Below are 71,045 nucleotides of genomic sequence, written 5' to 3'. Positions count from 1 at the left end.
TTTCCAAAGTCTGGTATCATTTCTCCATAATAATTTTTGAATATCACTTATTCGGACAACACTTTATTCACAGAAACAATTTGTGTGAAAAAGGAACCGGTTTGATATTATAGAAATAATTAGAATATTTCTTTAGTAGCTGATAGCACTAGCCTATCACCAATTGCTGGAAAGAAGTCATAAACTTATAAGACACCTATTTCTTGTTCTTAAGATGCAGATAAACGAAATTGTTCGGAGTTTTTGGTTTGAAGGTCTTAAACAGTCGCAAACGATGATCAGAAACTTGGTTGAAATATGGAGGTACTATTTATTTTACTTTAATATCTATATTATCGTTCAAATTACATATTATTGTTCAGATTTCATCTAATAGAAGAAATGACAGAAAGATGATAATCATGATACATTTATTTCTTTTCACTTTTAATAATAATCCTATTTTCATTCTTTTAAAGTTGTAGTTTTCATATTATCCTTCAATTTCCGTAAGTAAACGTTTGTTGAAACCAAAATTATATGCTTGAAAGTTTATGTCACTGATCTGTGTATGCAAATATTGTTATATGTATCTTAATTTTAATATATTTTTTTCTTTTTTTGTGCATGCTTCATGTTCTCTTTAATATGCTATGTTGGACAGGGGTAAAATTGTCCAAATTGCCATCAACACTCTAAAGGGATAATTGGATAAGCAACAAAGCTTCGACTTGTGTTTGTTGATATGTGTTTCGATAAGGATGGTAGACTATCAAATAAAACATTCAATATTGTGTATAAACAAGTTTTATTATAAGACCTTTGTATATATTTATTATTTATATAGATTTCAGTTTCTGTTGTTATTTATATTTATATTGCATTCTACAAAATTATGATTTTCTAACATGTCTATATATACAAAATGCCAATTGGATATTCAAACCAATATCATTTTCTAATTTCAACCAATAATTATGTCATTGTGATATTACTGACAAAAAATATATATTTATTATTTATTAAAGTTTTTATTATCAATTATTAATAATTAAGTTATAGTTTAATTAAAATTATTTTTAAATTATTCATCCGTGGTGCCCACGGGTTATAACCTAGTATATATATATATATATATATATATATATATATATATATATATATATATATATATATATATATATGTATATATATATATATATATATAATACCCATTATACCCTCTTGTTGTATATGATTGCATGGACAATGTTGCATAATTTTAGTGTGCTCCATTTAATCTAAATTGTTCAATTAATAATCCTAAGATTATAAGTATGGTTATGTGGTTCTATAAATTTGTATTGGTTCTATAATGATCTCTCTGTGTGTGTAGAGAGAGAGAGAGATAAAGAGAGAGACGGAGAGAGAAAGAAATATTGTTGCGACGCTTATGTGGAAGATAAAGATGGTTAAGAATGAGAGGAATGACAAAGATTACACCCCACCCTAAGACTACTTCCATCGATCACTAAAACCAATCCAACCATTGTTTAATATATATTTTCTCATTTATATACACAACCAACCAAAACAATTTTTATCAACTCCATTAACAATCCAAACCAATCCAACTTTTTATGATTATAAAATAATTAAAACTATACAAAAATATGTGAATATTAGTCTTTATTTGTAGAAAAAAATTATAAATTTATATCTATTTTTTATTTTTATTTTTAAAGAAATAAAACCTAATTTAACATTTATAAGCTTTATTTAATAAAAAAAAGCAATTGAAAGTCTACATCATGTTTACCACTATGTCTCTTGCACCGACGCCACCCTCTTTAGTCAGACATTTTCTTTCATTCTGCATTTTCTTTTAATTTATTTTTGGTGACCAACTACAAAAAATGTCACCAATTGGAGTAGTCTAAGGGAGACGTTTGGATTATTATATTGTTTTTTTTTATTTTGAAAATTTTCAAAGGATTTGGATTGAGATTAATTTCAAATATAGTGTGTTTGATTGGAAAAATGTTAATCGGAGTAAAAAATCTATTGTTTTTTTTGGTTTGCAAATGATTTAGAATGTATTCATGCTAAAAGACACAAGTACCTTTTTTTAGTTTTACTATAAAGAAGTAAATGAACCTGTGATGAACCACAAGTAGGGTTTTTTTTTTTGGTTTTTTCTATTTTGAAGTGGACTTTGCTGTTAGGCCCGTATTGTTATTGCTGATATTGGTAAATGTTCTATCATTTTTTTTTCGGTTTTATCTTGTTTGAAGTGGGTGTGACTTATTTAGAATTCTAATCTAAAAAGTATGTATTGTTATTGTTGATGTTGGTAAATGCTCTTTTATTTTTAAAAAGTTAGGCTTAGTGGGAAAACTGCATCGAGTAAAAAAGAAAAATCATATATAGGTTTAGGAGCAAATTACTTATACCCTAATCCAGTAAGTTGATCTTATCAACATAAAAAAATTATCCCTCAATGTTTCTTCAAACAGCCCAACAGAAGCAGATGGGTCATAAGTTTCTACTTTGGCTACACCTTCTCCCTTTCCTCAAACTCTTTCTTGTTTTTTTCCATTGAAACTTGGGATTTGGCAAGCTGTAAGAAGATAAATCTAGTGTTAAATGCGAGAAATAGAACATAATTTTTGTAATAGGTTTGTTATTCTAATACTATATTTTTTGTAATCACATTTAACATACTATTAATTTATTTAGAAAATCCAAAAAAAAATAAGTTGTTACATAAGGGCCTGTGGATTTTGATGGGATTGGAATTCAATAATCCATCCCAGAATCCTTCAAATTATGTCCTAAGGGAGGATGGAACAAGTCAAAATTCATGCATCCTTTCTATGAAAAAATCAATATACACTAATTATATGTTATGATATTGTAAGCAAATATGTGGGTTCAACTTTAATTTTTTACCAAAGAGGGAAAAGAAAGGACTTAATAGAGAAAGTCTATTAAGTTGGATGACGATTTATTGTATAAATATGAAGCTAGAGTGACTTTGCTTATGTAGACATATATGAGCATATAATATTTTTCCCCTTTTCTGCACAATATCATTCTAAATTCACAAGTTTCGTGTGATGTAATCTTCCCAATAACATAACATGTAAACGATATAAATGGCCTATCAATGAAGTGAAATTGTAGGTTGGTTTTTGAAAATATCTGTTTGATCAAGAAAAAATAAACAATGGAAAGAAAGAGATACATTATTGACATGAGAAATTACGAAGAAAACAAGGAATAGAGATTTTTTTTAATCAATCATTACAATTTTTTTCAATTCTTTAGTTATTTTGATCCATGAAAGCTCTTGATCTTATGAAAGCAACACCCATATCCTTCATCAAAGACTAACTCAATGAATGAAGAACTTGTGTCCTCTATAAACAATTGATCTCTTCTCACACCCTAACCACCATACATGACCTTGAAACTCCAAAATCTCCTTCATTTCTGCCATTTCATATGCAAACTTAACAACCCTAAGAGCCCTATCTAACTTCTTCACTTCACGCCTTAAAATTTTCTCTTCATCATACAACAAAATCTTCCCAACACACAAATAACACGTGTCCCCAACATCACCCTCAGAAAACCAACAACAAATATCAAGCTCAATATCTCTAATACTTCCAAGATAATACAATAAAAGTGTGAACAAACATTTAGATGAATGACCCAAAGATTTACTCAACTTCTTCTGAAGAAGAAACTCGTCATTGATAGTGCATTTGTCGTGGAGATTAACCAATTTTCCATTGATTAGGTCTAAATTCTTTAGCAATGGGGTCAGTTTAATTAGTTTTAGGAGGGCTTTTTCACGCCATTCGGAAGATTGAGGATCCAAGTGGGATTCAGTGAAGGAGTGATAAAAGATTTCATTTAGATGCACAATGACAGTTAACTTCTTGGTTCTGAGAGGACTTGGGACATGGAAATGGCTCCGTAAGTGTTTAAATGCCTTCATCGGAATACAAGGAGTTCACTGCATCACGTGAAGTCTAGTTGGGTAGTTTCATCGAACAGTTGGTGGGCATTTGGTTCCGAGTATGCTTCAGAACTTCAGGAAATAAGAATCTACTCACTTATCCCAGATCGACGTACGAAGATTAGTTTGGGGTTAACATCGGCTAGCTACTCACGTATGGAGTTCGTCGCCTTGATTATTGCACCTGAAAGGGATCGGCCTGTGTTATTTAGATTTAGAGGTGCAAAAAATTGAGGGGGTGTTTGGCTTATCTTTTGATCTTTTGAGAGGCCAAAAGTCCTTTTTGGAAAAGTTGCAAAAAGTCAGGTTTTCTTGACTTTTCCAAAAAGTCAGTTTTCCTTATATCCAAAATTCAAAAGTAGCTTTTAAAATGCTTTTACCAAACATCTTTTGCCTTTTATCTTTTCTAAAAGGACTTTTGGCCTCTCAAAAGATAAGTCAAACACCCCCTGAATCTCGTCATTCCGGATATTTAACAATTTTACTCGGTGGTTTAGAGTTTTGGATATCAGATAATCCAACCTAAAATTATTTGGATTTGAACAAGGAAAAATGGAACCAGTATATTCAAATTATCATAGATTTAGGAGTAAATTACACGAATGGTCCCTATGTTTGGGGTAATTTGCACGTTTAGTTTCTAACTTATTTTTTAACTTGGAAGGTCCCTATAGTCTGTTTCTGTTGCACGTTTGGTCCCTATCATACTTAAAAAGACTATTTTGCCCTTGATTTTTTAATTTATTTAAATAAGGTGGGATAGGTAAGGTAAAGTAAGGTGAGGTGGAAGTGAGGTTGGGGGTGTATTGATTTTAAATAAATTAAAAAATCAAGAGAAAAATAGTCTTTTTAGGTAAGACAGGAACCAAGCGCGCAACAAAAACAAACAATAGTGACCTTCCGAGTTAAAAAACTAAGTTAGAGACCAAACGTGCAAATTACCCCAAACCATAGAGACCATTTGTGTAATTTACTCTAGATTTAGAACAAGGTATTGATTTTCTATTTTTTTAAACAATTAAATTTATCTCCAATCAAATAAATATTGGTATTTTATTATATTTTAAATACAATAACATAAACCTTAAACTTTCTACATAGTTGGCCAAAAGGTGGACATCATCTAATTAGATGTTATCTAATCCAAAAATTCTTAACCAGGGTCATCTTCAATATTACTGGCATCTACTTTATTCGTTGGAGGTATAATCACAACTTTTTAAACAACAAAATACTATGCTTTTAACATATTATCAATTTATCAAAACATGGTCCAAATAAAAACAAATTATGTTTGTTTCTAATAACATAGGTGTTATAACTTGATAAGTAGCAAAACCATAATAAAGTAGAAAATATACATCATAGGAACTATGTCTAACTTCTATCATTTAAAAGCACATAGCTAAAAGTCACAATCTTCTAATCATTTATATATAAACCTGAGATGCTTGACATTTAAACAAATCATATGTAAGACAAAGTTGTATCGTGAGTTACATGGTGGTTTAGAGTAAAAACATAATCATACATTTGATATAAATCTTTATTTTAAGAGACTTCAGCAAAACATTAACTATGTAATGCATGACCACACAATGCATCATATTATCGTTTTCTTTAGCTTACGATTACATACCTGTAACATTCGCATTTTCATGTACTTATATTTTTCCCTCAAACTTAAAATTTATTGTATTTTGGTCCCTGGCCAGTACGTTCGGCGTACTGGGTCGATATCATGGTCGCGGAGGCATCCACGTACGCCCACGTATGATGGCTGTACGTGGAGTACGTTGGGCGTACGACCACCTGAGACAAACCCTAATTTTTAGGGTTTGATCCATATTTAAAGACCTTAAGTTACTCTTGGACCTTCTTATGACCAGCCTCCACCTCTCCAAACCCTCAAAACGAAATCCTAATTGTCATTTGAGAATTTTGAGCATGGAAGTGACCTTTGAGGGTGTTTTTGGTGATCTTAAAGGAAGAAGAGCTCTTGTAAGTTGCATTGGTATAGTTGAAGCTTATGGATCCAGAATCATCACCAAATTGGAAAGCTTTTGGAGGTATAAAGCTCTTAAATTGATGGTTCTTTATGATAGATCTAGTACAATTGGTTCTTTATGATAGATCTAGTTTAGGGCTTGACTTAATTTGTGCATTTTAGGGTCCCCTAAGTCATGCTTGGGCTTTGGGCCTTAGCTGGATTTTGGGATTTGTATCCGTTAGGCCATAGTTGGACCTTAGGTTTATGGGTTGGGCCATTTTTGGGCCTTGGGCCACTATAGAGTTATTGGCCAAACTAGTTGGGACTAGTAGGGAAAAAAGGTAAAATAGTATTTTACCCTAGAGGTTGAGGATGATCAGTTAGGACCTCGGTTATGGTTTATGACCTAATTTCTAATTAGGATTTTATTATTTGTGATTTAGTGAAAGGATTTCATGAATTCAGCAACTCGAGTGTGATTTGATATCTTCAGTCTGAGGTGAGTTTCCTTTACTATACATGTGGGTCGAAGGCACCAATGTCGGCCGACAAGATTATGTTAGTAGGATGATAGTTGTCTTTGTGACAATTCCATGTATTGCTTGTATATGTTTGATGTCTTTGTGACTCTTACTGTTGTGATTATATGCTAGCTGTAGGGGTGAAATAGACCCGATACCTGTTGAAAGAGACCGAAGGGGTTAAAATATACCCATTATCGGTTGAAAGAGACCAAAGGGGTTGAAATATACCTAGTACTAGTTGAAAGAGACTAAAGGGGTTGAAATATACACGGTACCGATTGAAAGATACTGAAGGGGGGTGAAATAGACTCATATATGTTTTGACTGTATGTTTGTATGGTATGAGGTTTTTTGGGGGAACTCAATAATCTTTGTGCTTACGATTTTCAGTTTATGTTTCAGATACTTCCAGTTCGAAAGGGAAGGGCTCGGCTTGATCACACCGCATCTACCCATGTTTTCCACATTATGTGGTTTTGGGATTTTGTACTCTGATGTTATCTCACTATGATACACTTTCGGTTGTTTTGACATGATTATTGGATGTTTTGAAATGAATTTAAAATGATATTTTTGTCTGGAATTCTTGGGATGCTATAATACCGAATCATGGTTCCAAGTAGAATAAAAATCATCTTATCATAGTGTCATGCTTATAGGAATTTATTTCGGGCAGGAGGTACTATCTAAGTAGAGTCTTGTTTATCCCCATGTGGGAAATCATGGGCTAGCCAATTATTCGGTTTATCTACTACACAACTTACTTTTAATATGCATGATCACCGTTTTTCTTTTCTTGACTTAATTGCATACAAATGGTATTCTCTAAATAGAATACAACATTAGTTTCCATAGTATAAACAGTTACCATATCATACCATTAATAAGTTTAAAACATTAAACATAAGCTTATTTCATAGTTTATCTTTCTAAATCATATATAACTAATATTTACTCTTGTAAAGAGGTCATTTGATTAAAATTGTTAATATTATGTGATGCATTACAAATGGGGAAATTCACATGTACTCATATTACTAGTTAGTGAAGACTAACTATTACTTTTTGTATTTCACTTGGTGCTTCTTGACCAATGTTTGTTCAACCATAATCAACAACATAATAAGCCCATAAGAATGTTTTCCATCCAATATAGCTTAATCCCATCCCATAAATCCATTCAATTCTTAATATATCACATATGTTCATTGCTACACAATTTTAATGGATATAACTTGTTAAACTTCATGGAAATTTATCAATGTGTCTTTATTCATCAAGATTCCTACTCAATTTCAAATATCTAAAAAGTTATCCAAACTAGGTTTATGGTCATCATCTTCAAGTTATGTCATGTTAGGGATATAGAGAAGTAGTAAGAAGAATTTTTTATACTCAAGAAGGCTACCATGACAGTTTTCGAGTATTCTAAGAAGTTTACAGATATCCTTCGTTTCATACTAGAATCCTACCCCACTTAGTGCATGAGGGTTACCCACTATGCTAATGGACTTCCATGGGATTATGAACTGGAGGTAAAGTGTGTAGTTAATCTGGATCATGCAAACATAGCAACACGAAATGTGGAAGATGTACATGAAAGGCGAGTATACGAAAGGAAAACTTTTACTGAAAAACATAAGTTTAAAGGCAGTATTGGTTCCAATAAAATGGGACGATTTTCATTTTCTCAAACACCATAGGTCAAGTAACAAAGTGTTCAAAAATTTGTCAGATGCGGGAGGAATCATGGGGGAATGTAACGCGAGTGGTGTAGGTTGTTTCAAATGGGGAATGATGGACCATAAAGTTGTAGATTGTAAACAGAAACCAATTCGGGAAGTAGTATACTTTAATTGTCACGAAAAGGGAATTTTAGTAGAGATTACCCAAAGAAGAAGGATGATACTCTCATATCCATAACTAACAAGAAACAACTAGAACCATACAAAGTTAAGAGTCATGTGTTTCAGCTGACTATAGAATAAGTGTGTGTGTGTGAGAGAGAGAGAGAGATGATGTAGTTTTAGGTACTCTAATGCTCAATGTCATCAGTACATGTATATTATTTGATTCTAGTGCAACTTAATCTTTTTTATCAAATATGATGTAGTTTCAGGTCCTCTAATCCTCAGTGTCATCCTTACTGTGACAACCGTCAAAATTCGAGTCGGTTCTAGATTTGACTAAACTTAGTTGCACGTACAGGCACGACACATACTAGACTTAGTAACTAGAAGCTAAGTTATAACCTACTAGGAACTTGGAAACAATTAGAAACAATGGATAATGTACTTAGATTTCATATTGATATGTGAATTCTACAACTACTTAACTGTAGAGGCTATCCATATTCGGGTCACTCTTTGACTCGAACACCTTTTCATGAATCATATACACACATTATGCACTTGACCTAGTGGTAAAAATTAGGTCGGAGTCTCGTGGAACTTAAGTCAAAGTTGAAACTATGACTAGTATACTTGGTTCTTCAAGTTCACTTGAATCTCGGAACCACTACATATAAATGCCAATAAACCGACAAAAAGGAATTAAAAACATTATTTATAACTATAAAAGAGTTATAAGATTCAAAAATAATTTGATGCCTTCAAAATTCAATCTACCTTGATATCTAAAGTTTAGCAAAATCCGAAAAACCCTAAAAACCCTAAAAGCCCTAAAAACTCATATTTATAAACTTTAACCTTAAAAATCCTATAAAAACAATTATGAACCTTATAATATTATCTTATCATAATAATTATTATGAAATACAATCATTGAAAAATAAAGATTTAGTTATTAACATTTACCCTTGATTTATAAGTCAAAAATCAAGAGTTTTATGCATAAAAACTAGGTTAAGGTGCACATTTTATAAAAAGTTGGATATTTTTATAAAATATTTGAATTTTTATAAAAGAAACAAGAGAGAGGGAGCCTCTCCTCCCCTAAATTTCGTTCTCTCCCTCCCCATATCTCTCTCTCACACTCTCATTCTCCAACATACACACATCTCTCTTCTTTCTCTCTCTAGAAAACTCTCTCTACCTTCTCTCTAATTTTTTTTCTCCAAACACCACAACCACAGCCTCTTAACCACGAAATTATGGAGATTCATAAGGGGTTTTCAAGCCACAAATAAATTTAAGTTAAAGAACATACATCTCTTGAAGATCCACAACAATGATTTAAGCCATGCATGTGCATTTTACTTCAAAACCCGACTTCTACTTCTTCATCTTCTTCAAACTGGTTTTCTTATTGTTAAAATGGTTTTTAGAACATCATGGATGTGTTCTAACACCATGCATGTATGATAAACAAGGTTGCATGTTCATGATCTTAGTGCAAAAATTGATTTTTAAGGACTAAAACATTAAACTCAAGTTAAGAGTTTTTTAGAAACAAAATTTTGTTCATAAATGCATGTATACATTTTCATAAGTTTTAATCTTTTGATCTCTGGAAACATGACTAAAATATGAGTTTATCATGATATATTTAAAATATTTCAAAAGATTTACTCAAGGAAATGATGAAAACTCACTTTTCTAACCAATCATCATGCATGCAATCTGCCAAATTTCTTTACCTGACTTTAAACTGCCATATCTCACTCATTTCTTAACCAAAATTCGTGATTCTTTTTCTGAAATATAATATTTTGAGTTAGCTTTCAAATCCATCTGACCTCACTGGAAAATTCCAATATTTCGATTTTTACCAATTTTTACAAAACTGTTGCTCAAACAGCACTTTCCTTATGAACATTTGTTTTGTGTTGCATGTTCAAAGGACTTATTCATCACTAAAAATCATTCAAAAATTATTTTGAACTCTTAATATCATGTATTAATAGGTACAAAAATATCTTGATTCAAAAGTCTTTGTAACATGTTGCAAAAATTCTCAAAGTAACATCAATAATCTTTACATAAATCACAAGAACCAAGTTTTATCTATAATTTATTGAGCCTTTAGGCATGGTTTTCAACATCAAAAATAAGAAAACAATTTTTCATTGTTATTAAATTGTATGAAGATGCATTCTGGAAATTTTCAGCGCAATATATATTTTCTTTATTTTTATATGAAAATAATAAGAAAATAGAGTGTTAAATCATATAAAATACTTACACTAGTAAATAAATTCTGTAACAATTCTTGGATGATCCTTTAAGTTAATAAACATCTCCCATGAAGTTTCAATGACTTTTGTTACTGTTTAATATGGTTTTGAATTTTCTTTTTGTTTAGCTCTAATAAATCATAAAACCACATTAGGGAATATAAAAAGAGTATCTGATAATTTTCGCAGCTTCTAACCTATGTGGAAGGCTCAGGAAAATATTTTGGGAATTTTTCAAAATGTATATCTATTTTTCATTATTTGTTTGTGTTTATAATGGACTAAAAACAGGAAAAATAGTTTTACTCATCCAAAACTCATGAAAATTTACCAGAACACCTTATAATAGATTAGAATGCTACATAAAAATTTTGATAATTTTTCTCTTGTGTATGCTATTTTTCATCTATTTTCCCAAGATTAAATACACTTAAATCCATTTTTATTAGAATAAATGCACAAAAATCATAAAATTGGGTTAAACAGTTTAGAAATTCATTTTTATATTTTTCCCAGCTTAAGTATGTCTAATGGCAGTATTATAAAAAGTTTGGGAATTTTTATCATCTGGATCCTATTTTTCACGAATTTATATTGTTATGAAGGCTTAAAAATTGGGAAAATAGTTAATCACATCAAAAATTCAAGGGAAAATTTCTGGAAGACCTCTACTGTGTTTAGAATGAAAATGCAAAGTTTGAGAATTTTTGGAAATTGTTTGATAATATTTTGGCTTTTTAAGAGCTTAAAACACATTTAAATGTGTTGAAATACCCTCAATTAATATTACAAAAATCTGGAAATTAATATCCAAAATTGTCTTAATCACATGAGCTATAAAATTTCACCATTTCAGAAAAATGTTTGTAACTTATCAATATTAAATTTTGACACAATATTGGCATAATTCTATTGTAGTAGTAAGTATACTAGTGTTAGATTTCGATTAGAGACTCACTAGCGAATACCATTATTGTAGGAATCGGTAGTGGTACATGTGGAATGTAGTTCAAGACATCATTTTCATCATCTCAATGCATTGTGAGTATTCACGACTCCCCCTATTTTCGGTTTTTATGTTTTGGGGTGGAAAAACATGTCTTAAACTATTTATGTTCGTTGTATTTAATTTGAGTTGTATCAAACTTGGTTGCTAAATGTTGCTATGTATGTGTATGCTATTGTTAATTCATGAGGCCTTATCGCGTTTAAGTCCCTGGAATCAATTCACACAACTCATTAACTCATTTGAGCCTATGGTTATTATAGATAGCGCTATTAGGAGGTAGACAACTTCTCACTCGCACGATTCGCTTGAGTGCATTTTACCATATTTCCCTATGTTAGCGATAGACATAGAAGAGGGCACCCTCGGTCATTAGGCTTGGGTTGTGAACTCATGGTATAATCATTATGCACATACGAACCTTGTATCTCGTTTTAGCAACAAACTTTATTTCCCATGAGAATATGAACGTTGCATCTTATTTGGGCAACATACTTTATCTCTCATGATGACAACGGACTTTGTTTATGTAAACTTATTTACTCATTTGCAATATATTTCTATTTATGGAAACTTTATTTCCCATGAGAATATGAACGTTGCATCTTATTTGGGCAACATACTTTATCTCTCATGATGACAACGAACTTTGTTTATGTAAACTTATTTACTCATTTGCAATATATTTCTATTTATGGAAATTTTATTTCCCATAAGAATATGAACGTTGCATCTCATTTGGGCAACATACTTTATCTCTCATGATGACAATGAACTTTGTTTATACAAACTTATTTACTCATTTTAACAATATACCTTATTTATGGAAACTTCTATTAAAACTTTGATTACGATTCATGAAACCAATATTATTTTTAACCTGTGAGTACTCACCAACTATTTTTATAGTTGACGCTCGTTTTACATGCTTTTTCAGGAATCATCGAGTAAGTGGCACTTAGGGATACATCACTTTTAGGAGCATTCGCATGTGTTGTATTTCAGTTTACATTGTAATTTCTTTTAAAAATTTGTTCAAACCCATTGTAAATTTGTAATGATTTTTAAACTATGGTTGGTGTTGTCTTTTAACTTTTGCTATGAAACCCTTTATACTGCCACGCCTCGTGTTTCCGCTTTAGCGGGGTGTGACACTTACCATCTGATCCATCTCAACCGCATATTTATCACCTCGATGACATGGCTACCATATAAGTTAAAATGTTAAGAATGTGATAACCCCCTCCCCCTCCCCCGCCCTAAAGTATCCTTAATCGTCGAAAGAAAGTATTCACCATCCCCCTCCCCCACTCATTCGTCATTAGTTGCATTGTACGAGTACCCCACTAGAGTGTGTGTGTGTGTGTGTGTCTATATATATATATATATATATATATATATATATATATATATATATATATATATATATATATGTTAGGTTTCGGAATTTATATGTTGTGCAAGTTTGTATGCGACTGTGTTCGCAGTTTGTTATGTCTAGTTATAAAGTCTTCACTTTCGTATGCAAGATTGTTTGTTTGTAATTCGCATATTTAGTTGTTGACTTAGGTGTATTCCTTTCTGTCTTTCCTCCATGTAGCATCCTAAAAATCACAATAAAACTTTCATTTTTCAATTTAGTAAAAATCATTGTTTTAATCAAAACCCAAGTCATAAGAATCAAATATCCAAATACAAATATCCCAAAATCAGAGTATCATAAAATCTCCAAAAACATATCACCGAAGGATGTGTACGATCACGCCTTCGCCTTGTTCTGATCATCAGAAGTACCTGAAACATAACACTTAAACTGTAAGCCAAATCTTGGTAAGTTCCTCCAAAATACCACCACACAACATATCACATCATGCAAACTGAGTCCACATTCATCAGACTGGATTACCCCTGAGCCCACAACATGAGTCTGGTTTGCCCATCTGGCCTGCAGCTCATGTTTGGATTGCTCCCGAGCCCACATCATAAGTCGGGCATGCCTTTCAGGCCTACACCTTATGTCTGGCTTGCTCTCTGGTTTGTTGGCTTCCGCACATAGCAGTATTGCCTCAACCCAGCCGCACTATTTCGATATATGCAACAGATAAACATGAAGATCTTAATAGATCACTACACCATAGAAACATCCTAAACCAGGTACATAATCGCCTATGCGATATTGGTGCCTTCGACCCACAAGTACAGTGAGGAAACTCATCTCACAATCTGAAATGATAGCCGAAAAATCACTGCTCTGAATATTGCCTCTACTGATCACTTATAGAATAACAGGGACTCAAGCTTCAATCTACTACTCAAAATACCCAAAATGACCTAAATCCAAACTTGGTCAAAGTCAACGATCAACGTCAAAGTCAACTCCAGCTAGTTGCCACGCCATGGCCATCCTTGGCCACGTCGTGGCCACTAAATGACAAAATAGACGAGTCTTAGCCCAGTCGCCATGCCATGTCAGCCTAGGCCACACCATGGGCATTGGGCTACCAACAACTTAATAGATTAAGTTGTTTTCTTTGATCCTAAGGGATCCAAAGCTCATATCTGGTTCATTCTAAGGTCCAAGAGGATAAATTTTCCAACTTTATCTCTTTATACCCTCCAAGAGATAGAGATCTCTCTTCTAGGTCTAAAAAGGGCAAACATAACTTGGCTTAACTCATTAAGCATTTAATCTTGAAGACTTTTAGATCCACATTTCTAGAAACGTTTTTAGCATCATACAACAACATAAAAACCCTTACTTTCCATACATGCATGTCCAATGCATGTCTTGGACCCTTATTAGCTCAAAATGAGGGTTTTTGACCCAAAGATCCATGCATGATACCAAAACTCACTACTAATCCAGATCCAAAGCACATACTCCCAAATTGCATGGAGATTAATAAAGTTGCAAACTTTATGAGATCTCATCACTCAAACCCATCCAGACATGAAGAAAAGGGGCAAAATCCAAAGATCTAGCAACTTAGCAAGGAAAAGGTTGGGTCTTGGACACTCACCAAGGTCCATAAGATGTGCTAGCTGATGTAGAGGATGCTTAAAGGTAAATCACCACACCAAAGGCTTCATTCTCCTTCAAAGATCACCAAAAACACCAAAATGAGTTCACATTTGCAATGGATGCTAGGGTTAGGGTTTCTGAGCTTGAGAGGGAGGTGGAGGTTGAATGATCATGAAACCCTAATCTTAATGTTCTTTAGATAAGGCCAAAGCCCAAAGATTAGGGTTTTTCTCTAATAAACCACCTGTCACGCCGTGGCGAGTCATTTAAATTCACGACCCAAATCAATACCATCACGCCGTGGTGAAGCTCCATCATGTCGTGGCCACCCAAAGTAAAGATTTAATATTTGGAAATTGGCTCAAACCTGGAACGAATGTTACAATTCTCCCCCACTTAAATTGGATTTCGTCCTCGAAATTTGTCTTGGTTAGAATTACTGAAAACTGTACTAGCACTATTTCACCTGCTCCCTACCATCGTTGCAAGACATTAATACATCCTGCTTAGAAGCCCAGGAGACCATATAGAGCCCAACAGATGCCATCAACAGTCCAAATGCTTGAGAACAACCAAGTGTGACACTTATCTCTCTTTTCCCAAAGATACAACCCCACTCCTAGCAAACTACTCAAATCGGGAAGGTCTCGAAGCTGCGACTGCACCTACTTATACTTCACAGAATCAAAAAATCCACCACTCTAAAATTTCCAGGGACAACCACAATGGTTGTCGACCATTTATCCACCACACCCACCCCCAAGTTTCTAACTGGAAATACTACTAAACCGAGTGTAACAATACTCAAAATAGCAACTTCGTGAGCAGGGCGTACTGCACCTTTGACCAACTACGAAGGGTTGACCACGTACGCGTAGTGTACCCTTTGGTACGCCCAGCATACGTGGCTTCCATCAACTCAATCCATTAAGTGCTTAATCCTTAATCACGTACGTCCAAAATCCAGATCTAGACCCTAAAAGGTATCCTTAACCATAAAGTTTCCAACTTTATGGTTTTGCATGGCTATTAAGACCTTAGCATCAAAAACCCTAGCTTCTTGACCCATTAAGACAACCTAGATCATGCATGGAAAGAAACTAATGTCCAAGATCACATTTTTATGACTTAAAACGCCCTAAAACATCTGAAAGGACAACTCAACTGTCTTGGAGTATTCCATACTCACAAAGATCAATATTTGGGAAAAAAAGGTGCCAACTTTAAGCTAAAACTAGATCTAATGAAATACTTATCAAGGTTGGAGCTTTATACATCCACAAGGTGCACAACGGAGTATAGATGCTGGATCCAAAGCCTTGAGTGAGACACCACTACTTCTAGGTTCTTCCTTCACCACCAGGAGTACCAAAAAGGCACCAAAATGACACTCTGAGCTTAAAAACACACTCACAAACTTTAGGGTTTTGAAATGAGGTCAATGACGAATTGAGGCTAGATTTAAGGAAGGGTATGGGGCTATAATGATGCTTAATAGGGTCCAAACCCTAAAATTTAAGGTTTGCACCCTGGCCACATACGCCCAACGTATGCAAGCCATGCCCAAAAATTACAAAATTTCCATAAGGGACCAACTTTGGAATACAATCACCAACCAAGGGTCAAAAAGAAAATACCTAGAAATAAAGATGTTACAGTGTATTTATTGTAATCATATTACACTTGTTGTAATATAAAGCTTTATGGTTGAAGCCGAAAAGAATGTCATGTTCCAACATCTTTTGGTAAATTATTTATAAAGTTATATTTAATATGTTTAATTTTGATTATTTTTAATACTTTTTTTTGTAGACATTCTTTGATTTTCAAGTGATTTCAAATGATCATGTGGCTCCACTCTTATGGGTGTCCCTAAACAATAAGATATGTACGCATTATAAAGGCCACAAATATAAAGCTCATGAACATTTTAAAGGTTTACAAGGGTATACATGTGTGGAGAGAGCAAGCATTCAAGCCCCCATAGGTATGGATACGTGGTATTGGAATGCTACTTTTGATTGTTTCTTAACAGAGAAGCATCAAAAATGATCTAATGTAAATACAGAATTCCAGAAGAAGCAAGTAATTAAGAATCATGGAGGGACGAGCACCTACAATAATGTTGGTTTCAATAAAGTAAGTTGCATATTTGTAACGTTTATTCAATTATAACATATTTGTAATGTTTATTCAAGTATAACATATTTTGTAATGTTAAACAGAATTTGAATAGACATGAAGCAAATCACTGAGCACATGTCAATAAAAAAAGGGAATTTGTTGATCCGTTATTCGAAGTGCAATATGTAAGTTTTTATTACTTAAAGTGAAGTAGATTGTTGTTTTTTGCTTTACATTTGAATTTATATTGATAATCTTTGTGAAATACAAAATGCTTTAGTTTGTGAAATTACTCTACAAACTCAACTCATAACCTCTTCCGGTGGCGACACAAGTTCGATTGATTGGAGAGGCATTTTTGAGAATGTGTTAGGTGCTCGAAAGGGACACGCGAGAGGCATTGGACCTAAACCTCCTTCCCCAGTAGGTACTAGTGTTCCCTCATAGTGTCACTCACAATACAAGCACCGCAACCAACTCGGATACTTATTGTAACATCCCGGAATTTGCAGCTATTTTCGAATCCTCCCTTTATTATTATTTTTGTCGTTTTAGTCCTTGGGGATGGAAGAGTGGAGCCATGAGATGCCTAAGGGCTAAAGTTGCAACTTTGTATCAGGAGGAGTACGCTAAGTGTACATAAGGGTACGTCGAGCGTACTAGGCGCGCCCTAGTACGCTGGGCGTACACTTGTGTACGCCAGGTGTACTCACGTCAGGGGAAAACCCTAATATTTAGGGTTTGGGTGGTATATAAGTATCCTTATGAGCTCATAACCCTCTACCATTCAGCCTCCATAGTTTTGAGCCGTTTTCCCCAAACCCTAACCTCTCTCTTGAGTATATGAGCTAAAAGTGTGTGTTTTGAGTAGTTGAAGAAGAAGAAGTTGCATCAAGGAGTTGGAGAAGTGAGGCAAGCTTGAAGATCTGAGGTTATCTAGTCTTCTAGAAGCTCCAGGAGGTAAAAAGCTTCTGCCTTTATGCTTATATGATGTAGATCTTGCCTTGATAGCTTTATGACACCTTTCTCTTCCCAAAAAGTCCCAATATGGTGCATGTTATGTTTTGTACGTGTTAAGTTGTCCTTTCAGACCCTAGGAAGGGTTCTAAGTGATAAAAATGAGGTCCCAATGGCTAGAAGTGTCCCATGCAAGTGGTAGAAAGGTCTTAATGGATTAAGACCTTGTATTAAGGACTTTCTGGACGTTCAAAGTCTTAAAGTTTGAGACTTTATGGTTCTAAGACACGTTTGGTCGATGGATCTGGGATTTGGGCTTAAGTGCTTAAGCCATTAAGCACTTATTTGAGTTTTGAGTACAACGAGGGTACGCCCCGCGTAGAGAGCAGTACGCCCCGCGTACGTAGTCAACGTCCCCATTTTCCAGTCAACGCGATGCTCGCGTACGCCCCGCGAAGCTTCGGAGTACGCCCAGCGTACGCCCTCTGATGGGTTTTTGCGAGTTGGGCTTCGGAATTGGGCCACCTTTGGGCCAGTTTGGCTTGGGCCTTTGCTGGACTTTCTGTATAGAAGTGTTTTGGCCAATTTGGAAGTGGATCTTAGGATGAGGCCCAATTAGAGAGTTGCGCCCAATTTAGAAAATTGGGCCAACTATAGGCCTTTTATATTGGGATTTTGGATTAAGGAATTGGAGTTGAGCTTTGGCCCAACTTGAGGAAAGGATAGAGTGGACTATTACCCTATGTTTGGGCCCTTAGTCAAGATTGATATTCCAACTGTTGATCGGTGTTCGTTTTATTGTGATAGTTTGGGATTTTTGGTGAGTCAGCAGCCGAGGGTTTTCAGTTCAGTTTGACATCGTGAGGTGAGTTTTCCTCACTATACTTAAGGGTCGAAGGCACCAAGGCCGGACCATTGGATTTATATCCTAGTAGTTATTGATATGCTGAGTATGAGTTAGATATGCATGCCAGTGTGATATGCTAGTCTGGTAGATCGGTAGGACTACCTGTGATACTGTCTGATTATATGTATGTGCATTTATCTTTTACATGTCGACATGTTGTATGGGTAGGGTTGAGGTTGTACTACTCCGTACGGTAACCAACAAACCCTGTAGTATGCCAGATATGAGCTGAGGGCCAGGGAGAGCATGCCAGACTCACATTGAGGACTCCTAAGCATTCCAGATGCGATTTGAGGGCCAGGGGAGCATGCCAGACTGGCACTAAGGGCTGATCATTTATATTCCAGTATGAGGACTGAAGGGGCAAGCCAGACATAAGCTGTGGGCTCGAGAGCAAGCAAGACTTATGTTGTGGGCTCGGGGGCAAGCGAGATGTGTGTTGTGGGCCTATAAGGCAAGCCAGACTCATACTGTAGGTTCGGGAGTAATCCAGTCTGTAAAGTTGTGGACCCATTACATGTTGCTATTATGTGTGCTATTTGTTATGTATCGGTATTTTGGGGGAACTCACTAAGCTTCGGGCTTACAGTTTAGGATTTTTTTCAGGTACTTCGGATGATCACGGGAAGGCGAAGGCTTGATCGTGCACCTCCTCACATGTTATGATTTTGATTTCTGGGATTCTCTGATATGAAACTATTTTGAAAACATTTTGTAATAAATAATGGTTTTTGGATGCTTGAAAAAGTTTTAAATTTTTATGAATTTTATGGTTTTTACACTTATTAAACTCTTAAGGACTTTGGTGCTTTGCAACATTACTATATCGTTAAGGGCATAATGCTTTTATTATTAAATTGGTACTTTGGAACATTGTTATATTGTTAAGGACTTATAGTGAATTTTGGTAGTTTGGAACTTTGTTATATTGTTAATGACTTAATGTATTTGTGACTTAATTGATTTGGTAGCTTGATAGTTTGTTAAATTGTTAATGACTTAATGTGTTTGTGTCTTAATTGATTCGGTAGTTTGATAGTTTTGACTTATATATATACTTACTTTGTAGGGCATGGATATTATTGTTTTTCTTCAAAACTCGGTATTTGTAACGGCAATTGAAGATATCATCCGCTCTTTTAATAAACAAGTCAACATCGAGAAAAGCAATGCGAGCAACGACAACAGGGAGGGAGACAATAGGGAAGACGAATAGTATTTTGTTATATGTTATGGATGATGATATTATGTAAGATATTATGGATTTATTATATCGTTTGTAGATTAAAATGTTAAAACCGTACAATTATGGATTAGATCAATCTATGGATTAGATCAATATAGTATATTTTATTTTATGTTATTGGACGGTGTATATAATGTAGTTTTGTAGATTATAAATTCTGCATTTTTATTTATACAAGATATAAATTTTATATTAAAAAAAATAGTATTAATGTCGACATCTTGCGACGACAAGCCACATTTGCGACGCCTCATGACTCCGACAACTTGGCCGGAAAAACTTTGATCGGTGTACCGGAAAACTAATAGCGATGCACCCTTTTGTGACGACAATTTCCTTTTAGCGACGACGAATATTTGCAACGACACAACTGGGCATTAGACACGAACTAATAGCGACGGCCAATTTGCGACGATTTCTAGTATCTCAAATTGCGACGCTTTTTGTCGTTGCTAAAAGTGAGTTTTTTTTTTTTTCTTTTTTGAATGTTCTCTATTGAATATCACCCTATATTAGGCAAACAATTTCATATGCCAATATTTAAATTAATTAATTTATTATGCAGAAAACTATGACAACCAAGACTAATAAATTCGAAATAAGTAATGGCACAATCCAAGCTAAACAAAAGCAAATTTTTAACATTCACTTTAAAATGTCAAACTCTACTCCCTCGGCAGTATCTTGTACACGGCCTATTTCCGACGTTGTATAGTTTATCTCCAGACCCTCCACAGTGTCCATTTATGCCAGCGTTACAGGCTGGCCGATTCCTTGTTCCCATATGGCTAGTTGGGTGTGGGGGTGCCACCATTTTTGGTGGATTATGTGATACAGGCGGGTTTGCGTTTCGATAATTGGGAGCTGGTTGCCCATCTGATTAAGAGAGAATGTTATACATTTTATTTGATAAATGAAACATTATATGTATGTATGTATGTATGTATGAATGTTTACTTACATGCTGAGACCAATACGAAGAAAGAAATCAACATGAGAATAACCACACCTGTCTTCTTTCCCATATTTATGTTGGAGAATTTCCCAATTAATAACAATGAATAGTTATTTAATCTAGGAATCAAGAATCTTATAACCTTATATCGTTAACTATGGTAGCTTCTACTGAACTTCAAGTCTATGCAGTCTTTGCAAAATAACTCAAGCGACGACCAAGTCGTGGAGCATGATATACTGCCAGAAGACTAGATGAGGTTCATATATATGTATAGCTAGCTAAAGCTGGGAAAGTACAAGCTATAATAGCACATATATATTCCGGTTCGTTAATCTTTTATGGAAGCGATAATAAGCAAATTAAATGTAGTTAGGTTAATTACTAAAAGTAAAAAATAAATATTTCATATACCGGTTCGTTACCATCCAAAAAAGGCAGTCGACATAGTTTGTTCTCTTTCTACCCACTACGTCTATATAAAATTTTAATTATGAAAATTGTGTTTGTTAATACACTTTTGAGTTTCTTTTATTTTTTAGAACGACTTAGACACGCACCACTAATTTATATATTTCGATCCAAACGGGGCTTCAACCCTAAACTTTTAGCTGAGAACTATCTGACTCATGGAAGTACTTTTGAGTTATTCACACAAAATGGGCCATATTGAAGTTATATATAACCATTTTTTTTCGAAAGAGAAGAAAAAGACCATAAACTCCGTGATAAAATCTTGCCCGACTCACGGATTTGTTTTTCTTACAAAATGAAACCGATAGGTATACTTCAAGATACAATCTGTCACAAGGTTTATTGTTTCCACTTTCCAATATAGTTATTACAACGTCGTAAGCACTCTCGTCATACACATAGTCTTCATTTGATACTCGTGAGATTTTTTTTAACAGTTGGTTAGTGGTTGGAAGTTAGCATCACCAAGTTACTAAAATCGTCAACGTCCGAATTAGAACCCGAGACCTCCAATCTAAGTGGCAAAACCTACTTTCTTCCTCATGCAACCATTACAGAAGTTGATGATATCATTAAAGACTTTCAATCTTCCTGACTAGTCGTAATTGGTGAACCAACCTCTACTTAAGTTCTATTAATGTTATATTCGACTAGTTTATACTGAAAAAAGATAGTTAATACATTTCAAACCGCTAGAAAATTTATTAAAAAGGGTATAGATTAATGTTTTATCTTTTGTGTCCATACGCTTTCTTTGAGCGATAATTTGAGCATAATTTCACTATGTCAAAAGGACCAAATCAGCAAACATCCTATACCAAAAAGTCTTATAGAAGGCGTGTTCCTAAAAATACTTCAACATGTTAGAGAAAATTTGTTAGTTGCAAACTTGAATCTACAACCATATTCTTGTCTTGTTTCATTTAAATTGGATTATTTCTCAATATTCCAAATTTCTAATTAGGGTAAATTACACAAATCGTTCCCCGTGCACATACAAAAAAGCATGTTTAGTCCCTATTTTCAAAAATTAACTCGGACCATCCCTCGTTTTGTTTCGAATTTAGTCAATACTAGATCTGAAATGACCATAATTCCCTTTATTTATTTATTTTCCAATTTTTTATATATTTATTTAGTTCTATTAATTATAAATTATATCTAGAAAAAAAATTGGTCCTTCCCCTTATTTATATGTTCTCTCATTAAACCTCACCCTTACACTCTAGTATTCCAACGACACATCAAACCCTTAGCCTCTAATATTCTTGCGACATTTAGATCAACGATTTCCAACAGATATGGAGGTAGTTTCCGGCGTTCAAGTCAATGGAAAGGAGAAAGGTTCTGGTGTCTAGATCATCTTTTCCCACCTCCACACTCCATCTGGTGAACACACTTCCAGCAACATCACAAATTTATGTTTCCGATGAGAGGGGAAGAGGAGATCAGAGGAAACGGGTGAAGGTTTATCCTCCAACAACTGCCCTTCCCAACTGTTTCACTGAGCAACTTATCTCCAATCCCTCATTCCCATTTCTCCATCCTTCCTAAATCGATTTTGTTTTTGAGTTTCAGGTTGGTTAGGTTTGATATTGTTTCGATGGATTCTTCTGGAAACACACACTTGTATTAGTTCAGCCTTTAAGCAGATATGAGTTTACCAAATCTAGAAAAAATCACCACCATGGATTTCCCTCTCCTGTTAAAGAACTCTGATGGTTCATCACATCATATCGAGAATAAATTAAGGCTTGGTACAGATGAAATCTCGAAACTCAATTTTCTGTCATGCAATTTGGCAAATCAAATAGAGTTATGATTAGTTGGGTATATTCTTTTGTTGAAACTCTATGAAGAAAGCAACCCCAACAAGTATGACCTTGACAAATCTGGAAAAATCACCACCATGGATGTCCCAATCTATTTTGATTTTGATTTTGTTTCGATGGATTCTTGGTAGGGTGGGTAATATGTGGAGAATATGGTGGCTATGGTTGAATCTTGTTGCAGGTTTTAAGGATTAGAGATGGTAGTAATGATGGTAGAGTTGGTGAAGGTGACAGTGATGGGGTTTTCGTTGGCGACAAGATCGAGTGAGAAAGAAGGAGACAAAGACAGAAGCAGTTGGGCAATGGAAGGAGGAAGGGTGGGGGTATTTATTTTATTCTTATTTTTTTAATAAAACAAATTATATAAAAAAAATTATTAAGAGCAAAATAGTCATTTTATGTCAATAAGGATGAAACGTGTAAGTTTAAAAAATAAAGGATGATACGAATTAATTTTTAAAAAACAAAGACTAAGGTTGCGTTTAATTACGGAAAAACAGTTTTCATTTTTCGTTTTTCGTTTTCCCTTTCCAATTTTTCGTTTTTCGTTTTCGGTTTTCATTGGAAAATTTAGAAAACACGTTTAGTTAAAACTTATTCATTTTTCATTTTCAGTTTTAGAAAATTAGAAAACGCGTTTAGATGTGTATTTTTCTATCGGGTTTCATTTTTTGAAAACGGTAGCGGTGGTAGGGTGGGCGTGGGGACGGTGGTGGTGGTGGTGGGGGCAGCGGCGGGGGGCAGTGGTGGTGTCGATGATGGTGACGGTGGTGGTGGCGGTGGTGGTGGCGGCGGCAATTGTGGCAGTGGTGGTGATGGCGGCGGAAGTGGTGCTGGTGATGGGGTAGTGGTGTGTATGTGTGTGGGTTTGGGGGGGGGGGGGGGGTGGGCTTGGGAGTGAGTGTAGGTAGGTAGGGGTGTGGTGGGTTGGGGGTATTAAGGTGAGGGTAGGTAGAGGTGGATGGGGTGGGAGTGGGTGTTTATATTTTAGAAAAATTTTGGAATTAGAAAAATATGGAAAACAATGATTATCGGTTTTCCAAAAATTTCAAACTTCTTTGTAATTTTAAAAAACGGAAAATTTTCATTTTCCATGAAAAATTTAGAAAAATAGACGAACGAAACGCGTTTTCAAAATTCTCATTTCTCTTGGAAAAATTTTCCGGAAAACAGCCCATTTTTCCGCAACTAAAAACACCCTAAATATTTTTTTTGACATATACACAAGGAACAATGGGTATAATTTACCCTTCTAATTAATTTTAGGGAAATTGTCAGAAAAGTCTCAATATTTTCAGGAAAGTTACACTTTAGTCCCAAGATTATTTTTTTGAACATTAAAGTGCCGATTTTTTTTAAAAACACGATAATATGTCATTTCCTGTTAAAAGAAAAAAAGATTTTTTTGTAAACTTGAGCCAAAATAAAATAATCGGGACTTTAATGTTCAAAAAATAATTTTAAAACTAAAATGTAACTTTCCTAAAAATATTTAGATTTTTCTGACAATTTCCCTTATTTTATCTACGCGTCTCAAAAAAAAAGAATATCATAGTTTTTGTTTTAGAGCACTTTATAAAATGTGGGCCTTACATCCTATAAATTGTCAGTCACTCAACGAATTCTAGCCGACAGATCATCTCATCATCTTAACGTCGTCATTTTCTCCACGTGTCCCTTCCAGCTGCCTTTGGATTAACCCATACACATTGTGGCTCAGCAAGCTTCCACGTTCAACTTTCCACCTCCGTCCGATCAATCATCATCCAACGATTCCTATCCCTTCTCTCTCTTACTTTCTCTCTCTAACACCAATATCCTCCCGCCCTCGTCATCTCCGCTTTCTGTGTCATCAATTTCACAAAGAAAAGTATCATCTTCTCTGGCGACTAGTGAAAATGCAGGAGCAAGCAGCAACGAGTTCCATGGCGCCGAGTTTACCTTCAAGTAGTGAGAGATCTTCAAGCTCTGCTCTACAAATTGAAATTAAAGAAGGTTGGTTTTCAATTTTTCATTTGAATCTCATCTGTTCTGTAATCTGTAGTGCTTCTGTTCAATCGCTTTTAAGTGGTTTATCGTCGTAAACTGAATTAGGAACTGGATTTTTATTGAACAAAATGATTAAGCTCGAAAACAGTTATTAATTCAATATATTCGGTAAATGGAGATCCAATCGTGTCAGATTTTACATGATTTTTAAGATTGAAGATCGTGTGATCATTTACTTGTTGTTGGAGCTTGATCGGCGTGATTATGTTTGCTCAATTTGTTGCGTAGTGATTTAAAAATTTTGAGGCAAAAAGTGAAAGGAATCTGAGTGTGGCATTTGAATCTATTGAGTGTGACAATTATGTTCATAATTTAATTTTTCTTCAAATTCCTTAAACATTCTACGATATTTGATCTGGATTTACTTCAAAACTCATATTGCCGATCATTAAATATCAGTGTTTACAGGATTTCAGAAACGATTGTTCTATATTGTAAAATTGATTGATTGATGAGGATGAAATCATGAAATGCAATCTTTACTTTTGTTTTTTCCAATTTGCATAATTTTTTGTATTTTCTAAAAACCATTGCAATTAAACGCATTCTAATTTTATTTTCGAACAAAAGTTACAATTTTTATGCAAAGTGCATGTAGTTTTCTGCTATTCCCAAATATCAATTAAATATTCATAACTATTAAAATATATATTTTTGTTTGGATAAGAACTTCTCAAGTTAATCTATTTTTTAATAAAATCATTAAAATAATAGTTTGAGATGCTGACGTCTATTTCAAGAAAATTAAAAAATTAATATGTCTTATTCGTAATGATAGGAATGGAAAGTGATGACGAGATCAGAAGAGTGCCGGATATGGGCGGAGAAGCCGCCGGAGCATCAAGATCCGGCGGAGAAACCGGTTCAAATCAAAATAATCCAGACCGGGTTCAACACTCAGCTGAAGGAATAAAGAAAAGAGGGAAAACACCGGCTGATAGAGAAAGCAAGCGATTAAAGAGGTAATATAATATAATATAAAGTATGATTTTGTTTTGTAGTAGTTTATCTTAAAGTGGCAAATTGGTAATTACATTTTTTTATATGGGTAAAAAAAAAAAGATTGTTGAGGAATAGAGTATCGGCTCAACAAGCAAGAGAGAGAAAGAAGGCGTACATGAACGAGTTGGAGAGCCGAGTTAAAGAGTTGGAGAAGAAGAACTCGGAGCTTGAAGAACGTTTGTCCACAATGCAAAATGAAAACCAGATGCTTAGACACGTAATAAATCATTTTGACATTTTTTATATTTTTAAGATTGAAGTTTAGATTATGGTTTTTTTTTTATAATGTATGTTTGAATTGTTGTTTATGCAGATCTTGAAGAACACGACGTCTGGTATGCAAGAAAGGAAATAGGTTAATATAGATTTAGAAGCAAAAGTGTATACGAATGAGTGGTGTAGCGAGGAATTTCATAAGTTAAAAAGTTATTATTGTTTTTATTTAATGTGGTGATGATTGTTAAGGCGATAATTGTGTGATCGTAGAAGGTTTATCCTGAAATGAGATTGTGATTGTGGTGTGCGAATGTGTATTCCGTCCACGTGGTGGTCCGCCACAGACACCCGGCGGCGGACCATTTCAGTGTCCAGACTTGGTGGTGGTCCGCCACAGACACCCGGCGGCGGACCATTTCAGTGTCCAGACTTGGTGGTGGTCCGCCACAGACCGGGGTGACAGACCATTTCGGTGTAATACAACAAAGAAACTCAGTCTTAGTGGATTTTTATTTTCTTAAACCTAAATAATAATAATAATAATTGATAAAGATTTTTATTTTCTAAAACATATAAAAATAACATAATGTTCATTTACTTCGGTTAAAGCATAATGAAAACATGTAGATTGTATTAGGTGTTGTTTGTTTTTTTAAGCAAAAATCCATAAAGTCTGCGGATCACCTTTACAATCCTCTGCAGTAGAAAAGGTGGATTAAACGGCTGCAGACTGTAATAAGAAGCGTGTTTGTTTTTTTAACATCTGCATGCTGCTGCAGATATTAAAAAATTAAAATAAACTGATTTTATAATCCGAAAATAGTTTTTTTTAATACCGAAAATTTAATAATGTATAACAGAATTTATGATATTTCAGCAAAAATAATGATATTTTAACAAAAAAAAATAAAGATATTTTAGCATAAAATAATAATATTTCATCAACAAATTATTATTATTTAATATAAAAAAAGAAAAAAAAATTCAACAAGAATAAACAAAAAAAAAAACAAAAAAAATGTGAAATAAGATTTTAGCAATATATAATCAATATTTTAGCAAGAAAAAAAGAAGAAGAAGAGGTTGGAAGAGGTAAGAAGAGACAAAACAAGTGTTGCGCCAAAAAGAACACGCGCAGAGGTTTTTGTAATCCGAAGACTTCTGAAAAACAAACAGCTACGAAATGAAAGTGTTGCGTGTGTGCTGCGCCGCCAGCAATAAGAAGTCTGAAGAGGTTTTTTCCAAAAAACAAACAACACCTTAGTCTTTGACGTTAATTGTTAATTGAAATTGATAATTTCTAATAATAAACCAATATTAACTTGAAACTTCAAACTTAAATATAATCTTAAAACATAAAAGATATGACAAATGTTAACTGAAATAGATAATTCCTAATAATAAATTTAATATTAACTTGAAGCTTTAAACATAATATAATCCCAAAATAAAATTTTGGTTTTTTGTTTATTTTGGTTAACCATCTGTGCGGGCTGTGCCAAAAGTCATGAATCGTTATCGAACCCAAAAATCGAAGATTTTACCATTTCAGTTAACAAAATGAAAAAAAGTCAAAATAACAAGTTCTATTAACTTGAAAATCAGTTTGGTTTGGCGTTTCAGGTATTTTGAACAACACCCCTGGTTATTCATGGTAGGATTAGTTTTCTTTACATTTAATTTTCTGCAATGTATTGTTGGTGTGTTCACTTGTGACTGAATTCAAAATTTTGACCCAATTCAAAAAGCAAAGACAACAACCCCCTTTTCAACCAAACTATGAGAAAATAACCTCACACCCAACACAAGGCTACCACCTGTCAAGACATATGACAGGATCAGGGATCTGAAGACCATATGGAGACATATGAAACCCACATGGAGTCACTAAAATCTGGACCAATTATTCTATGCATATTAAAACCATGTTATAGGACTCTTCGCGTTTCTAGTTAAAGAGCCTGACATCGAAAAACATCTATAGCTAGGATCAATTATAATCCAACCAGTGCATGCTAGCAGCATTCGTGGTTTTTTTTTTTTTGCTAAAAGGTCTATTTGACGGTCTTATGACCAGAGGAGGAAAGATATTTGAGAAAAAGACATTTTGTTTTTCAAATGACAAAAAACATAAAAATGTATTTTTGACATCTTTTTTTGGAAGATGAAAAAAATAGCTTCTAACTTAGAAGAACATTTTCTAAGTTCTAATCCTAACGTGATATTTCTTTTTCCACAACCACCACTTCCTCCATCACCACTGCCAACACCGCTGCCAACACCGCTGCCACCACTGTGGCAGCCACCACCACCCCCACCTTTGCAACCACCGCCACCCACCTACGCTCCTACCTCAGCCACCACCCCTCTATCGCCATTAACACCAACACCAACAATACCATTCTTTTTTATAGAAGACTAAAAAACAAACAATTTTTTTATGAACAAACACACACACAAAAAAAATTAGAAAAAAAATTTTGTCCACATCTTATTCCGTAGACATGAAAATAGACAGAAGACAATTTACCTCTTACAAAACAAAAAACACCACCTTCATGTTTTGCCCTTTTTGAATTGAATAATTGAATAATATAGTCATTTCTTTATCAATACAGTTAGGATTGCTACCACTATCTATTAGGAGTTTTAAGTGTTTCTTTCCACTAATATATGCCACACTTATTGTTTGGAAGGAATTTAGCCTTGATATTACATTCAAGGAAATATAGGCCAAGTCTATATTAATTTCAAACTCTTCCTCTACTTATGATCTTGACTTGCTTCCTCCATCGACAAATAATTAGAATTGTAGTTTTTTCCTTTGCAGACATGCCCTCTTTCAAAATTTTCATTGCAAAATAAGCATAAGACAATCAATCTATTCTTAACAATTTTTGCATGAGATAAATTTCACCTGGTGGTGTGGGTTTCTCATCAAACATGTGACTTTGGTTTGGTGTTTAGGGGTGTAATTGTTGGTAACATGTGTAATTATTATTAATATTGAGATAGATTGACTTCAATTTACTCACCGAGAAGGGAGATGTTGGGTGCACACTCAGAGTGATAAATGTGAACTCAGGAATACGGGGGTCCAGGGGCAGAGCCTCTGGATACGGGGTTCCAAGGGGCAGGGCATAGGGGCAACGACCCTACTGGGTCCAAGGGCAGAGCCTCTGGATACGGGGTTCCAAGGGGCAGGGCATAAGGGCAACGACCCTACTGGGTCCAAGGGGCAGAGCCCGGGCGGTTCTAGCCATGCAAATTTCCGCCAAAAATAGGTTGTGACATCATCATGATAATGTCAGATTCGGTTATGTCTAAATAACGGTATTTATAACCACATTTTGGCACCAAAATACATGTAACCACCATTAACCAACTTCCAATTGTTTTCTTACATCTATATAAGGATGATAAGTGTTCCAAAATCGGGTTGATTACATAAATACACAAAATTAATCATAAGCAATTCTCTATATCATAAAAAACACAAAATAACAATGTATTTTCTATGTTTCAGATTTAGAAGCAGCCTGACTTCCAAATTGTAATTCTTAGATTATCTCAAATCTAATTTCGTGATAGGCTAGGGATGAAAGTGGGTCCAAACCTGGACCGGATGGACCCGGACCCGGAAACCCCAGAACCGGTTAACGGGATTTTGTAGAACCGCAATCCGGACCGGCATATAGGAACCAATTCCGGTTCGGTTACGGATATGGTACCAGGTAAAGTGGGTCTAGAACCAGAAAACCCGGAAACATCAAAGTGGGTAGGTTGGAACCGGATAAAATGGGTTTAGAATCGGAAAACCCGAAAAAACCAGGATTTTTTGGTAATTACTTACTACTTAGTGGGTTGAACTTTAAAAATTTCATATTGATATCCCAACTTCGGGGGACTGTAAGTCATTGAATATGAAACCAAAATTGACAAACTCTAAACTACACTCTGGAAAAAACCACATGTCAATACGACTTTAAACAAATGAGATATGCATGTGTTAACGTTTTCTCATCCCTACCCCGGACTATAAGGACGAAATCACATATTTTAGAAAGTGATTACAATCACAATCCTAGAAATTATCCAAGTATATTCATATTCTCAAGACCCCAAATCTAACGATAGTTGGGGTAAGTAGTAGAGGTGGAAGAGTTTTTTACTATATTTATATGACTATTTATGGATGGTAGATTAACTAATAGACTGATTATTGGGTTTGTTGGTGGGTTTGTTTTGTTTGGTCTATTGGGTAGCCTCGTCTAACTTGGTTAGGCAATATCCTATTGGATTGTAGCTTAAGATTGAACATCCGGACATTAATATATCGCATGGCACTTAACCTATAACCCATCTATAATCCACTAAGGATTATATTCCTTAAAGAGGTGAGTCTGCTCACAATTGCATCAAAGGAATCATGGTATTCTTTATTAGGTTATCATGTGTATTTTAAGGAGACTAGAATGAAACACTTTTCTTCAAGTATAATAACAACATTCCAACATTTTATTAACACATGGTTCCATATATAATACACCCAACAAAATGAAACCAAAATCATCATATAGCTCTCAAAATGAATCAAGTTTCATTTCGTCTATCTAACCTAACCTAACCTAACCTACCTTATCCAATCAAATATAGAACAAATGTATCATATCATTATTACACATGACAAATTCACCTTTCAAGATTTATTTCTAAACTTGTAACATATTTGCAACGTTATTGTCTCCCTGAAAAAACGGATGATAAATCCTTACTCCTTCCTGGTAAAATGGCGTTTGCATTTCTATCATTCGCGACACCTACACAACCACCATCATCCTTAGCATCATCAAAATACATATGCATCATGTATGTATGTATATATGTATGTAATGTATGTATGTATAGAAAGAGAGACATACAGCCCGACGAAAAGCAAACATTTCCTCTTTTCCAGAAAGCATGGAAATGATGCCAGCTGGCACACCTCCTGAACCAATATTTCCCACTGCTAAAACATCACGTCTTAACTTTGAACCTTCTGTCTCTGTTTCAAATTGGAAACTGCTTACAAAATAAAAACATTTCCAATTTTTAATAAACACTAATGTTACATAATATATAAATTGTTTATATTTGTTATTTTATAACAACATTAAAAAAAAAAAAAAAAAAAGACTTGCCTTTCTAAATCAAAAAGCGTTCCCTCTTCTGTTCCCTGAAATAGTTCATCAATGGAAGAAGCTGCAGAACAGTATAAACAGCAATGATGGTTGTATAATTCATCAACCAGAATTATAAATCTCCGAGCCTGAAAAAAATTAAATTACCAAAATACCCTATCAAAACATTATCCAAATAAAAAAAAATTATTATTTTAAGTTTTAACCTTGTCACGAATCTGCATACTCATCATCGGAATATCTGAGATGAAAACCGTATGATAATTCTTGGCTACAGCTATATAATCTGCTGCTCCTACCTAATTTCATCCTTATTATTTAATATTTATTAAATCAAAATAGTAAATTTTTAAATAAATAAAATTATAAATTATACCGGACGACCACATAAATATTCAAATGTAAACTTGGCTACTCCATTACAGCTTTCAGGGACTTCAAGTCTTCTGTGTAATGCATATGTCACACATCAAGAACAATGTATAAAAAATAAAAAATAATTTTTAATTAATATTTACCTTCCAAACATTACTGATATGGTTTCAGATTTGACTTGTTGACCATAACTTTGTATAATTTCATTCCACATATTCTCATATTTCTCAGTTGCAATACTATTTAAAGGATAAAAGTAGGTCACCTACATAAAAATAAAATACTTTATTCTTTTTTTTACCATTATATGTTACTAAAAGATAAAAAATATATATATAAATATTAAATTCTCACCCGATTTATAGATCTTTGTGATATTAAACGACGATAATCAGTTTCACTTCCAATTAAAACAGTTTCACAATGTTCTTCCATTTTATCAAGAAGCTTCAAAAATATCTCCCATTGCATACCATCCTAAATAAACATTAAAAAATGTTTTAAATATATAAATTTATATAACTTAAATGATTAAAATATTAAATTTAAATCTCACTTGATTCAAGTCACTAGGTGCTCTGTTACTAGTGGCAACAAGAACAGTTCCAGTGGTTAACAATCTATTTATGATTCCAGATAAAGCCACAATAGCAAACACATCAACGGTTTGGATTTCATCAAAACATAGAATGCAAGATCCTTTTTGGTCAATGATTTGGTCAACGAGGAATTTATCTGCTACAGCTGGAAGAATGTTTTTCATTTGCATTTCTTCTTTGTAGCTTTCTTCTGAAGCTACCCATTCTTTAACTTTAGTGTCAAAGGGAAGATTCATTATCCAATTAGCGATAGTTGACTGCATTGACTTTTCCTTTACTTGATTTTTCCATAATTTATGCATTCGCTCATTTATCTCTAACATAGCCTCATGAAAGTGAAATCTCCTTCTATGTGTGACAATTCCTTTGGTGGAATTATAAAACATGTCCATAAGCATTGTTTTTCCTATAAGAATGCTAAAAGTAAGGTTAAAATTGAAGTTGAAACATAAAAATATTAATAAATTGAAAGATTAACAATATGAAATTATGAATATACCACTTCCGACATTTCCATAGATGTATAATCCTTTAGGAGCTTGAGGAACAGTGGGACACTTTCCAACTAATGAATCTAACTTTCTTTCTCGATTTAGATATGAAACCCATTTCCCAACTCCAGGTTCTACATTCACAGGTTTTTTCCTGAAATTTGGTTAAGAAAATGATTAAAGTTGTGATTTTTTAAACTATCTAATGATGACTACTTACCTATCGAGCCATTTGCCTAAAAATCTGTTGTGTGATTTGTCGAGAGATTCAGTTCTTTGTTGTTTGCTCTTGCCTTCTTTTAGTAAAAGCTTGCGCCTTTCATTCTCACGGTTTTCTTCCCAGTTGGATAGTTTGACCTAGATATGGTATGAAATAGATCATCACAGGAATTATAAATTGAAACAGGGATATGGTCTTGAGATTTAGAATTACATGATATTCTTGCATTTCTTTCTCATACTGCTGTAATCTTTGGAGTAAGTTATCGAGTTCCAGAGCGACTTTTTCTTGATAAGGATCGAATTGTAGTTGTCCTTCCTTGACAAGATTTTTATACTGTGTAAGTGGTCCTAAATTCAAACGAAATTGTATAAAGATTAGAAATTGCAATATGATCAGGTCCCTGGCATTACAATCTACCCCTAAAATCACACTAGTGTATGATTATATGATTGTACTTCCCCAATTGAAACAAACACATGCCAATTTGATTACAATTAGAGATACCTGGATTCGTGGAAGTTGAGAATTGATGGTGATCGGAGTAGATGCGAAGAGCATTGATTCGAAAACAGGAGGTCCGGTGTCGAGCAGCAAACCCTAGAGAGCGAAATGATGAAATTAGGCGACTCATAATCGTTGGCGTCTTTGTGTGAAGAAATGGGGTTGTGTTCTTGGATCATTCGGAAGGAAAGGGCGATCGCCATTGATGGGTTGATTATATAGGTAGAGAAGAGGATGCAAAGTTCCACCATCTCTGAAAGAAATTTGCAGGGGACGTGGCCAATGGACCGACCATCCAGTTCTTCCAATATGTTACGTCGCGAGAGCTCCTACTGCCTAACATCTACAATGGTACAAGTTTTAATGCACAAAATATACATCAATCACAGATGACATGGTACAAGTTTTAGTATAGGAATATATAATACAAATACAAATAAAAATGTAAAGGTCAAAGTTAAATAATAAAGATTTAAAAAGTTAAAATTAGACAGTAAATACAGAACGTAGATATTATTATTTTGTATGGTTTTTTGCTTGAATCTAGAAAACGACATGAACGAAATCGTAGATGAGCTAACAAAATCGCATATGAGGCCATGCATTCTGCGATTTCGTTTTTCATTTTACCTTTTTTACTTCTTAGTTTTTCAACATGCGAACAAAAGACTACATGTCAGTCTAACTGTAAAAGCCCAATATCACAAAATATGGGAATTACTTAGGTCCCGTTTGATAGTTGCTGACTGAGAAAGTGCTGACTGGGAAAGTTCTGTCTGGGAAAGAAATCCTGACTGAGTAAGAAATCATGTTGTTTGATTGTCCATCTGACTGAATGTGCTGAGTGATGAAAAATGACCATTTTACCCTGTTGTTATATATAGTGATGGATTAATTAAGTTGCTGAATAATTATAAAAACATACATATTGTCATAAAAAATGTAAATTACACAAAAATAAAAAATGTCATACAAAATGTAAATTAAACATAAATCATTTAATATCCAAATAAAAACATAATGAAATTTAAAATAACATAATAATTTAATGTAAAGTAGGTGAAAGTAGTCGATTTGCAATCTGATCACGCAAAACACGCATATACTCAACGGCTTCTGGACCCCATTCTATGTCTTGTATGTTTTCTCTATCAATTCCCCCACCTTGGACGTCAGGAGTAACCATAGTGTCCTCCTCAAAATTTCTAAACAAGTCATCTTCTATATTGTATTTCCTTATAAAATTATGGACCGCGACACAAACAATGACTATGTCTCTTTGCACTGTAAAAGGATAAGGAGCCATTTGTTTTAAGATTGAGAATCTCGCCTTCAATACACCATAAGCACGCTCAATAACATTTCTAAGTTGTGCATGAGCATGATTGAACCTTTCTTCTCTAGTTAAAGGTCTGCCTCTTCGAAAATCGGCTAACCAATACCTAGTATTGCGGTATGGAGCCATAAACCCACGAGTGTTTGCATATGCGGCATCACAAAGGTAATATTTATCTGCAAATTAATGTGACACATATTATATAAAGAAGATAGATAATAAAATTTATATAAAGATTACAAACCCGATGGAGGAAATGGAAATCCAGAAGTCGAATTGAATGCAACTTCTTTCCAAACTCTTGAATCATGTGCTATACCCTCCCATCCAGCCCAAACAAAGGTGAATATCATATCAAAATCACAAATTCCTATAACATTTTGAAAACATTCTCCTTTTCCTCGTCCCTTATAACGAGTTTGTTGATCAACGGGTACAACCGCATGTACAAGAGTTCCATCTAATGCACCTATTGCTCCGGAAAAAATATTTTTTAACCGTCTATGTCGTTCCGAGTTATGTCTTGTTGGATTAGGAGTTGTTGGTACTATAATTTCTTTTGCAAAACACATCATTGCAGTTAGGACCTCGTGAAAACATTGATGAATCGTTTGTGTGGAGTGATGAAATCTTCCCTTAACCGCGCGAAAACGTTCATTATGTCCTATAACATGTAAGAATATAGCCATCTTCTCTTCAATGCTTATTGTTTTACTAGCTTGCAACCAATTTTTTTGGGTAAAATGGTTACATAATAATGCAAATGCCTCTTGTGTAAGACGCATCATATCGTAACATTGTGTAGGGTCTCCGTACATCAAATCTTGCGTATACGCATACCCGCTTGTACCGTTATCTCTAATTCTATGAGTTCTGATTAGTCTGCGTCGGTTTGACCTCAACCAATAAAACACAAGTAAAAGAAAAGCTACAACTTCACCATCAGTAACCATACTTGACCTGTTGCAAAGAATTAGGTAACATGTTAAAGTAAAAAAAATCATGCACCAAAAAAATTAGTAAACGTCATATTCAATAACAAACGTCATATTCAATATTCAATAAAATCCAAAAGTAACATCCAAAAAAGTAACATTCAATAACAAACGTCATCCAAAGTAACATCCAAAAAAGTATCAAACATAGGATCCAAAAGTCATGCAAACTTTCTACCCGCACCCATCAAAGGTAACCATATTTCCTACCCGCACCCATCGCCCACGACTCAAAACTAGTATGTGAAAGTCGTAACCAAACTTTTCTAACATCAGCACTTTCACCAAATAGCAAAAGAGCGGTCTTGTGTCTTTCATCTTCTTCTCCCCATTCCATTTTGTTTAATTTCTCCATACACGCATCAACATCCTTATCCATTTCACTTTTTTCAATTCTTTCATTTTTTTTCCACTAACGACCTTGAAAGCTTTACAATCTCCTCTTCAACTTCTAATGCCCTTGCATCTTTTTTTTTCCCACCAACTTTTTTGTTTCCACCAACTTCCGTATTTTTTGAGCGCCCCGAAGATTCTTCACTTGCACCTATGTGTTGTGTTGAGGTTTCCATTGGAACATCATCATCAAAATCATGGGCACTAAACTCTTCTACAGGACGAGGGAGCGTAGAAGATGGCCCCCAACTTTGAAAGCCGGTTGAGGTCGACCCTTCAAATAGTTGGGTGCAAAGTTCAGGAAACAGCAGAGGTTTAGTTTTCAATGACAACACGAACTTGTTCAACTGTTACAATTTTTATAAATATTAGTATTTTTTATAAAAATAATTATAATAGTATTTGTTATAAAAATATTACCTTCCCCTCTTCCTTCCATTGTTCATCAGTCAGGTTAAATTTATTTTTTATAGGGTCATATATATTGTCGGTTTTGTTTTTCAGTTTCACCCAAGCAACATACTTTGATTTGTAGTAGTCAAAGTGGTTTCTCATTTGCTTCTGATCAACCTCTTTACCGTGTTCGTTCATCAATTTTTCGTGTACTATCTTCCATGAACTAGCCTTAAGCCCAGAACCCTCACGACCATTAGTGGTTAGTTCATGGATACATGCATCAAGAAAAGTTTTGTCCTCACTTTCATTCCAAACCAACATCCTAAAACAAAAAAAAAATCTGATTTTTGATTTCATAGCTTATACACAATCAAGTTTCAGATTTCATAAAATGTACCCACTCGGATTCTTCAAACAAGTCACAATATTGTTATTAATTTAAGAAAAGTTCATTTTTTAGTCATCACATTCCTAGACCCAAATAATACCATATCCAATTTCATGAATTGTTGGTGTATTTGATTCCAGTTTATCATTTGGAATTATATCACATAATTTTGAGGACCAATGAATATCAAAATATATTTTGGAAACAATTCGCAGATCAGATATCACAAATCAGACACAAGTTTTAGGGACTTCACAAAAATTTGAAGTAGCAGATTTGAGACGCGAATGTAATCTTTAGCATTGCAAAAATTTGGCAGAAAAAAATATAAACAATCCACAAAAAATTGCCATTGCAGATTTCAGATGGCAGATTCCTCTAGCATATAGAAGATTTGAAAAAAAAAATCATTCACAACTACAGGTTAACCAGAAATCTTTGCAATTTGGCAGAAATTCGTGTCAGCAGATGACAATAGACAGAGAATATGATAATCAGAAAAGGAAATTTTTGGTGTTGAAACCATCCGAATAAGCAGAAAAACGAAATAACCAGTATAGACATGGAGATATCGAGAATTATAAACATAGACAGAAAAGATCATAACTAGAAAAAGCAAATTCGTTACCTGGTCGGAGAGCTGGCGGCGGTGGAGATCGGAGATCGGAGAGCTGAGTCGACAAGGATGATGGCGGTAGAGATCGAAGAGCTCCGCACGGTGGCTAGAGAGAAGAAGATGGGAGATGGAGAAGAAATTGTGATTGGAGGCGTCTTCTGTGAATCGTATCCAAACGGAGATGGCAGCGATAAGGAGGGAGATGGCAGCGACAGGAGCTGTTCGATGGAGGCGATGGAGGAGGCGTGATTTTGGACGCGGTATCTTTTAGGTCACCAGAAAATTTTGAGAGGGTAGGATGGTATTTTGGCGAGTTAGCAGCATCTTTAGAGCTGAGCGAGACATCTATTTGGGCCAGACAAGCTGACCGAGACAACTCCTATCAAACACGAAACATCTGACCGAGAAAGCTGAAACATCTGACTCGGTTTGGGTCAGATGGGTATCAAACAAAGCCTTAGTTGTTTAAAAGGTCTATGTGGTAAATTATTCGTAATGACTGCATTCAGACATTGGTCGGAAGTACCTGTATTGGTAGGTTATCCTAATTGATAATGAGTCAGTGTCTTTATATTTCGATTGGGCTAATGTTGATTTTGGAAGTATTTTCTTTTTGACAAACATTAAACTAGTTTTATTTTAGAATTTCTAATATAATGTTCACAAAAGTATACAATCATGCTTCCCATTTATTATAACAATAGTGAGCATAGGTTATGGGTTATTTGCACTTGAAGACATTGACATTAAATGTTTACGATAGTGTGATTTCAATAGGTCGTAACGTGAAAATCTTGGAGAACTTACAACCTTTCATAGCTTATTTCAACGACTACTTAAAGTCCATAGATAACCGAGTAGAGTGGATATGAGACCATCGATGAGCAGAAAGGTTATTTTTTTCAAAAACATAACAAGGTAATGATGCGGTGTCTCTGTTTGTATGTGTTTAGCGTCGTTGAGTAGTAGTAGAAACGTGACAATGAAATGAAATGAACGAGATCATGTAAATGGCAGATATTGGGAATATCGTATGCTAATGCCTAAGAATTTGGGGTGACAAATTAGACAACCGTGTCTTGTTTTTTAGCTGACACGACATGAATCGACAATTTTTATATGACACGAACATCACATGGCATGATGTCGTGTTTTCTTTTACTAACACAAAAACGACCAAAATAAAACACGATAAAACAAACAACACGTCAACACACGAGAAAGATAAAGTAAAATAAACCTTTAGTTTAATAATTCAAAATTAATCTTACAAAACATGTCGATCACATATTAATATTTAATTAATTTCGAGTCGAATCTTGAACACGAACACGACACGACATCGTGTTTTTTATACTTGACACGAACACAAATTTGAACTTGAATTTCATTTTGTGTCGTGTATTTTTGTCGTGACGTATCATAGATTGTCACCCGTACTAAGAATATCTAGGCAGGTCGTGGACAATGAAGTCGATATATTTTTACTTTTTGTTTTTTAAAAAGAAATTACTTAACAACTAACTATACTTCTGACCACACGTTTGGAGATTGTAACGATTTGTTTTTCACAATCAGTAAAGACCTTGTCTAATTCTAATAACATCTTTAAAATTCCCTCCTTCAATCGTAAGTTTATCAACATCCTTAACGACACTATTAATCCATTTTCTGCAACTTTTATTTCCCAATTCCTTGTATTAGTAACCCATTCGATCCTTTCTTTAATCTCTCTTAAGAGAGCCTCTACACCTTCATGGTGTTTCTATTCTGAGTCCATTTCTTGCTCCGCTTCAGTGTCGTTATAACTTCGAAAATGTAATCGGACATCTTAGGTGAAAATTGTCCATCAAGATAAAATTTCGGATAATCTAGGCCGACATCAAGGAATGGAATAAGAATATAACAATTGCATTGTTTGTCTTCACAATGAAATAACTCATAACTCGTAATCGATGAAGCCTTCAAATCATTTGCCTTTTGAGTTCATATTGAACAACCTAGGAGACAAAAACAATCAAAATTAAACTTCTTATATAGATCGAAAACTGATATGCAATTGTTAGCCCGGCTATAGTCGCAAACTTCGCAAGAATGTATTAGTTTTGAGAGCATCATTTGCATGCTTAAATGATTTGTAAGGCCATATACTCATTCGCGTTGTTTGTAAATATTTTAAGTAGTTAAAATAGTAGAACAACAAATAATTGCAAATCAATTTATACTCGTTTGGTAATGTTTTATGGTAAAGTACAATTCTTGCTCGTTGGGTGGTGTTATCAATTTATACTCTGGAATTTAAGTCACTTATGGGATATAGGTGCAATTAGGATTAGTATTAGAAGTAGATTATATGTAACGTCCTAAAATTCACAAAAGATTTTTCATTTTACAATAGATTAACCCAATTTAAAACTAAGTTTCAAAAACCATTGAATAATATTTGATTGATTGAAAACCATACATTATCGTAGCTAAGTTCACAAAAACCGGTGAAACGAATATCTTTAATGCGTGTGTACAGTCCCGCCGAGCTCTTATCACGAACGACATGCAAAATGTTTAATCCACAACTGTAAGCATAAAGCTTAGTGAGTTCCCCAGTATACCACAGATTCCACTATACATACAGTGCATCCACATACAATCCTCGAATCTAGCGCCGAGCAACCAAAACTCCTAACCATATACATATATCATACGTAACGAGCCCATCCCAAGAGTTCACGGGCCCAACCCAACTCACATAACGGGCCCCGCCCAACCATGCATAACATGCCCCGCCCAACCATACATAATGGGCCCTGCCTAAGGAGTAAATAGGCCCTACCCAAACTCCATTGCGAGGAGCTACATCCTGGCCTTCTGTGCTATTGCCAAGGTCAAATCTTGGTCTTCTGTACAATGTCAAATCCATATATAATTGGAATCAGATAAGACATTCGAACAGATGATCCACCCAAAAGCAATAAAGCAAATAAAAACTATGCAGTCAGGCATTAGACTAAGAGTTCTTAGGGTATCCAACTTGACTGCATACAATCCCTTAGGGTAGACATTCAACAACAAGTCAATACTTACTTTACACCCAAAAGAGATGATCGCCTTCCTTCAAGCACCCAAAATGGTACATTTCCACAAAATATGACAAGGAGGAAAGGGGAAAGAGAGAATGAGCTAGGGTTTATCAAAGGGGAAGATAGAGGCTGGAAGGAATACCCTAAACCTAAAGTTATAGTCTTTAAATATGGAAGAAACTCTAATCTTCATGGGTTTGGGTTGCAGCTGCTAGGGGTGAGCATTTGGACCGAACCGGACCGACTCTTGGACCGGACCGATTATGGAGAATATTGTGGACCGTGGACCGGATCGAATGAGTCGTGTCCGGGTCCGGGTTTTCCGGTTCTTGGACCCGTTTGGACCGGTACAACTTTAATTGCATAGAGTACAAGTCGTTAAAATAAGTTTTTGGGTTTGATAGAACTCTTTAAAACGAATATGTTATTGGGTTTGATACGATACAACTTGTAAAAATGATTATGTTTCCGTTTCATGCATAACTAATCTACCTTGATGTTATAATATTATAACTTGCAAAATTAATTTTCCAAATAAAAGCAACTAACATATAAATCAAGTTCACCAATATCCCTTTCATATGATTTATCTGTCAAAGATACATAAAATTTAGAATTATAGTCTAAAATAATAGTTAAAAAGCTGAAATATTTCAGCTTTGATAGCTCAACTTTGAAGGATTGTAACTCACTGAATATAATACCAAAATCAAGAAAATTATAGTCTAAATTCATCTACAAACTGTAAACTAAATGTTGGAAAAAACCGCATGTCAATCCTACTTAAAATGAATGAGTTATGGTTGTTTAAAAAAATTCATAGATTACAAAATTTTAAAAATCTTGCCGAAAAGCTGAAAATTTTCAGATTTGATAGCTCAACTTTGAAAGACTGTAACTCATTGAATATAATATCAAAATCAACAAAATTATAGTCTAAATTCATCTACAAACTGTAAATTAAATGTTGGAAAAAATCGTGTGTCAATCCCACTTAAAACAAATGAGTTATGATTGTTTAAAACTTTTCACATATTACAAAATTTTAAAAATGTTGCTGAAAAGATGAAAATTTTCAACTTTGATAGCTCAACTTTGAAGGACTGTAACTCATTGAATATAATACCAAAATCAACAAAATTATAGTCTAAATTCATCTACAAACTGTAAATTAAACGTTGGACAAAACCGCATGTCAATCCGACTTAAAACGAATGAGTTATGGTTGTTTAAAAATTTTCACAGATTACAATTTTTTTTTTAAATCGGGTCCAATCGGTTCTAAACCCGGTAAAAACCGGACCGGACCGGGAAAAAAACCGGACCGGTTATTATGGATTCTTAGAACCGAGAACCGGACCGGGGTCCCAAAAAACGGTCTGGTCCGGTCAGGTTCACCGATCCGGTCAGGTTCACCGGTCCGGTCAGGTTCACCGGTCCAAATGCTCACCCCTGGCTGATGCCACGTTGTGGCCTACCTCTTTGCCATGTCGTGGCAATCATCCGATTGTACGTTCCTGAAATTGAGTTGCCACGTCGTGACACTACATCCATCATATCGTGGCACAAAGTTTTTCCCAAAAACATTATCTTTGATCTCTCTGAGCTGATTCACTCTAAAAAACGGATGTTACATTATATTTAGGTTTTTGGCTGATAGATATTCTTAAAATATGTTGATTTTAGTGAACTCCCAATAAACTATAACACCAAACTATGTTGGAAGTGTTGTACACCAAAATTGTTAGTAGTTGCCTTTATATCCTAATTCCTACACTCATCAAGGAACTACAACCATGGGAGACTTTTCATGTGAACTAGACAATGCCGCAATACTACAATCGTGTTAGACGAGTGCATATATTCATGCATTGAGTACAACAAATCAATGTATAGTTGCATACAGCCAATAACCATTACATTCAAGGAGCTAAATATTGTAAAGTATAAACAATGAATCAAATAATCAAATAATCAAATAATCAATCGTGTCCGGGTCCAGCTAGACCATTTAATGCTGCAGCAAATGAGAGGTATGGATCTGATAGAGCACTAGCAACCTAAAATAACCATCAAAAAACATATGCTATAACTACTTATACAATTAGGGAATTACACTTTGGAAATCCATTGAATTATAGCAGTGAAAATTGTTTTGTAGTTGGATGACATTGCTATAACTAGGTAAAATTTCCAAGTATAAAATCAGATGCTATAATAAACAAATAAATGAAAGTGCCTTTTATCTTTGGAACTTACAAGATATCCAATATGAGCAACATTTCCACCTTCATGGTCACTACAATAAATCAAGATTTCATAATCAGGGGCGGAGCCAAAAAAAAGTTTTAGGGTGTTCCTTATATATATATATATATATATATATATATATATATATATATATATATATATATATATATATATATATATATATATATATATATATATATATATATATATGGTATTTCGAAGGTCCTATGTAAAAAGTTAAAATTGGTCCCTAGATATAATTTTTTATATATATAAGAAAAATAAATTGAAAAAGAAAAACTAAAAACTAAATTAAATTAGCTAAAAATTGAATTGTGCAAATTTATAAAATTTAAGGTGTAAAATATGTAAAATTTGAAAACTAACTTACTAAAAGAATTTAACTTCTAAATATGAGGGGGCCAAAATGTAACTTTAGAAATGAATTCTTTTAAAAAAAAAACTAACGTGATGGAATGGAACTTGCAGTGTTCTGGGAAAGAGGTAAGGCAGCTTGCCAATTGAAGTACACATAATTTTTGAAAAAAAAAATTTGAGGGTGGGCCTGGGCCTACCCTGGTCCTAAGGTGGCCCCTCCCTTGTTCATAATCCTTAAACATAAATTCAAAATATATACAAACAAGTAAATAATCAAAAATCATATTCTTACGAATGGATAGTGACATAAAGCCTCATAAGCTCTTGCATGGCTGGACTATCAAATCCAAGCATATGCGCAAAATTTACACCATAATCTAACGAGTCATCCGCTGATACAACTTCTCCATTTTTATATATCCTTTTTTAAAAAAATAGCAAATAACAACAGTCAAAACTTTCATTTTTCAATATGAAATTATGTAGAAATGGCATTTCTTTGGATATACACATAGACATACCTACGGTATATATATGCAGCTACAGCTGGTAGTTGAGCAATCAATGAAAGAGAGTCCTCAAATGTCGGCTCCCAGTATCTTGAATCGTAATAATAAGTATATAAATCATCTTTTGCATTAAAAATAAGTGTGTTAAAAAATATAAAAATTAGAAGAAACCCACTTGGATTTATGGATTCCATTCTCATAAGCTTTTGCAAATTCGCTTTGTACCTGTGAAAAAAGGAGTGTCGTAGTTAAATTGTGGAGTATATTTACTGCTTAGTTGCTTATAATATTAGTTTAACTTAACAACATGATTTTATATAAATATAACAAGTGCAAAGTATGTTCCCATTTTCTATTTCCTGCCAAATTGACCTCTTTTGTAAAGAAACAATTACATGAAAAAGCTAACCTGAAGAGCCATGACACTAGTTATAAACTGAGTCATTGGATGAGCTGTTATAGGTAATGCATTGATGGCTTTATACACATGATCTGCAATAATAAACAAAATACACCAATAAACAAAAAGTTCAACTTTTTTATATATTTAAATTAAAAGGAAGTGAAATTACATGACCTGGGATAATGGCACGACTACGTAATTCTTTGGACAAAGCATTCACTTGTTCTGTTGTTGGTACCTTTATTGATGGAGAATATAGAAACAAAAAAAATGTCAATAAAGAAAATAAAAATAAACAAATGGCATATTAACATTTAACAGTTTACCTTTCCAGTCAAAAGAAGAGAGTAGCAGATATAGTAAATATTATTGTTATATCCTCCTAAAATTCCACTTCCCTTGTTAATTGAGACTCGGGAATAGGCCAATAGGGTGTAACCCATAAAAAACTCTAATTTATGGAATCAATGGAAGTTTTCTCAATATAGAAACATCATTCAACAGAAAAGGGAGAACAGAGAAGAAAATTCGAGAAAAAAGAGAGCGAGAATAGTGATAGTCGAGAATGAATAGCTGAGATTGTCCAACAACTTACCTGATGGAAGAGACCGCGGGAGGAACAATGAAGACATCTTCGGACAATGATGGAAGATGGAAAAGTGGTGACCATGGGAGATGGAAGTGATGACGAAGCAAAGGCTGTAAAAACTAAATAGAAAACTAGGGTTAAAGGAGGATGAATTAGAAGTAAGAAATAACTAGTACTAGGGCTTAATGTGGAGGTTTAGTTATCGTAATCCAAGTGTATGGCAACTCCATCATCGAAGGATTTGGGCAGAAGAAACAAACATGAAAGACTGCCTGAAGCTAATATCAACCATACGACTTCTTGATGCTTTTGAAAACGTGAATTCAAGGAGAGGAGGAAACCTTGCTGGGCTTAGAATCCCTAGTTCTTCATCATAGAGCCCTCAATCACAATGATTTTGTAAGGTCTATTTTTTGGAGCAAAAAACCCTCAATCTCAACAGTCTTGTTCTGCCTTAAGATTTGACGAATGTGAAAGCTAAACTCCATCATCTCCAAACGATTCCATATGATTTCAACCCTTTGTAATAGCCACTTCAGTTGTTCTATTATGTCTCGTACCCGTCGATCACCACCAAAAACCCGAGCACGTACTAAGTCGATAGAAAAATGAGAGAATCGGGATTTTAGAAGAAAATAAAAGACCTCCAGCTACCTACTAAGAAGCAAGACGCACGTTAGGGTTCTTCGTCTGTGTGTTGTTTTGATTTATATGTGGGAAATCAGAGACAAACGAGAATCAAGCTTTGCATTCCATACTTCATAGCGATAACTCATGGAATTCACAGAGCTTCATTAAGCCAAACCATGGAAAAGAGAAAAGTAGAAACGAAGGAAGATGAGAACAAAGCGGGTTTTCTAATTTCCCGCTTAGCTATTAAAGGTTGGAACGCGCGTTCCATTAAAATTTATAAAGCGACATCCTTAGACGACACGCATTTTATTATAGGTGCCCTCCGTGTTTTTTTTTTGTTTGTTTAGACACTAATTTAAGGGCGCACAATAATGCGCGACATAAATCCTTAAATTTTTTGAAGAAATGTACTTTTTGAATGTCACACGCTTTTGCGTAACATAAATAAAGGAGTGTCGTGGTTTGCGCGTCGTAAAAGGGTCTTTTTCTTGTAGTGTTCCAGCGCTCTAAAAAGTATTTTCTGCCTATTCCCTTCTAAATACCCTGCTTGGGGACATTGTTTCCAACTATACTTACCGGTCTTTGCGCGTTCACATCAGTCCCCCAAAAAATGTCTTAGAAGTCTCTCACGGTAATAGACCGTGAGATGTCCCAACAATAGAAAAGGTCAAGGACAAAATATAAAGAATTAGGCCAATCAAATAACTTAAACATGTGGATGTTTACTCTTTCCTCACAACTATGCTCCTCTGTTTATGCCATAGTAGCACCCTCCTTGTGAACACCATCTTGGTATGTCGCGTCAAGCCGACATTTTAAGCATGAGTGCATCTTCGGATACTTTGAAAGTGCGCCCTTGCGAACAGAACTTCAAAGGAGTTGTGCTGGGACAAAATATAAAAGAGTTAAAAAAAAGTCAAAAAAAAGTTGCATGAATAATTACAACTAGGAAATAAGCTTGGTTATCAAAAGATCTCCTAGGACTTGAACTTGAACTTATGACATCGTGACTGAATTTAAACTACGTTGATTGGTGTAAGTGGTTTGAAACATGTAACCCATCTGGGTAAATATTAAGGAATTTTTAAAAAATATTTTTTTAGAAAAAGATTGTTGTTAGTCAACAAATAGCTGGAGTTGGTCATTGTCATGCGTTGTAAAATGAAAATGATTGAGCATGTTTTTCATCACATGTTTTCACGAGAGTAAGACCATAATTGGTTCCATGTGCTAACCCAATACCTGTAAAAGTGAACAAGTGTTGTAACTTTTGATTTTGTTGAGTTGTGTTATGGAGTGGCTAAAAATCTTGTTTTAAATGTTATATATCTTTGTGGGGTTAATGTCAAGTTATCTCAAGGCACGACAGGTACACCTTCGACTGCATGACACAATGAGGTTAATTAGATTGAATCTGTTCGTTTCGTTTTGTTTATTGCATTGATGTTTGAAAAAAAACAAAAAAATATTTGAAGTGTTGTTAATATTTTTGTACATATGTTATTTTCTTTAGTTTTACTTTTATTGCTTGCATTCACTCTTAATTCCCTTTAGGTCCTTTTCATTCATTCTGTTCTTTTCATCTTAGTTTCTTTTTAGTCATCTATCGTCTTCTCTAGGTGATTCTTCATTTTGTTCTTTCTTGAGGACAAGAAAGGTCTAAGATTGGGGAGGTTTGATAGGTACATTTTATGCACCTATTTTGCATGTTTATTTCCGTCCTTTCATAACATTCTACTTAATAATTCTTGCATTTAGTTAATTATTTGGGCAATTGCATATTTCATTTAGAATGCCTGGTACTTCACCATTTTTTTATTTATTTTGCAGGTATTATGGAGCTTTGGAGCATGTAGAGAAGATGAACTAGTCATTCCGTGGAAGAAAAGATGAAGACATAACCCAAGTCATTGTTGCATTGTCATCATAGCAGAGGACTACGTTTGAAACGTGGTTCTTGTCACACCGACACGGGCCGTGTTTGTCCTTTCTCATCTTATATTTGAACAACATTACTCGTGGTGAAGCTAGACTGAAGATGGAGCCAACAGTGAAGACTTATTGGACTTTTAGCAAAAAAGCATGAGCAATGCCAAAAACACATGGTCAAGACAAATGGTCATGCCAAAAACACATGGGCAAAAGGCATGGCTTGGCGCCTTGCTAAAAACGCATGCCCTTATGACAAGCACGTGAGCCTTAATAAAAGAAGGGAGGTCGACATTTTATCAGGGAGACGGTTTTTGGAGCAGTTCTGGGCGATCTTGGGCACTTTTGGGAGATTTCTTGGAGCTTTTGAGAAGACCAAATCATTGCAAACACTCTTGATTTCATTTTGTAAGCATTAAACATTTCCAAATCTATCTTTCTCTTTGATTGATTTGTTCTTAGCCATGTGTGGCTAAGAAACCCTAGTTTCTAGTTCTTGTTCAAAACATGTTGATTGCTTGACTTGAAGCATATGATTTGATGTTTGATTTGTGATTCTGTTCTAGTGATTATGTTTTTGTTTAAACTAGAATCCTTGAATTTGATTTGTGTTTGATTGGCCACTTTCATGAATTGAATTTTTGTGCAGTTAATTATCTTTTAGAGCACCTAATCGTTCTATTAAGTTAATAATTTGTAACAAACAATAAGTTTTCTTATTGTAAAACATATGTCACATGTTTTCACACTTCCGGGCGTATGAGAAGAAATGAACATTGTTGGGAAGCTTATACAAAACTTAATGCAATTTTTCAATACAATCTAAGAGCGTGTTTAGGTTGAATTAGTAAAGCTAGATCGTGTCAAAAAGCGTGTTTTGGTTAGATAATTTGACAAGCGAAAGGTATTAGAGCGTGTTAATATCTTTCAATACCAAGTTAGAATAACAATCATGAATTACATCAAGTCATAATCAAGTTGAACAATAACATTGAGAACTAGAACTAGAATCATTCAATCAAATTAGCATGTTTTAAAGTAAATTGTTATTTTATTATTTCACTTTTGCAAACAAAACCCCATTTGGTGATCAAAGTACCTTGCACAAAAAGGCATAGACTTTTATATCGTGTCTCTGTGGTTCGACCCTGCTTGCCTTGTACTAATTTTTAGTGCATTAAAGCAGTGTATTTGAAATCTATTGTACCCTATCATTTGTTGGGTTTGACACACGTAACAATCCATCATATCGTGGCACAAAGTTTTTCCCAAAAACATTGTCTCCGATCTCTCTAAGCTGATCCACTCTAAAAAAACGGATGTTACATTATATTTAGGTTTTTGGCTGATAGATATTCTTAAAATATGTTGATTTTAGTGAACTCCCAATAAACTATAACACCAAACTATGTTGGAAGTGTTGTACACCAAAATTGTTAGTAGTTGCCTTTATATCCTAATTCCTACACTCATCAAGGAGCTACAACCATGGGAGACTTTTCATGTGAACCAGGCAATGCCGCAATACTACAATCGTGTTAGACGAGTGCATATATTCATGCATTGAGTACAACAAATCAATGCATAGTTGCATACAGCCAATAACCATTACAAACCATTACATTCAGGGAGCTAATTGTAAAGTGTGAACAATGAATCAAATAATGGACAGAAAAATAAAAAAGTATTATCAACTTTCCATAGAAATACATGAACAGATTTTCTACAGAGATGTATAACTTACGCAGTAAAAGTTGTACCTCAACTTCACTGCCTGTCCAACGTGCATACAAAAACAGCCAACCGCCGGACAGTGTATCCTACTTCCGGCCGACAATGCGCCTTCCGATCACCGGAGCACAATAAATTGTACAATACGAGTTCCCGATGAATTCAGTTTCCGTTAATCTTGTCATCGCAACCTGTGTTTTTTTCAAATTTCCCACTTCCAGAACCATATCTGCTATCTTTGGGTGCTAAGTACAAGTCATTGATGCATCTCTCTGCAACAGAGAACATGGCGCCGGAGAAACACCATTAACGAAACCAGATATGTGTTCACAGTTCCATTTCACCGTCGCCGGTAGACCCAACAAACTAACGTTTCTCATACATATTCCCCCAAAAGGAGCACCTTCGATCCCCAACAGCATAGGGGCTTTTCTCGAACCAAAACTCACCACATTCGTTATATGTATACGATTTATCCTCGGAAGAGCTTTCCGATCCCAGCCGTTGTCAGGGTGGTCATCGGCGCCACGACTGAACCTTAACGCGACCTTAACATTCTCCATTACAACATTCGTAATCGTGATGTTTTCGATATACCCACCTCTACCTTTATCTGTCTTGATTCGAATCCCAGCTGCTGAATTCCGAATGTGGAGATTCTCCACTCTGATGTTCGAAATCCCGCCGGACATTTCGCTTCCGATTCCAACTCCTGAACACGTCGGAGTGGTGCCGGAGACTCGCCGGATAATGATATTGGAGCTTGGACGAGCCATGGAAATGCCGTATTGATCCCACCCGCTTTTCACAGCGACAAGATCATCTCCACTTTCGATGTAACAATCTTCGATGCAGACGTTTGTAGATGAATCTGGATCTATGCCATCGGTGTTCGGAGCATTTAGTGGAGCCAATATCGTCATGTCTTTAATAACAACATTACTGCAAATAAAAGGAAAAATTTTAAAGATTGAAACTTGAAAGCTTTGATTTTGAAAAGTCAAACTGAAAAAGATGAAGGTCAAACCTGCAGTAAACAGGATGAATGGTCCAAAAGGGTGAATTGCGAAGGGTAAGATTGGAAATTAAAATGTTTCTTGAATTCATGATTTCAAGAAGGTGGCCTCTAGTGTGTTCCAAAGTTCTATTCCACCATAGGTCCCACCACATTTTACCACGTCCATCGATAGTTCCATTTTGCCCTTAAAAAAAAATCAACTTTTTGACTTTTTGTGGTCTATAATCGAATTTAAGATTCAAATTTGATATGGGTTTACTTTAATTTTGTATAAAAAGAATAGATTGTAGTTAAATCGAATAAACAAGAATATCAAGAAACAAATTCTTGAAGAAAATACAAATCATGTCAAAATTTGTTTCTAAAAAGATTCCTTTGATTGTAACCCTTTGATCTTGAACATGGGATTATTCTAGAATTGATATAATTTTAAAAAAAATAGTAACCCAAAGTAGACTGACTATCTGGGTTAATAGAAGAACTTACTCATTAATAAAATAGTATTTAAAAGCATATTGAATTATAGGTATGATTCTCTTTGTAGTGTGAGAGATAGGTATGATATGAATATTTTGGCTTAAAAAAAATAATCTTGTGATTCTCTTAATAAAGTAATGCTAAAGGTCATGATTTTCCACCACATATTAGTATTTAAATAATTAAAGAACCAAAGAAGTAATAATGACAATAGTTAATTAGTGGCAAGATTTGTCTATGGCAACGACAAGAAAAAGTTAACATAATCCTTAAAAATCAAATAATTCATCATGAAAACCAAGAATCCCCCCAAAAAAAAACATTATTAATTTAGTACACTCCATTTGTTCCACAAAGTATGTGAAAGTAGAAATAAAATCATGCCAACTTTAGGTTCAAATATGAGAAATTTAATAATAATAATAATAATAATAATAATAATAATAATAATAATAATAATAAATCAAATGCACCACAAATCATTGATACAATATAAAGATGTGCAAAAGGGGATCTGTGTTACCTGTAATGACAACATTTGTGAGACCATTACCATGAATGAGACTTATATGTCTCCCTCCCAATCTTTCTCTCCCTCTTCCATAAGAAGGTAATGGCTCAATAATTGGCCATTCCTTTGGATCCTAAAACTCAAAGAAAACATCAAAATTAATAAATTTATAATAACTAAAAATAAAAAAGGTAGCTTTACCCTAGAACTTCGAACCCTAAAAAGGTTGCAACATGCTGATTACAAAGAATATCATGTGACACCCCATTTTACCATTTAGACATATATAAATAAACACCTTGCAAAATTGGAAGTCTATTTTGGGAATAATTTACAAGATGGCACTAGTAGAAGTGATGATGGGCCATGTGAGTACAAAAAAGCAACTTTGTTATTTTTAGGTACACATTACATTTCTAGCAAAACACTTTTAATAACTCTTAAATAATATTGAAATTATAGTGCCTCTATCCCTAGCTAGTACAATTATTTGGCAACCAAAAAGTATTAAGCATATTAATTATTCAACCAAATTATATATAGAGAGTTACCCCCTTCTGATTTTTTGGACCAATTTGTAAGATTTTATGCATCTTTTTTAAAAAGGTGCACATTAACCCACTATACTTGCATATATGGGCCCTACACAAAAGTCTTGTGGACTCCTTCATGACTTAAAAATTGTAATAAGTAGTTTTTACTTTTTAGATCAAAATTAGAAGAAATTATGTTCAGTTAAATAAGTATTTATTGATAAAAAAAACACCTTTTCCAACTTAAATCAAGTATTTTATAAGATAATCTCAAGAACTTTGACTTGATTTAACATTGCAATTGCAACCAAAGAAGTATGTAATAACATTCGATACCGTATTGTTCTAATCAAATTGTTATATAAACATCATTAAGCAACTATTTATGACCCTAAAAAGTCAAAATTTTGACTTTTATTTTTCAAATGAAAACTAATAAAGTTCTACCAAGCAGATTAATTTCATGATGCTACAAGTTCCATGAGAGGTTGGAAGTAAAGTCGAAAGTCAGTAGAATGATTAAATTATTAATTTATTGTATAAACAGATGGCATGTGAAATTACCTCTGAACCCATGATGACAGCACCTTCTTCAAGAAACAATGTGAAATTACTCGTTAAATTGAAACTTCCGGTAACCCACCTCCCTCTAGGAACGTTCAACTGGGCCCCACCTTTCGCCTCAAAGCTCTTCATTTTCTTCATCGCCACCGAGAACGCCGCCGTGTTCGACGTCACACCGTCACCGACGCCACCGAATTCGACAATCGACATCTTCAACTCCCTCGCCGGCAACGACCCGTCACATGTATCCAACCCAGAAAAATCAAGGGGGATACCGGCATCGGAAACGGGTCGTTCCGGGAATCCGGATTCGTTTGTGGTGATTTGAAGGCTTAGGATGACGACAAGGGTGAAGAGAAGCAGCGGAAAAGCCCATGATGGTTTCTTCACGGCGGCGATTAGTTTATTGAGGATTGGATGTTCGCTCATGTCCATCATGATATTTGATGTGGATTGATTAACAAGAGTTGCATGCGATGATCATGGCCGATTTGGGTGAATTTGGGCGATGGATTCGGAGAAAAAGAAAGTGGGAATTTGGAGTTTTTGATTTGTTTTTGCTGTGTAATGAACGTGTGCGAATGGGGTTCATACAGAATATGGACACAAAGAAGAGAGACGGAAGGTGGGGATGGGTGATGAGCGAATTTTGTTTCGGTGACTCCGAAAGAAGACGAAAACGGTGCGTATAACGCATAGGCTTTTATGCACGGGAAAGAGCTGCTAAAAGGGAGTGTTTGACCCCCGTTTTTTCATGTTGCCGTGTTTTGTAAGTCAAAAAGGAGCTTATAAGCTAGCTTTTTGAAAAATTACTTAGACCAGCTATTTAGGAGTTTTTTTTAAAATTTTCCAAATACATCTCTTAATTAATTATAAAAACACATATTCTTACATATCCTTTTATGTAATTTTATATATTTCAGCTAGTTTTACCAAACGTCATTTTTTATCAGTTAACTTTTCAGCTATCAGTTAGCTTTTTATTTAACAGCTAGCTTTTCAGCTAACACCTAGCTTTTCAGCTAATACGCCAAACGTAGCCTGCTGCTCTACGTTTTTACTAAATTTATTGAACTTATTATTCTAATAAGGATTAATGTAAATTACATAAATGGTCCTCTGACTTAGTGTGATTAGTTACTTTTGTATTTTATATTTATTTTTCTTGCTCAACAAGTACTTCTAATGTTTTTTATTATGATTTTAGTCCCTAGTGAACTAAAGATAAAAAGAATGATTTATCATTGAATTTTTTTAACAATTAACTTAATATTTACATTATTTATAAAATAAGAGGTCTGCCTCTTCCCTTAGTAACTCCACTACCATCTTTCAGCATCTGTCATTGTTACTCTATACTGATGACCGTTGTTATAACTAATGAGATCCCCCAAACAACCCATCAAACCATTATTTTTCAACAAATTTATATCAAAAGAGACAAAAATACAAATTTAGTCCTTGTGGTTTGCAAAAAACTTTGGATATGGTCCAAAAAGTTTCCGACTTGCATGGAAGGTCCAAAATCAAAAACTTTTCTGTGTTTTTGGTCCAAATAAATATGAAAATATTATTTTACTCTTATTATTTCTTTTTTACATTTTTTTATTTATTTTAGAATTTAAATAATTATAAAAAAAATAAAACAACACCTCCATCCCTCTCCATCGTACCCCCTCCCCTTTATCTCTCCTTTTTCTTTTTTTACTCTCTCTCTCTCTCCTATCTTCTTCTTCCTCCCGACATTTCACCTGCAATTTTTAGATGAAAAACCAGACTAGATCCATCATCACCCACCTCTAACAACCTCGCCAATCTCCAGCCACCTCTCCCATCGTCGATATCCACCGCCCACTCGACCCCACCTAAACCCATCGTAGCCTCTCTATCTCTCTAGATTTCTGGGTATGAACATACAAATTTATATGAAATCATTTATGGTTCTGAGTACTAAATACTCTGTTGTAATATCCCCATTCTTGACCCTATTCAACGGAACCAACAAATCAGCTTGTCTACCCAATGCTCTGTCCTAATCACCAACAACCACCGTCCCTAAATTTGAAGCTCTAGCCCTTCTCAGCATATCCAAGAAAATCAGAATCATCAGAAAACTCGATTTCTCAAAAACCAACCTGCAACAACAAAATCCTTTGAAAACTCCCACTCGAAGTGCTTTAATGACGACATCGATTCAGTCTTTTTCGGTTCAGAATAAGGGGAGAAGTGGATATGAGGGATGGGAGGTGGGTGTTGACTTCGATTTCAGTTTCAGAAAGAGGCAGACAAAGCTTTTTGATTTGGATCTTATGGGGGATCCGATGAACTTTAGGGATGAACATACATAAAACAATTTCCAGAAGGAAACCTACACATACACACATACATAAATCATTTGTAGAATGGATTTTGTGGGTTTTCTTTTGTGAGAGAGATTTTCGTGTGTATGTATGTTCATCAGAAATCGATGGAGTAACCAGTGCAATGAGAGAGAAAGAGTCAGAGAGAGAGAGAGGGGGAGGGAGGGGATACAGAGAGAGAGAAAGAGAGAGAGAGTACGGTGGGGGTGGGAAATTCATTTTTTTCTTTTGTTTTTAAATCAAAATAACATTAAAATACTTATAAAAAAATAATAATAATAAGGGCATAACCGTCTTTTTAAGTTTTTTTGGACCAAAAACCTAGAAAAAACATTGATTTTGAACCTTCCATGCAAGTCGAAAACTTTTTGGACCCTATCAAAAGTTTTTTGAATACCACAGAGACCAAATTTGCAGTTTTGTCTATTAAAAACCAAAACAAGATAATCGTTAAAAAAGTAAAAAACCAAAACAATTGAATCATACATAGTCATTTAAATCAAAATCCACCTCTAAAGAACTTTAAGAACCCACAACAACCAAAGAATTTAAAGAAATCACATATACGAACCTACAACATCTTATTTCACATCTACATACAAAATTAAATCAACAATCAGATATGGAATCAAAAAGCCACAAAGATGTATGTGAAGAACATGATTCGAAAACGAAAAAAGATAAAATGTTAACTGATAATAATGCTTAGACTCACAACTTACTTGTTCTAGATATAACATTGGATCAAAGGCAATTTGGTTGATATAATTTTAAATATATTTCAAACTGATATGATAAGTGATAAACCATTATACTCACCAGATTGAAAATAAAAAAAATTATGTTTCGTCAATATAAACACACTCGATTTCTTTAATTTTTGTTTGTTCATCTTTTTCTTTATACTATCGCCCAACATCTTTTTAGAGTCAATCTACACATATTAGATCCCAAAATACAATAATTACCAAAAATCAAAGGGAATTCGAAGTTCCAATTGAAAACAAATCAAAAAAACAAACAAATGTTAAACTGTTTTTGAAATCCCAATTGAAAACGAATGATTAAATTATCATGAGTTTTCAATTCACTCAAAAGGAAATTGTTCCTAGATCCATGTGTTTAGGTTTTGTTTCATAACACTTCTGTTAGTGGGTATGTTATCGTCGAAAATACAATGGAGCAGTAGCAGATAATGTTTTGGTGGTGTGCTCATGAAGGGTTTGAGTTTATCAAAAAAATATTTACTAAAAGACCACAAATACTCAAAAAAACATTTTCTATGCTTCGCACCTCACCGAGTCGGGAGATCAAAGTTGAAAGGTTTTCAAATTTTCACTTACTGTCTCAACAACTTGTACCATACACAACTAATGATGTATCGGTCCGACAAGTGTAAGAACCGCAACCGATACTGACACTAATATGCCTCCAAAGGTATGGTGTACACTCCATATTTTCCCTTCAAATTGGTAGGTCCAAATGTTCACCCTCTATGAGAAAGTAAGGGGGGTGACAAAGAAGAGTAGGTGTAAATATATAATTGAAAAATCAATAAAGATATATATATATATATATAATTTTATATGGATTAAAGACTAAATAGCAATAAAAAATACAAAGGCACTATCCAAACGAAATATTTTTGTAAAATCAAAACTTAAACATTAAATCAAATTAGATGGACGATTTATGTAATTTACTCTAAAGATAATAATATTGAATTACTTTTGTAAATATTGTATTCAATTATTTTTCAATGCAAAAATAAAAACATTTAATCATGTAAATAGTTCAATTTTAATATTCTATTATTAATAGTAATATTAAAATTTCTTTTACTAAAAACAAAATATTTTTTACCAAAAAGTTGCCGACATTCTATAAAGATTATTAACAGTTTGAGATAGGGTTTTAATTAACGATTTAACGTCAAACTGCAGATAAAAACAAAACATACGAGGAGGAGTTTTGCGGTTCAAATATTTATATATATATATATATATATATATATATATATATATATATATATATATATATATATATATATATATATATATATATATATATTTCAATTGAACTAAAAATATTTTGGAATTCCTTTCAACTTGAGTATTTATCAAAACTTTTAATCTATAAAATTTATGAAGCTTCTATTATTTAAATAGAATATATATATATATATATATATAAATGATTGAACCACAAAACTAATAAAACTAATAGTAACTATTTCTTTTGTAATTTGCCATTTAATTATCATCTAGAAACAAAATAATTAATTTATTTAAAGAGAATAAATTAAATTATTTTAAAGCAAATAGAACATGCCATAGTAATGAAATAGAAAGTTGTGTGACAACTTTTTATACCAAAGTATAGTTTTTCGGGATAATGACTTAAAAATGTAATATATTTTTCGATTTGTACACATTTGGTCACTGAGTTTTTTTTTTCGTCCACATTTACCCCTTAAACTTGTTAAACTGTACACATTCAGTCCTTATGACCAGCTACTCCAGGTTAGCCGGTAAAAATGAATTAATAGGGTAATATATTTCTCATTTTGTACAGATTTAGTCCTTAATATTTTTGTACACATTTAATCCTTAATATTTTTTTTTGTTGTAAAATAAGTCATTTTTGTTTTTGTACTCAGTATTTATGAATGATTTCTTTAGGTTTTTTTCACGACATCTTACGTGGGGCAATCATTAATGAGATGTTTTGGGGCTTTTGATGCTTATGTCCATCGCGATCTCGACTACTTGGTTGCTTAGGTCATGTGTTATGAACGTCATAACTTCTTCATACGATCTCAGGTTTTAATGATCTTTATATCCATACGTTCGTATTTTAGTCTACTACAACTTTCGTTTCCCGTTAAAAATAATATATTTTTACTTACGATCTTTATATCTATACATTTTTTATGAATACATGTATGAATGTTTTTTTTTATAAAATCATAAATAAAAATATATTACATTTTAACGGGAGCAATCTTAACGAAAGTTATAGTAGACTCAAAAAACGAACACATGGATATAAAAAGATCGTTAAAATATGATATCATATGAAAAAATAGGTCGTTCAGAACACAAGACCTAAGCCAAACCATAAGACATATGCAACCAAGTAGTCGAGATCGCGATGGACATAAGCATCAACAACCCCAAACACATCATCAATGATTGTAACACGTAAGATGTCATGAGAAAAACCTAATGAAATCATTCATAAGTACTGAATGAGTACAAAAACAAAAATGACTTATTTTGAAACAAAAAATATTAAGGACTAAATGTGTACAAAAATATTAAGGACCAAATGTGTACAAAATGAAAAATATATTACCTTATTAAGTCATGTTTTTCGGCTAACCTAGAGTAACCGGTCACAAGGACTGAATGTGTACAGTTTAACAAGTTGAAGGGGTAAATGTGGACGAAAAAAAAAACTCAATGACAAAATGTGTACAAATCGAAAAATATATTACCCTTTTAAGTCATTATCCCTTTTCCATAATCATGGTATTCACAGATTAATTATGTATGTGATATTATACAGGCCTAATTACTAATCTAGCCAAATTAAGGGGTAATTATCAATTTTTAGCCAAAAATTAGCAAATGGCCAAAAATGGCCCACGAAACCGTAGGTTTCGAGATTCGCCTACTGTTTCGCCATTTGGTCTACTGTTTCGCGTTTTGTATAATTTTTTTTTTCATTTTTGACATTCAAAACCGTAGGTTTTTTAAAACCTACGGTTTCCCAAACCGTAGTCTACGGTTTTCGCAAAAAAAGCTACGGTTTTTATTATTTTTATTTGTTTTGGGGGTTTTATCTACTATTTTGGGGGGTTTTATCTACTATTTTGTCCAAAAAAACTACGGTTTTAATTTATTTTTATTATTATATATATATATATATATATATATATATATATATATATATATATATATATATATATATATATAGAGTATAAAAAAGAGTGTTTATAATATGTACAATAACTTTAACAATTATTTTGTTTAAATTTTAACAATTATTTGGTTTGAATTATTTTGTTTAAATTTTAACAGTAGTCAACTCTGACGAAAAAGTAGACTACTTTTTGGGTAAAGTTGACTACTTTGTTGCTAAATTTGACTACTTTTTTGTTAAACTTGACTACTTTTTCGTCAGAGTTGACTACTGTTTTCAACCTATCTTATATATATATTAAGTATTTTATATTTTTGGAAAGTTTATTCTCTCTAGCTTCTTTATCCTCAAAATTAAGATAATGAGTTGTAACAAGTATTTTGTATTGCTCATTACGGATGGAAGATGGGAGTTTGTTAATTCCCAATTATCATATGTTTGGCCATTGGGATACAATCCGAGAATGTTTTATTTAGGTGTTGAATTTTACGAAAACACAACGTTCACCGAATTTGTTCGGTTGGTCAAGTGAAAGATGGGTCTTCCCGAAGAATCAAAAGTTAGTTTGGCCTATCAACATCCAGAACAACTCTATTATTGTGGTATTGTTGATGATCGTGATATTAGAAAGCTGATGAAGGTAATAAATGGCGTTGGAGATAAATATGTGTCTGTGTATGTGGTGGTTGAAGAAGGCGTTTGGCCGAACGAAATGGATGATAGAGGAAAGGCATTTGCAACAAATTTATCAAGTGGAAAAGGGAGCAACAACCCAATAGGTAATTTTAAAAGTCCAAGTAAAAGTCAATATCATAGTGTTGCTGAAAATGTAAATGTAGTGCCAGAACCGATTATGTATGTTACACCGGAGAATTATAAGTATATCGGTGATAATGATGTTGGTGCATATGTTAATAATGTTGGTGTAAATGATTCATTTGACAAAAAAAAGCAGTAGCTGTGGTGAATAAGGTTGGTAATGAATCTGGAAAACAGGAAGTTCCGTTTTTGCATGATGGTGAACTAAAAGGATATGGCGAGTTTGCGGATTGTGACAAGTTGGATATATCCGGCCTAGATAGTGATTCTAACGGAGAAGAATTAGATGACGAATCTAAGCTTATTTATTCAGAAACCATGTTTCATGGTATGCCCCCTTTGCCTTCGTGTCCTGTAAACGTTGATGTGAACATTCCATGTCAGAGGGTGGATATAAGTGAAGAGATTAAGGTTTTAGACATTTTTTATGACAAAGAGTTGCTCAAGCTTGCAATCGGAAGACAATACATGGAACAAGGTAAACAGTATAAGACTACCAGATCGAGCAAAGGAAGGTTCGAAGTTGTTTGTTTGGTTAAAAATTGTTCATGGATGGTTAGGGCAAGGGAAATCCAATCGACTACTGCTTTACAAGTCACAAAAGTTGTTGACCAACACACATGTTGTGCAACAAATTTGGAGTCTAATCATCGACAATCAAAGAAAAAGGTACTCGACCACTTTATCGCTGAAGTATTGGCCGGAGACTATAATAGAGTTTATCGGGGTAATGAAATTGTTAGGGACATCAATTCGAAATTTCCAATCAATATCTCATACCAACAGGCATGGCGTGCAAAACAGTATGCGTTGTTGATGTTAAGAGGTACCAAAGAGGATTCATTCACCAAACTACCAACGTATCTGCACAACTTGGTCAAGCACAATCCAGGAATTGTTACTCAGATAAGAGTAGACGATGATGATCAGTTTGAGTTCGTGTTTATCGCGTTGGGTTGCTCGGTAAGCAGTGTTAATTTTTATAACAAATATAACATATGAATCCTAATTGGTATTTGTTAATGCAAAGAAAAATAAATGTAGGTACGAGCGAATTGTAGGCCGAACCTAATAATTGATGGTGGTCACCTAAAGGGTGAATTCAAAGGCACGATGTTGCTCGCAGTGACAATGGACGGTCAAAACTAAATCATGTATGTTGCTTATGCCATTTGCAAAAGTGAATGTACGGAGACGTGGTCCTGGTTCCTTCGAAAGCTATGTATAGGCAACTTGGAAGACCTTACAATCATATCTGATAGGGCTCCATCCATAGCGACGTCAATTGCAAATATATTTCCTCACGCGTATCATGGAATATGTGGTATCCATTTGTATTTCAACATTTCAGCAAAATTTGGAAGCAGCGATACAATGCACGCATTATTTTGGGAGACATGCAAAGCCTATACCATTAAAAAATTCGATAATGGGATGAAAAAAATAAAAAATGTAAATATTCATGTATGGGAATACCTACAAAACATCAATCCAGAAAGATGGGTCAGGGCACATTTTCCTGGGAATCGGTATTTTCTTATGACATCAAATAGTGCGGAGTCGATAAATTTAATGTCACGATTTGCAAGAAAGATGCCAATATTGATGTTGATTGAGTATTTTCGTGCAACAATGCAACAATGGAGTTTTCAGAAACGTAATGTTGCAGGTACTAATATTTTATATACATTATTGATTGAGTATTTTAACTCGTGTAGTAATAATTTTATGAAAAATTATGTCTATTTTTTTAGCTGAAACTAAAACAACACTCACCCCATGGGCTGAAACGATTATACAAGCAAATAAGAATGCTTGTAATAATTGGATGGTGTACCCTATCTCAAATAGCAGATTTGAAGTGAAAAGCTCTAACCACAAAAGTGTCATTGTTGATTTCCAACAAAGAACCTGTACATGTAGGCGGTGGCAAATAGATGGCTTACCTTGTGGCCATGTTATAAAAGTGCTGAAAATGAACCGTTACGAAGATTGTTCGGAATTCTCTTTAAAAGCTTACTTTACAGAAACATTGAGGAAAACTTACGAGGAGTCTGTGAACCCCTTACCAAGTCCATATGAGTGGGAGATCCCCGATGATCTGATGACCGTGAAGCCACCCATAATGGAGAGACGTCAGCCGGGTAGGCCAAGAAACACTGGACGTATTCCGTCGCAAGGTGAGCGTCCCATACGACAAGAATGTTCTACATGCGGTTAATTTGGACACACGAGGAACGATTGTACGGGTAGGGGATCGGGGAGCGGATCTGGGGGGTGGAAAAAATCTATACAAAAGGGCATAATGACTGATGAATTTGCATCTAGGAGTGGGTCACATAACGAAAGCTAGGTCGTTTGCACGTTGGTTGAGTTTGCGACTAATTTCAGAGTCCCTTTCGTTGGCTTCTTCAGCGGCCTTAATAGCATGGAAAATGTCGTCATGCATGTAATCTGGGAGTGGGAAATCTGGGCCTTCAGGAATTGGGTTTGTATCGGAACAAACATAGCAGTCTTCGTCTTCGCAATGCCAAACACCAAAGTCAGATGAATTCATTTTCAATTTTAGAATGTTGTAGTGTATCACGTATAAGTTCTATGTTAGTTGCATATTAATAGTTTGAGAACAAAAATCACTATTGGATAAGACAACATGTAAAGTATTAGTCAAATGCGACTAGACAGTAGTCAAAAGCTATAACACAGTAGTCAAACTACAATCGTGTGTCAGAAAAAAAACATAACATTACTGATAAAAACGTAAAGTAGTAGTCAAATACACTTAACATAAAAGTCATAGAAACTTAGAATTACTAATAAACATAACATAATTCTGAAAGGAAATTAGAATTACAAATAAATATAATATTACTGGTAAACATAACTACTAATAAAATTAGTCTAACAAATTAGTAACATGCAAATGGTGGTACGACGACCATCTTCTCAGTTGGTATTTCCCAATGCAGAAGAATTGGAATAGGATTAATCGTCTCCGCTTGGAATGCATGTCGATACACCGCAGAAGTCAACCTATAATTAACCAATTGTTGTTTTTCTTCAACTGTAAGCCTGCTTAATGATGCTATACCATGTTCACAAGGTATGCCGCATTTTTGCCATTTGTCACAAGTACAAATACCACGTTCAACTTGTACCGTTTGTACGGTTAAATTACAACACACTTCAAATTTGTCACTACCAATATGTGTAACCTCATAACCATTAGATTGGTTCATTCTCCGTTCAAACACGTGTTGTGCATAAGGGGTAAGTTGACCATGCATTCCACCTGTGTAATTAATTTACTTAAAATTAAAAAGAGGATAGAGTAACGGAAAAGAAAGAAAACAATTATTTATTACCTCCAAATTCAGCTCGTTGCGCGTACACCATTTGTATTGACTGATCGACCACTTCAATGATTGTCGTTATTGGTAACTCGTGCGTGTTTGATCTAAGCCAACTCAATCCAATCGGAATGCTAATGTATTTAACATTGAAACGAACTTTAGGAAAAAAGGCTCGAGCCCATTTTGCCATTGGGATATTGTCAAGCCAGTCAAGATCATACCCATTAACCTCATTTTTTAAATTGTTTAAACAAACGTAAAATCCAGACAAGCTATAAGTTTTGCATGTCTTCCAGAACAACTGTTCGACAACGATACTTCCTGTGGAAGCCCGAACTTTATCGGCTATATTTTTACAACAATACCCATGATAGGAATCTGGGTATACTTGCATAATGGCGTAGTCTATCGAGTCAGACATATGGCTTATGAAACCAACTTCAGTAGTGTCACCTAAGCATTTTTTCAACCTTCTCATGAACCAAGTCCAAGCCTCGTCATAGTTAACGCTTCCCAAAGCGAATGCTGTGATTAGGGGTTCATGATTACCATCCAAAGCAAGAGCAAGATACATTGTTGTTATGTTGGTCCCAATAAGGGGTACATGAGCAACAAATAGTGTTGGTATCATGGATGTGAGAAAGGTAGTAATCTGTAAGAAACGATGGCAACATTACACAAATGTGAACTTGAAATAAATAATAACTTAGTATAGATGAGGAGTTACCACGCATCCTAATGCGACAAAACAAAATTGAAACCTGTCTCTCATGTCTTTCTTAATGATTGTGAAAGAGTTACGATTTGTTCTTTGAAGATTATGAAAGAGTATCGGTAGGTTGGAAAAGCTTTGTTTGTATATCTCATTAAATCCACTCATTATGAGAATTGGTATGTTTCAATGAATTTGGTCGAGGCTATATAAAGGGATTTCATTTCAAATAGAATTCGGTCACATTATGCAGTGTGCCAAACAGTAGTCAAAGACTATGAAACTGTAGTCTAATAATATGAAGGAGTTGATTTTATATAGGGATTAAAGCGACCATCAATGCCTCTGGTATTACATAGGGATTAGAAGGTAGCGTTATCTACAATGGAAATTATATTTATTAAAGGAACATCTGACAACCTATTACATAGGGATTAAAACGATCGGAAATGGCTCTGGTATTTCCCATTCAGATGGAGGGGGAACAACATTCACATTCCTAGTCTGGTATGTAGTTCGAAACACATCAGCCCGATAATATATTTGAACCATATCGGCTAATTCTGTGTCGTTTGTATAACGTGCTGCAGCAAGAGCATGACCACATGCTATACCAAGACTGCGCCATTTCCCATAAGAACATGTGTGTCGATTCAGATCCACAACACATGTACGTTTGAAATCAAAAACTTGGAAAATATCCGAAGGTAACATAGACGGGATCTCAGGTGGGATTTTCGTTGCTTTCCATTTCCGAGACTTTTGCATCCTCCTTTGAAGGACCATCTCTGCCTAAGGTGTGAATACGGTGCTCAACATTCCTGAAAAATCAAAGGATAATAAATTACCGGCATTTAAGTGATTTATAAAAAGTTCCTATATTACCTCCCATGACACAGCGTTCTGCAAACGTCTCTTGGATGTACTGCACAATCGCATCAATTAGCATTATTATCGGTACATTGCGTTGACTAACCGATAACACCATTAGGAATTCTGGAATATTAATGTTTAGTACATTCCAACGTATATTGGGGAAATAGGCCCGTGCCCATTTCATATGTCCGATGTTGTGAAGAACTTCCTGTGCACCATGACTTAACTTAGAAAATGTTTGTTTAAAGTCTTGCGTGGTATATGCTTTGCATACACGGAAGAACAAGTAGTCTAAATTTCTGCTTTGACCAATTCTTAATCGGCAATAATTCAAAACACTGTTAGACGAATAACCATGATAAGCATCAGGGAATACTTGACCAATGCAAGAAGCAATGGTATCGCCCATGTTGGTTATGAGAGCAACTTCCGTACCCGCTCCGATAGCATCCTTCAACCTCATAAGGAACCAAGTGCAGGAGTTAACACTATTTGCCACCCCGATACCAAATGCTATTGGCGTAGTATTGTTGTTTGCATCAATAGCAACTGCTACGAACATTGTATTAAGATACTCTCCTCTAATACAGACACTGCTTATGAAGATGACCGGAAGCATGCATCCTATAAATGCGTTGATCTATTTCAAATTTTATATAACATAATTATTAGTTTTTAGACTAATCTAAATTGGTTTAGCAAAATAATAAACAAATCGATACTACATTACCACACATCGAATAGCAACAAAACATAGTTCGAACCGATCCATAACATCGGTTTTGATGTAAGTGTAACTGTGGGGATTTGCACGCTGAATGTTGTGGAGGTAAACATGCAAGTTGGTAAAGCTGTCTTCATAGTCATTGTATGAGAAACTCATGTTTAACGTTAGAGCGGTGAACAGGAACCTTTGTAAAATATATCAATAAGGATGATTTAAATTATTTCAAAACCTTTTTAAAGAATCGAAGCAGTATTCGAAACCTAAAGTAGTAGTCAAATGCTGGTAGACAGTAGTCAATACCTATAACACAGTAGTCAAGCTACAATCCTGTGTCAGAAATTAACAGTTAGATTAGACAACACATAAACCAGTAGTTAACTGCAAGTGGACAGTAGTCAATACGTACAACACAGTAGTCAACCTACAATCCTGTGTCTGAAATTCACTGTTCGATAAGACAACACGTAAAATAGTAGTCAAATGCTAAAAGGCAATAGTCCAAACCTATAAGATAGTAGTCAAGCTACAATCATGTGTCCGAATATGTAGCTTAATGACACTATATAAATGAAGAGATTTACCTGGCGACACTAATAAAAATTCCATCTCAGTAACCAATGAAAATGGCAAATTGCAGTTGTGGGGCTCAAGGTATTATAAGGACATCAAGGACTTCAAACAACCCTGGACGACTATTTTATGCTTGTCCTAAAGAGGTATTTGCGTTATCACTTAATTATATATATTGTTATTTATGATTGAATATTTAGAGAATACATATAATGTTTTTGATATTTATTTATCAGCCACCACAGTCTAGGTTTATTTGTTGGCTGGATGAAGCGAAAGACAATAATTCGTTGATAGTCGCTAACTTAGCTCGATCAAAGAAGAAGCATCAAAGCAAAGTACTGCACTTGAAGATAGCGTTACTTTGTAGTTGGATCTTCTTTTTTGGTGTTGTTGTGTATAAGTTGTAGTCTAAATCTCGATTATGCAGGCTGTATGTACCACTAAGTAGTAGAAGTACGTAAGATGTAGTAATGTATGTTTTTATTTGTAATGGTTTGTGTTTCCATGTATGAGAATTTGTTGTATTAATTTTCTATATTGCTTGTGTACTATACATGTTGTAATATATATTTATTCTTAATTCATTCGACTATACAACACATGTTGTTTACAAATAAAAAAGTCAAAAATAGCAGACATAACCATTTCGTTGAGTATTTGATAAAACAAAGTTGACATTAACATAATTAGATTACTAAACATAAGTAAACTAATGTATGTTTTTATTTGTAATGGTTTGTGTTTCCATGTATGAGAATTTGTTGTCTTAATTTTCTATATTGCTTGTGTACTATACATGTTGTAATATATATTTATTCTTAATTCATTCGACTATACAACACATGTTGTTTACAAATAAAAAAGTCAAAAATAGAAGACATAACCATTTCGTTGAGTATTTGATAAAACAAAGTTGACATTAACATAACTAGATTACTAAACATACGTAAACCGAAAAGTCTTACATATATGTTGCATGTCATCTTTTTGTTAGGAAGCTACAAAATAAATAAAAAATAAAGTTAAATAGGGTTTTATAAAAAAAAACAGTGTTGAAGTATCACACAATAAAACAGTTAAACATTTCATATAATCTATTTACTTTCTATAAAATACCAAAGTAAATTATTTGACACAAAATTTTGTCTTTTCTATACTACTTGTATACAAAAAATAGCATTGTACTTTAAAAATGGTGTGACAATAACATATTTTATAACAAACCCGAAACTACCAAAACACAATGTTATTTTATCAATATAGTATACTACAAAGTATCTACACATTATACACATACAAACTTCTTCAAATAGATAATACATTGCTATTGTATGCTATAATTGAGACATAGAAAATATCATCATTTTTAACAACATGCAAAACATTGAATCATAAGATACATACAAGGGGATACAATCGTTACAAATACGTTTAAACAATTTTTTCTTTAAGAAAATTGAAAAAAATATATATATAAAACCATATATTTTAGGAAACCTACGATTTTTTTTCCAAACTAAAATCTAAGATACATACAAGGGGATACAAATGTTTATTGCCTATTAAAATTTTATTAAAAAAAAAACGGTTTTTTTGTGAAACCTACGGTGTACAAGTGTTTTACTGCACAAACTGTGTAGTAAAATACTTGTACACCGTGGGTTTCTAAAAAACCTACGGTTTCCCTTTTTTTTAAAAAAAAAAATATACCACAACAAAATACATCCAATTCCTATTCTATTGATACCATTTTTTTAAAAAAAATACGAAAAAAAATGTCCGTACGGTTTCATATGAAACCTACGGTGTACAAGTCGACACTGCACAAACAGTGCATTGGGCACTTGTACACCGTAGGTTTCATATGAAACCTACGGTTTTATATATTTTTTTTCAATTTTTTTCAAAAAAAAAATTTATCCCCATAAACAAAACCTACTCCTAATCACGAACACGGTAAAATTTTTAAGAAAAGTAGACAAACCTGGTTGTTCTTCGGATGTTCCATTGAGAGAAAACGTAACCAAACAAAAGAAAACAATAGGAAATTGACCCAATCTGAAAAAAAAAATTCATTATATACTTTGGGCTAATGTGCCACGAAAAAGTAAACGGTCCCTTGAAACAGTACCCCGTTAGGGGAAAGAGTAGTCAACGGGCGTTGACCGTAGTCATCCTCTGTTGACCGTAGTCAACCAAAAGTTGACTACTCTTTTGTGGGTTATTTTTGGCTAAGTGAGTTTTTTTTACTATTTTTTGATAAGTAATTAGGAAAAATGGCTAGTTTTGTATTTTTCCCTATTATAAGGGAGTGGTTGGTTTTTATATTAACAAAATAGAAAAGAGGCGCAAGTTAGCGGGTCACGGGGATGAAAGGGAAAAAGGAAAGGCAAAGAGGAGCGTGATAGCGATCCAATTTGTACGGTGCGCATAGCTCACGGGATTCTATGATGGATGTAATTGTACGCCACCACACTATATTAGGCAGTGGGGCTCATATAAGTGTTTCTGGTCAAATAGATTTTATAATATATTTTTTTGAGTAAATTATAGATTTGGTCTCCTAATACTATTTAAAATAATAGTGTTTTAGTTCAAACTATTAAAGTCGTCTATATATATTTTTTGCAATTTTCTTATAAATGTTACTATGAGTTCATATAGTGGACAACTATATAATTATCCTTGAGTGTTATCAAATACAAATATATTACTTTTTTTTTTAATATTTTATTTTAAATCTTTGTAGTCCATAAAAGAGACGTTTTTAAACCTTTTCGTCTGTAAATTAGAAGTAGATTTAATAGAAGGTGATAACTAGTAATAAAGTTACGATTTTATCCTATCTTTTTATTGTTTTATTGTTATACATATCATTGTTATATCACAAACTTTTGTAAGGTATTGTTGAAATGATTATTCGGTGTGTTGTATAATAATCATTTAAATAATGGCTCCTTGGTATAGCCTAATGAGGCTTCCCAGGCACTTAGTTGTCTGGTTGATGCCCATCCAAGCGACCAAGCCTATTGAAATTTAAGGCTCTTACGTATATAAGGAGGCATCATAAACACTTTTGTCAGCTAATAGTCAATTGAGAGGTTTATATAAAAACCATTCTTGGGATAAACATTTAATTGTTTATTTGTTGATGAGGTTCGTCTCTCACATTTCGGACGTTTTGTGTGAAAATCAAAGCAAGGCCCATCCAAATTCTCTTGTAAAATATATTAATTAAATTTGTCGCCATTAAAATCATAACTCAAATTTTCTAACATATATCTCGTAAATTCACTACCACAATATCATGTGTTAGATGTTTTAGTTTCTAAGATCATAAATGCTCAATAGAATATCTTTTTTATAATTACTAGTACTATTCAAAGGTGGATATGTCTTCATCTATACATAGCCTAACTTTTGACGCTTGCAGTTCAACTTCTTCTCTTTTAGGTTCTTCCACAACATTATGAACTTCTTTTCTAAGTTTTTTTCACAACTTAATGAACTTCATCCATATTTTTTGGCACACGTAATTCAACTTCTTCTTCTTTATATTCTTCCACAACTTATTCTTCATATATTTTGGTGTTTGTTTGACGATAAATTGATTGACAAATCCTCTTTGACTATGAATAAAAGTTTCTTCTTTCTGTTTTCTTTTATGTTTAAAACAATCTGATTCATATTTTCTAGTTGGAATCATTTTTTTCTTAACTAAAAAATTTATGTTAATAACTTAACAATATCTATATATTTGTAATATTTATTAAAATGTTAATGCTTAAAACAGTTAGGAGGTTAAAAAATTTATTGTTTTCAAATCATTCTAAGTATTAGAATATATTTATTATCTATTATCTGTCTGTTATCTATTATCATATCATACTATACTTATAAAAGAGACATTTTTTCTATCACCACAATGATTTGAAACTTCAATGTCTTTTCATATTTCTTTATAATAATGATTCCATAATATCTATTTAAACCTACATAACTTTTCACTAGCATCTAATTAACAACTACCACTCAATAGTTTTTTAACTTATGATACTTAATGGTTCTTTTGACACCAATTGATTAACATTGAGATATATAGTTCACAATGGTAGATTTTTATTAGAATTGTTTAAAGAGTTGTGTGAGTGGTTGAGAGGTAGATTAGAAACTCTATACAAAAAGATTGTCGATGGAGAGCATAAATAATAATAAAGAGGAAGATGACGATGAGAATGAAATATGAAAGTTTATGGTAAGAAATATTGCATTATTTTCTTCTTTATTATTATCCAAATTTATACTGTATAATTATGATTTTGGTTGGAATGAAAAATATTATATATGAATATGCTCTAATCATTGCTTCTAGATTCACATGAGCAACAATACTACTTCACAACAATACAAAACAAGAATGGATACAACTAGCGTAGTTCATGCGTCTTGATTTTAAAATTTTGGTGGTTCAATTTATTTTAAAGTTTTGCATTTTCTTTTCATGAAAGTTATAATCATGTTCAGTGGGGTCCCAAAAGGAAGTTATGCAACTAACCGTCTAAAGTCTAAACCCAACGGTCCATGTCGTATAAATTATAATGAAGTTTGCAAGATGGTGCATGTTAATGTTCATTCAATTTCAAATTGTATAACTAGACTTTTAAAAAGATTCATTGGGTGTAATTTCTAGGATGATATAATGGAGTGAATGTCAACGTTTAATTTTATAGGTCTTCATGTTGTGTTGGATATTCACAATCGCTTACATGGAAATGGTCTTATAGATGACAATTATGTAGTTGATAAAGCTTATTATTAAAATCGATTTTGTTATATTCCATAAAAATGGTAAATTTGAGTTGTTTATATATTATTACAACTATTATTTGATTATAAATCGTTTAATCATTCATGATCTTTTTAAAAGATACGTTTATGATTTAACTGTAAGGTAATTAAAAGTGAAATAATATTTAACCATTGCAATTTGCACCTCTACTTTTATGTTATGGTAATGAAAAACACAATGACACGAGACTCTCATAGAATACGAATCGTTTAATTGTCTTATAACTTATATTTTCCAATAACATATGAGGGCTAAAACGTATTTTGAGTTTTATAATTATTATTAATCTGGTTAGAATCTATTGCAGAATATTCTGACATCAAT

The 71,045-nt window shown here is 33.9% G+C and overlaps 8 protein-coding genes across 9 annotated transcripts; 2 read left to right on the top strand and 6 right to left on the bottom strand.

Moving 5' to 3' along the window:
• The first annotated feature begins 24,995 nt into the window (after window positions 1-24,995).
• Window positions 24,996-26,657, top strand: LOC145122663 (transcription factor HY5-like). The gene is made up of 4 exons (XM_079058224.1): window positions 24,996-25,155; window positions 25,988-26,171; window positions 26,272-26,428; window positions 26,525-26,657. Exons 1-4 carry the CDS (start codon window positions 25,059-25,061, stop codon window positions 26,564-26,566), a joined length of 480 nt encoding a protein of 159 aa, XP_078914350.1. The 5' UTR covers window positions 24,996-25,058; the 3' UTR covers window positions 26,567-26,657.
• Window positions 26,658-30,922: 4,265 nt separating this feature from the next.
• On the bottom strand, window positions 30,923-34,138 carry LOC145121187 (AFG1-like ATPase family protein). Of its 2 annotated transcripts, none has more exons than XM_079056976.1 (12): window positions 33,803-34,138; window positions 33,509-33,645; window positions 33,296-33,432; window positions 33,084-33,229; window positions 32,542-32,990; window positions 32,340-32,462; window positions 32,129-32,250; window positions 31,987-32,053; window positions 31,817-31,909; window positions 31,611-31,738; window positions 31,350-31,491; window positions 30,923-31,247 (listed from the first exon to the last, which is right to left on the bottom strand). In XM_079056976.1, exons 1-12 carry the CDS (start codon window positions 33,927-33,929, stop codon window positions 31,140-31,142), a joined length of 1,779 nt encoding a protein of 592 aa, XP_078913102.1. In that variant the 5' UTR covers window positions 33,930-34,138; the 3' UTR covers window positions 30,923-31,139. The 2 variants fall into 2 exon arrangements, with proteins under 2 accessions (XP_078913102.1, XP_078913101.1); XM_079056975.1 differs by having other exon boundaries at window positions 31,987-32,056; window positions 33,803-34,137.
• Window positions 34,139-34,825: 687 nt separating this feature from the next.
• Window positions 34,826-38,179, bottom strand: LOC145121089 (uncharacterized). The gene is made up of 3 exons (XM_079056864.1): window positions 37,936-38,179; window positions 35,380-36,095; window positions 34,826-35,311 (listed from the first exon to the last, which is right to left on the bottom strand). Exons 2-3 carry the CDS (start codon window positions 36,086-36,088, stop codon window positions 34,845-34,847), a joined length of 1,176 nt encoding a protein of 391 aa, XP_078912990.1. The 5' UTR covers window positions 36,089-36,095; window positions 37,936-38,179; the 3' UTR covers window positions 34,826-34,844.
• A 4,803-nt stretch (window positions 38,180-42,982) lies between these two features.
• On the bottom strand, window positions 42,983-45,172 carry LOC145121480 (citrate synthase, mitochondrial-like). The gene is made up of 9 exons (XM_079057219.1): window positions 45,136-45,172; window positions 44,867-44,991; window positions 44,715-44,778; window positions 44,547-44,629; window positions 44,313-44,362; window positions 44,150-44,227; window positions 43,921-44,049; window positions 43,260-43,299; window positions 42,983-43,060 (listed from the first exon to the last, which is right to left on the bottom strand). Exons 1-9 carry the CDS (start codon window positions 45,170-45,172, stop codon window positions 42,983-42,985), a joined length of 684 nt encoding a protein of 227 aa, XP_078913345.1.
• Window positions 45,173-49,208: 4,036 nt separating this feature from the next.
• On the bottom strand, window positions 49,209-53,225 carry LOC145119492 (Pectin lyase-like superfamily protein). The gene is made up of 4 exons (XM_079055156.1): window positions 52,526-53,225; window positions 51,441-51,561; window positions 50,450-50,624; window positions 49,209-50,364 (listed from the first exon to the last, which is right to left on the bottom strand). The coding sequence occupies exons 1-4, from the start codon at window positions 52,961-52,963 to the stop codon at window positions 49,668-49,670; spliced, it is 1,431 nt and encodes a 476-aa protein (XP_078911282.1). The 5' UTR covers window positions 52,964-53,225; the 3' UTR covers window positions 49,209-49,667.
• Window positions 53,226-60,783: 7,558 nt separating this feature from the next.
• Window positions 60,784-61,852, top strand: LOC145121479 (uncharacterized). Its single transcript, XM_079057218.1, has 2 exons — window positions 60,784-61,300; window positions 61,386-61,852. The coding sequence occupies exons 1-2, from the start codon at window positions 60,784-60,786 to the stop codon at window positions 61,850-61,852; spliced, it is 984 nt and encodes a 327-aa protein (XP_078913344.1).
• A 688-nt stretch (window positions 61,853-62,540) lies between these two features.
• On the bottom strand, window positions 62,541-63,558 carry LOC145121478 (uncharacterized). The gene is made up of 2 exons (XM_079057217.1): window positions 62,997-63,558; window positions 62,541-62,923 (listed from the first exon to the last, which is right to left on the bottom strand). Exons 1-2 carry the CDS (start codon window positions 63,556-63,558, stop codon window positions 62,541-62,543), a joined length of 945 nt encoding a protein of 314 aa, XP_078913343.1.
• Window positions 63,559-64,488: 930 nt separating this feature from the next.
• On the bottom strand, window positions 64,489-65,455 carry LOC145121477 (uncharacterized). The gene is made up of 3 exons (XM_079057216.1): window positions 65,303-65,455; window positions 64,582-65,212; window positions 64,489-64,517 (listed from the first exon to the last, which is right to left on the bottom strand). The coding sequence occupies exons 1-3, from the start codon at window positions 65,453-65,455 to the stop codon at window positions 64,489-64,491; spliced, it is 813 nt and encodes a 270-aa protein (XP_078913342.1).
• Window positions 65,456-71,045: the final 5,590 nt, after the last annotated feature.

Source organism: Lactuca virosa, chromosome 6, assembly GCF_052849685.1.
Source record: "Lactuca virosa cultivar CGN04683 chromosome 6, Lactuca_virosa_CGN04683_v6, whole genome shotgun sequence".
NCBI classification, from domain to species: domain Eukaryota; kingdom Viridiplantae; phylum Streptophyta; class Magnoliopsida; order Asterales; family Asteraceae; genus Lactuca; species Lactuca virosa.
This window is presented reverse-complemented; position numbering and strand designations above follow the sequence as displayed.

What these genes read in the sequence shown, in the direction of transcription:
- LOC145121479 (XM_079057218.1), top strand. Translation starts at nt 60,784, where the DNA reads ATGTATGTTGCTTATGCCATTTGCAAAAGTGAATGTACGGAGACGTGG. An exon ending in TCAGAAACGTAATGTTGCAG is followed by an intron (nt 61,301 to 61,385) that starts GTACTAATATTT and finishes CTATTTTTTTAG; the next exon opens with CTGAAACTAAAACAACACTC.
- LOC145121089 (XM_079056864.1), bottom strand. Translation starts at nt 36,088, where the DNA reads ATGGTTACTGATGGTGAAGTTGTAGCTTTTCTTTTACTTGTGTTTTAT. An exon ending in ATTTCCATTTCCTCCATCGG is followed by an intron (nt 35,312 to 35,379) that starts GTTTGTAATCTT and finishes ATTAATTTGCAG; the next exon opens with ATAAATATTACCTTTGTGAT.
- LOC145121478 (XM_079057217.1), bottom strand. Translation starts at nt 63,558, where the DNA reads ATGTATCTTGCTCTTGCTTTGGATGGTAATCATGAACCCCTAATCACA. An exon ending in GCAACGAGCTGAATTTGGAG is followed by an intron (nt 62,924 to 62,996) that starts GTAATAAATAAT and finishes TTAATTACACAG; the next exon opens with GTGGAATGCATGGTCAACTT.
- LOC145121187 (XM_079056975.1), bottom strand. Translation starts at nt 33,929, where the DNA reads ATGAGTCGCCTAATTTCATCATTTCGCTCTCTAGGGTTTGCTGCTCGA. An exon ending in AAGAAATGCAAGAATATCAT is followed by an intron (nt 33,433 to 33,508) that starts GTAATTCTAAAT and finishes TACCATATCTAG; the next exon opens with GTCAAACTATCCAACTGGGA. An exon ending in ATATCAGTAATGTTTGGAAG is followed by an intron (nt 32,057 to 32,128) that starts GTAAATATTAAT and finishes TGCATTACACAG; the next exon opens with AAGACTTGAAGTCCCTGAAA.
- LOC145122663 (XM_079058224.1), top strand. Translation starts at nt 25,059, where the DNA reads ATGCAGGAGCAAGCAGCAACGAGTTCCATGGCGCCGAGTTTACCTTCA. An exon ending in GAAAGCAAGCGATTAAAGAG is followed by an intron (nt 26,172 to 26,271) that starts GTAATATAATAT and finishes AAAAAAAAAAAG; the next exon opens with ATTGTTGAGGAATAGAGTAT. An exon ending in AAAACCAGATGCTTAGACAC is followed by an intron (nt 26,429 to 26,524) that starts GTAATAAATCAT and finishes TTGTTTATGCAG; the next exon opens with ATCTTGAAGAACACGACGTC.
- LOC145119492 (XM_079055156.1), bottom strand. Translation starts at nt 52,963, where the DNA reads ATGATGGACATGAGCGAACATCCAATCCTCAATAAACTAATCGCCGCC. An exon ending in CACAAATGTTGTCATTACAG is followed by an intron (nt 50,625 to 51,440) that starts GTAACACAGATC and finishes TTTTTTTTTAAG; the next exon opens with GGCAAAATGGAACTATCGAT. An exon ending in ATTCATCCTGTTTACTGCAG is followed by an intron (nt 50,365 to 50,449) that starts GTTTGACCTTCA and finishes TTTTATTTGCAG; the next exon opens with TAATGTTGTTATTAAAGACA.
- LOC145121477 (XM_079057216.1), bottom strand. Translation starts at nt 65,455, where the DNA reads ATGAGTTTCTCATACAATGACTATGAAGACAGCTTTACCAACTTGCAT. An exon ending in TTGTTGCTATTCGATGTGTG is followed by an intron (nt 65,213 to 65,302) that starts GTAATGTAGTAT and finishes AATTTGAAATAG; the next exon opens with ATCAACGCATTTATAGGATG. An exon ending in AGAACGCTGTGTCATGGGAG is followed by an intron (nt 64,518 to 64,581) that starts GTAATATAGGAA and finishes TTGATTTTTCAG; the next exon opens with GAATGTTGAGCACCGTATTC.
- LOC145121480 (XM_079057219.1), bottom strand. Translation starts at nt 45,172, where the DNA reads ATGTCTTCATTGTTCCTCCCGCGGTCTCTTCCATCAG. An exon ending in CTCTTCTTTTGACTGGAAAG is followed by an intron (nt 44,779 to 44,866) that starts GTAAACTGTTAA and finishes CCATCAATAAAG; the next exon opens with GTACCAACAACAGAACAAGT. An exon ending in GCTGCATATATATACCGTAG is followed by an intron (nt 44,050 to 44,149) that starts GTATGTCTATGT and finishes TTTTTAAAAAAG; the next exon opens with GATATATAAAAATGGAGAAG.